Genomic DNA, 70,453 nt, shown 5'->3' on the forward strand with positions numbered 1-70,453 from the left:
CTGAGAAAGCTTCTAGTTTATCCCCTTTATAGATAACGGTTCCTCTTGGTTTTAGATAAAGATTACTTTTGATTTTAAGAAAGGCTCTGTTTATTCCCATGTTTTCTAGTGTTGTTAATTGGAATGGATGCTGTATTTTGTCAAAAGTTTTTTCTCTATTGAGCTAATTGTATATGATTTATGTTGTTTTTATTATTGATATGGCCAAATGTGCTGATAGTTCTCCTAATATTGACCAACCCTGCATTCCTAGTATAAATTCCACTGTATCATAGTATAAGATCTTTGCATCCCTGTTTCTCAATAATAGTTTTGGAGGAAGGGAGGCATTCCAATGTAGTCAATTCTCTCCAGTGCTCTCTTTGTAGAGTTCTTTGAACTGTTCTAATAATTGGTGTATAGGAATGTTAACAGTAACCTTTTTGCCTGGAGAGACTTGCATGAGCTGATACAAAGTGAAATGTACTGTGTACAAAGTAACAGCAATATTGTAAGATGATCAGCAGCGAATGAATTAGCTGTTCTCAGCAATACAATAACCTAAGACAATGCCAAAGGACTTATGACCAAAAATGCTATGCATCCCCAGAGAAAAAACTGTGGTGTCTGAATGCAGATTGAGGTGCACTTTTTTACTTTATTTTTCTTGAGGGTTTTTTTTTGGGGGGGGGTCTATGTTTCCTTTCACAACAAGACTACTATGGAAATGTTTTGCATAACTATACATGTATAACCTATATTGAATTGTTTAACTTCTCAATGGGCAGGGGTACTTGGGAGGGAGGAAAGGAGAGAATTCGGAACTCAAAATTTTAAAAACCAATGTTAAAAATTGTTTTTACATGTAACTGGGGAAAAATAAAATATTAAATAAAGTGAAAAAAACGATTTGACCTTTTTGACTCCCTTATAATTTCTCTTTCATGCTTACCTTTTTATGCTTGAGTGTTTTATTTCAAAGTCCAATTTTATACATTGCTATAGTTTCCTTGCTAGTATTTTATTACAAATTTTTGCATCAATATTCATTAGGGAAATTGGCCTATAGTTTTTTTTTCCTTCTTATTTTGATCTTCCTGGTATAGGTATCAAAACAATAAATTGTTTACTTTTTAAATATTTTTCCAATTAAATGCAAAAGATGTTTTCTTTTTTTAGTGATATACACATTTAGAAATGAAATTTCCCTTAAGTACTGTTTTGGCCCCGTCCCATTTGCTCTTTGACCCACTCATTCTGAAGGATTTTATTATTTAGTTGATTTTAATCTATGCTTAGATGATTCTTTATTAAATGTAATTTTATTGCATTATGGTCTAAAAAGAGCTTATTTAATATTTGTATTTGTGAGGTTTTTATGCCCTAATACATGGTCAGACCACACACTTCTCTCACCCAGATCCAGCAGTTTTCCCACTGACCTGCTCTATGGTCTTTGGTGTTTGTGGGTTGAGAAGTCTGATAACTGCCACAGCTCAATGATTCATGACCCTGACGCCTGCTCTGCCCAATCTCCTCCATCCTGGTCTGTCCTGGCATGGCCCATGCTGGGCTGTACACCACTCCCAGTACAGTGAGATAGACCCTTCCCAGCAACCATCCATGCCATCCTGGGCTGAAGACCTGCTTCCCTCTGTTTTTTTTGTGGGTTCTGTAGCTCTAGAATTTGTTCACAGACATTTATACAGGTGTTTGGAGGGATTTGGGGGAGAGCTTAAGTGAATCCCTGTTTTCCAGCTGCCATCTTGGCCTGACCCACTCACTCTTAAGAATTGTATTACTTAGCTGATTTTTAATCTATGCTTAGATGATTCGTTATTGAATGTCATTTTATTGTATTATAGTCTCAAAAGTGTGCATTTAATATTTCTCCTTTTCTGTATGTGTTTGTGAAGATTTTATGCCCTAATACATGGTCAGTTTTTGTGAGGATGCCATAAATAACTGAGAAAAAGGTATATTTCTTTCTATTCTGATTCAATTTTCTACAGCAGTATATCATATCTAACTTTTCCAAAATTCTATTCATCTCCTTGGGGGCAGCTAGGTAGTACAGTAGATAGAGAGCTGGGCCTGGAGTCAGGAAGTCTCATCCTTTTGAGTTCAAATCTGGCATCAGGCATTTACTAGCTGTGTGACCTTGGGAAAATCACTTAACCCTGTTTGCCTCAGTTCCTCATCTGTAAAATGAACTGGAGAAGGAAATGGCAAACCACTCCAAGTTATCTTTGCCAAGATAACCCCAAACAGGGTCACAAAAAGTCAGATATGGCCGCAAAAAGCAATAACATTAATCTTCTCTCTTATTTTATGGTTAGATTCATCTAGCTTTGAAAGGGGGAAATAGTTTTACTGTCCATAACCTCCTGCAACTAATTTGCCTTTTGAGAATCTGGATGCTATGCTATTTGGTGCATACATTTTAGTATTAATATGACTTCATCATCTATAGTACAAGAAGATGCAGTTTCACTGCTTTTCTCTTTTTAGGTCTGCTTTTGCTAGTGCTCTGAGATTAAGCTTGTTACCCATTCCTTTTTTTTTCACTTCAGCTTGAAGCTAATAGTTTCTGCTTGAGCCACTTATTTTAACTCTGTGTGTCTTTCTGTTTCAAGTGTGTCTCTTGTAAACAACAAATTTTTGGATTCTAGTTTCTAATCCATTCTGCTATCCACTTCCATTTTATGAGTGAATTCATCCCATTCACGTTCACAGTTATGATTATTATCTATAAATTTCCTTCCATCCTATTTTCTCATTTATCCTTCTCTCTTTTTGCCCTGTCCCTCCTCAAGTTTGTTTTGCTTCTGACCACTGCCTGCCTTGAAACAATCTTCCCCTTATTACTGTCCCCTTTCTCTTATCCCCTTCCCTGTTGAGTAAGATAGATTCTGTGCCCAAAGGAGTGTGTGTGTTTACCTATATTCTTTCACATTTGAACTAATTCAGATAATGAGGTACTTCAAGCATTGTCCACCCCACTCCCATGTTTCTCCCTCCATGTAAAGGCTTTTTCTTGCACACCTCTTTTACATGAGATAAGTTTCTTTATTCTCTCTCTTCCTGCCTTCTCTCAGCCCAACCCTCTTTCTCACTCATCCACTTTTGGAGGTTGTTTCAACAAAACGCTTTGACATCAATGTCTTCTTCTGAGTTTGCAGCTGGATCTTCCTTGTCACCATAGTAGCTGCTTATGATCATTTTCTTTTCTGCTGTTTGCTCATTTTTCCAGCCCTTTTTATTCTTTCAGTTTCTTGTTCTTGTCTTATTTCTATAGTTAGCATATCTAATGCAAAATTGAATAGTAGTGGCAATTATGGAAATCCTTGTTTCACTTCTAATTTTATTAGGAGGGCTTCTAGCTTATCCCACTATAGATAATGGTTGCTCTTGGGTTCAGGTAAAGACTATTTGTCATTTTAAGAAAGGTTACATTGATTCCTATGTTTCCCAGTGTCTTAATAAATAGGGATGGGTGTTGTTTTTTCTCAAAACCTTTTTCTCCATCTCTTGAGATTATCATGTGATTTCTGTTGTTTTTGTTATTGATATGGTGTGGGAAGTTAGGCTGATAGTTTTCCTAATATTGAACTAGCCCTGCATTCTTGGTATGAACTCCACCTGGTCATGGTGCATGATGTTTGTGATATGTTGCTGTAGTTTCCTTGCTAGTGCTGTCTTTGAAATGTTTGCATCAATACTCATTAGGGAAGTTGGCCTATAGTTTTCTTTCTTTGGATTTGCTCTCCCTGGTTTAGGTATCAAAACCATATTTTGTTGTAGAAGGAATTTGGTAGGACTCAGAAGGTTGAATTTTAGTTAGGACTTGAAGGTCAAGGAGGTGAGCAGTTGGAGAAGAGGAGGGAGAGCATTTCAGGCATGGGGACAGCCAGAGAAAATGCCAAGAGATGGAACAGCCAGGAAGGCAATATCACTGGAAGGAAGAGTACATATTGGGGAGTGAGGTAGAAAGAGACTGGAAAGGTAGGAGGGGGCAGGTTAGGAGGGGCTTTGAAGGCCAAACAGTGCATTTTGTGTCTGATCCTGGAGACAATGGGGAGCCACTGGAGGTTACTGAGTAGGGAGGTGACATGGTTGGACCCAAGGTTTAGGAAAATCCCTTTGGTGTCTGAATGAAGGATGGACTGGAGGGGAGAGACCTGAGGTGGGCAGACCCCTCCTCCCCCAACCCCAGCAGCTATTGCCGTAAGCCAGGTGTAAGATGACGAGGGCCTGCATTAGAGATCATCTTGTTTTCTTGCATTTGCATTCCCAGTACTGAGCACATAACGAGTGCTTAGTGCATGCTGTCTCCCTACATATTTAGCTACCTGCCCTTCTGTCCACATATAATCTATCTGTCTATTGATTGATCAATCTACCTACCTAGGTACTAATTTTAGTTTTTGAATTAGGGCTTTTGTCGAGGGCCAGGCTCTATCCTCACTGTACTTTGAGCCTGTTTGGGTGTTTGGCATTGTCTCTCTCACCCTTGGTCCCTTGCTTCTTGTGTTGGCCTCTACTTCCTGGGGTTGAGACCTCCTGAATCTTTGAGGTTCAGAATGCTCTATCTTTATTGTTCTCTCTGGTATCTCAAGACAGCACGTTAGGGACCTTGGAGCCCTTGGGCCTCGGCTTCTCCTTGCAGTGACAGACCTGCTGGTTGTTGCCACTCCCCAAAGCTCCCAAAGTCCCCACTCTAGGGATTTCTGACGACCTCACTGGTTCCTCAGGAGTTCTCTGCTCTGGAACTTCAGGCTACATGTGTCCCTCAGTTTGCTGCAGGTGGGGGGAAGGGCTTTACTATTTCCTTTGGGTTGACTTTTTGTACAGTTTGGAGTAGAGGCAGCATTTGTGCAGGGTAAGGCAGCTAATGAGGAACTGGGAGGCTAGAGATGGAGTTGAAATGTCAGTGAAGTGAACAGTATGGATAACACCTCTAAAGAAATGGGGATCCTGGCCAGGCACTCACCTATCAGGAGAGCAGGCCTCAGGGCATCATCATCCTGAGGTAGCTAGGCAGCTGGTGGGTGATGGGGCAGTCCAGAGAGTGAGTCATGTCTAAGTGACAATGAATTTATTTTTTAAAGGCAGTATTCAATGGAGATCCATGGTTTCACCAAGTTTTTTGTGTTCTGCTCTGTGGAAGGCAATAATTCTTTTGGGGGCATTTATGTTCAAAATAAAAAATTAAATATAAATAGAGAAGAAGTACTGTGAACTAACCTGGAAGGCAGCTGCCCTGAAGAGTGGGCAATGTCGAAAAGCTGGGAGAGATGAGTGGACCAAATAATAACCCAACAAACATCTAAAATTATGGCAAATTTAACCCACAACAGGTGCAAGCAGATTCAAAGGAAACACTGAATTTTCCATAAGCATTATATGAAATAAAAGTACCTAGGGAAAGAACTGAAAGAAAAATAGATAGTTCAGATTAGAAAGTGATGAACAATTCTTTTACATATTGCAATCTTGTACATTCCTCTTAGGCCATAAGAGTTAAAGAAAAGGTAGATCTGTCATAGGTAGTATGCTTCCTTCAGTGTCATAAAAGTTGAACAAACTTAATTAGACAGAGTTATAATCACATATATGCCCTAAGGAAATAAACCTCACCAGACTAACTTGATAGGTGAACTAAGTCAGGTTACAGATCAAACTACATTTAGAGGGTCCACAAATAAGCCGATTGAGGAGGAAGAATTACATGTTGCCAAGGAGTCAGGGACCCTTGAGAGTCTTTCTCTGGTTAAGTAAACTTTCACAACCCATAAGACAGGTTTTGGTCAATACAACAGTCTTCCAGCTAGATAGAAGAGCTCTGATCTTTCCTCAACACTATCATTCCATGAGTCAGATTTTAGTTAGGTGAGGTCAATGAGTCAAAATCAAAAATTCCCATTACAGTTTCCCCCTTTTTGATCATAAAGAAATCTGTAATACCTTATAAATTCAATCAATCTCTGCCTTGTGCATATTCTCAATTGGATTTATGCATACTTTCCTAGAAACATATTGCAAATATTGGATATCGAATATCAGAAAACATTGGCTACAACAGCAAACCAAGAGTCACATAATTATGATTATCAGTACTGAATAACGTAAATCTCCTTGGTCCAACTTGTTCTGATAACCTTCTCCAAACGGTCATTTAATCAACTTATTTCATCTTGAGTCTTAACTGTCCCATGGAGACAAATGGTCCTTGGAAACATTTACCCTTGGGGATTCTGGAATAGGCCTCATTCCCATAATGGTTCTGGAGAGATGTTCCTCCTAGTACATCAGCTTCCTTGGTTGGAAAGTCACATGCTGAAGTTCCCTGGGTTAACTACCTCATGTGGTGAAAACCAGTTCAAGTATTATAGAGCTAACCTTATTAACGCCAGAGCTATGTAAGAAGAACACCAAATAGGAACCCATAATTTATGTGGAAGTTCAAAGAATTTACATACCACTTGTTCTTTTTATCTTTACCTGAACCCTGTACCTGCTATGAAAAATGCAATCTATAGTCTGAGGGAAGAACCTTAGAGCAGAGCCACAAGGGCCTGACTTGTAAAATGAGCCGTACTGTCTCTTGTTATTAACAGACAAAGACTTCAAAACTGAAAGAAAAATATTTAAAATTTTCTTTATGATAATTAATTCAATTTTATATGTAAAATCTTCTGTCGGATTTTGAGGACTTATTACTAAAGCACAAGCAAAGCCTGTCCATCTCAGGAGAATAAAGAAGAGAAGAAAATATTTTTTCCAAAAAACTTAATCTGTGTGTATTCAATTAAAGCTAAAGAATGTTCCATATTTTGTTCCACTTTTTCAGTCTTGTTATTAATTGTCTTCAGGGTCAAAAGAAAAATGTTCATCCAGGAATATCATGTTTTTTTTCGCTGTTCTTAACAGAAATATTTGGAAGCCAATCATAGATATAGAGATAGAGATAATCATCCTAGTTCTTGGAAAAAAGGTTAATCTTGTTTCTTTCCTCAAAGTGAAATATACTAGTCCACTGAAACCTAAAACTTTTACATCAAATTTGAAACAAAACTTTTATATTTTTATCACATCTATTACCCCTCTTTGAGGATACATACACACACACACACACACGCATGCACGCACACGCGCGCGCACGGCTTTATGTTTTAGTAATAAGTTCTCGAAATCGGATTAAGGATTTTACATATAAATTGCATTAACAATTATAAAGAAATTTTAAATCTTTTTTCTGTTTTGAAGTCTTTCTCTTATAATATTAAGACAGAAGCGCTCATTTTATAAGTCAGGCCCTCATGGATACACGTGTGTATATGTGTGTATATGTGTATATGTATGTGTGTGTATGCGTATATACGTATGTGTGTATAAAACCCCATCTTCTAGAAAGAGGTGGCATGTACAGACCTGATGCCACACGTGGATGCTTCATTATTAACAAGGGGATGGATGGCAAGCCTACTTGCTTAGGTTAGGCAGGTGGAACAAATAATGACCACAAATTCAGAAGAGTAAAATTGAAGACATTAAGGACTTCCATACTTGCACCCTGTTAGAGTAATCCAGAGATGCAAAAAGATTCATTAGGAAAACAAAAAAAAATTTTATGGTTCACCTGCCCTGATTTTGGAGTTTGCTGTGAAAGAAAGGAGGAGGGGCATGGCTGTAACAAAAATCAAGAGCACGGACCAGCCTGCCAGAAGAATAACAGGACAAAGCTTCCCTGCTCTGTTTGATTCCAGGTAAGAGTCTCTTAAGCAATAGCCAATTTATCAGATAAAAAATAGCTCTCTGACTTCAGCTGTGAAAGGTCCTAGCTTCTCATTAAAACAACTTCATTAGTTCAGAATTCTACAATGCATTGTCAACAAACCTGATAAAATGTTATGACCTTGCCCAAATAGAAGGTCCCAAGGAACCTGGTAAGTCCCCAAAGAATTTCACAAATAAGAAAAAATAGCTGTGGCATTTTTTCTCCAAATAGTAAGTTATTATTATTTTTCATTTTAATGCAAAATATACCAAATTAAATATGTAACAGCTTTTAAGCACTGTGATCACATTTTCTAAAAGCTCAATTCATAATCTAACAGCATCTAGATTAAAAAAGAAATTAATTTCTTAAAGATACAATTGTATCACCCTCTGCGTATCACTGTTCAAATTCACAGTATTTCTTATTCCATGATTTCCCAAATATCACAATGCAAGAAAACCTAACAATAACATAAACAATACTATGGATTTTTAAAACTTAAAACAAAATTTATTGCTAGTCAAATAACATCATTTCATTTGAATGCATTTCCAAATCATCTTCCATAGGAAAAAAAAATCATTTCATCCATCTATCAATTTGGCATTCCATATTAATTGCATTCAGAAACTAATATGCTTATTCATTAAATGTCTAAGCACATCACCTTAATGTCAAATGTCCATTAAAATCTCACCTACCTACAGAAGATCAGACATAACAATCATCCTGATAGAAGAATACATCTCACTTTAAATGAGACCACATTGTAATTTAGTTTCAGGACCAACTCAATTAAATCTAGATATACAATCACAAATAGTATCATTTCAAAATCTCAATTTCCCCTAGGACCGTCAGCTGCCAGCATCTCAAATTATAGGGTCCGCTGCTTTCAGTTAGCTCAATCCCAAAGAATTATGGTAGCAATCACACATTCTTATCTCCTTCTTTTGGGGGCTCATGAGGCTCCCTTGAATTATGGAAATTGTAAACACGATATTGTGTTTTTGTTGATTGTTTTAGTCATGTCCAACTCTTTGCGACCCCTCTGGGGGTTTTCTTAGCAAAAATACTGGAGTGATATGCCATTTCCTTCTACAGCTCATTTTATAGATGAAAAAACTGAGGCAAATCAGGTTAAGCGATTTGCCCATGGTCATGCAGCTAGTAAGTGTCTGAGACCAGATTTGAACTGAAAAAGATGAATATCCCTGACAACAGACCCAGCACTCTATCTACTGTGCCACCTATAATATTATGACTGTATAGTCCCCACACAAAGATTGGAGCACACCCTTCTAATGGTCCTTCAAGGACAGAACTGTGGCATGCTGTACTCAAATAATTCTATACTGTAAATTTATTTCTGTAGTTTCCATTTGGCAAATGTAATTTTGTATAATCCTGTCAATCTCAAATTGCTAGAACAGGCATTTCTTCAAAAATTATTTCTCATATCCTTCTTATCTCAATAAGTTAAAAAAAACCTCTCTTTCCTAAACTCCAATCCTTGACTGTGCCCTCATTCCTTTCTCATCTCTATTTGCTTAAACTTTCTCTCTCTTTTACCTTCCAGTGGACTTGGATTAAGGCCCCAAAGCCTTCTCTTGATACTCTCTGATTCAGCCCTTCCCCTTATCTTCAGCACTTTCCTTTATTTCCATCTTTCTTCTCATCTTATCCTCAGTTCATAATCACAGACAAGTCTAACACTCCACTGCATCTTTCTTATATGAACGTTCTTATCGTTTACATTTCACGATGCGTGTTATCATTGCTCCATCACTTTCAGTCCTGTCCAACTCTTCATGACCCCATTTGGGCTTTTCCTGGCAAAGATGCAGGAGGGGTTTGCTATTTCCTTCAACGGCTCATTTCGCAGATAAGGAAACTGAAGCAGATGGAGGAGGACAAGGCCTCTCCAGAGTCACACAGCTAGGAAGCATCTGAGGCCAGATTTGAACTCAGAAAGACGCGTCTCTAAGTCCAGGCTGAGCACTCTATCCACTGTGCTAACTAGCTTCCCCTCAGGTTACATAGTCTATTTAAATTTCTTTTGGGTATTTTGCCTCTAATTTACTTAAACAATTCTGTGAAATCATTCACAGAAGGCATCACTTGATAAGGCCTATAGGCTGCAGGCTGCCAACCAATTTTTTTTTTTTTGCATTCTCCAGGTGGTGAAATTACTTTAGAATAAAACGATGACTCTATCACCTTCCTAGGGAATGAGTGGTTTTTTGTTAAAAGGCCTTAAGCATTATTTACATTTAACCTTAGGAAGCTGCAAACCTCCCCCTGCCTCCCAAAATCCATTAAGATATTTTAGCATTTACAAAAACATTCAAACCACAATTTAAAAATTTACAGAAATATATTACATTTCAGTTACAAATTTAGTCTTTAATTAGGTTACAAGGCCATAAATTCTCCTTTTATTTGTGTTTGTCCTCATCTCTGCTCCTCACTTGGCCAGGATGATGCAGAAGAGATTATTATCTCCCTGATCAAAGAGTCAGTGGAAATAAGTCCCTGCTTATTGGGAAGGGAAGTTCAGCATTAGAACTACAGTATATTACAGAGAGCAGGGAGAGAGGATTTAGGTATAAAACTTCATTAATTAACTTAGATAATAGTGTTGAATCATCCCAGTTTCCCAACCATTCTAGAATAATGGGGCTTCTGGTATCAGCTCCCTCTAAGAACTTGAAACAATGCCAGTAGATCTATGGGGACAGTCCTGTTTCCAGTGTCCTTTCTGGCTACAACCCAGATACAGCCTTCAAAAAGGAGCCTGACAGCTGACTCTGAATCCCAAGGCTCTTCCTTGGCCTCCTGAGAGTCTGAGAAGGTGATGGTTGCAGTCAGTACTTCCCTTCCCCTGAGAAAGGAACAAGCCCTGGAAGGGACTGCTGTGAACAGTTTCACTCATTGAGATTCTGGTTCAATCCTTTTCCCCTCCTCTCTTTTACTCTGCTTTCATAGACATAGGTCATGAGGGACACATTTCATCATTGTTTCAGCTAGTGTTCAAAAAAGAATCCTGGGTTTCATCTGCAGCTTTACCCAGGATTTGTTGCATCCTCAATTCCTGCACAGTCTCAAGGCTGTCTTTAGTCTTCCCCATCATTCTACAGAATGTTCATTCGCCCCTTGGCTAACCTCCCTAAACATGCTCGTTTCTTAGTCTCCTGTCCCTTTTCTTGGGAAGAGTCAGGGGAGTATGTTATGCTGGGAGTCGGGGGACCATTGCTCCTCGCTTGCATTATGAGGTGGGAGATTTTCAGATCATCATAGCCCACAGATGCAGATATAGGGAAAGGCGTCAAAGCCAATTGTTTGGGCAGCCTGTTTTTCAACTTTAGGGCAGAATATGTGATTCTCAGGGTCTGCACAAATGTGCCAAGATTTCATTCAGTGAAGCTATAGATTCACAATAGCCCATCTAAGCCCACACAGGGTGTTAAAATCAAAAGCTCCTTCTCAGGGCTGAGGATATCTCTCCCCTAAAGTTAATCCTGTCCAAAGATTTTTAAACTGGGCTTTAGAAAATTTGAATTCCTTGTGAGGAATCCTTTTCCCAATTAGCCAAGAAAAAAAAAACCCTAGGGGTGTCTTTAGAAGACACAGACTGACTAGATCCCATACTTTGGAGTAAAAGAAATGTTTACCAGGAATATTTGAACCAAAATCTGAGGAACCCAAAAGAAGAATTATTTTGGAACTAAATTTGGATTGAAATGAATTTAACTGAATCTCTCAAAATAAAATTTCATGTCAGTCTAAAGTTTTGTTGGTGGTGATGGCAACACTGTAAAGTAGATAACTGAGACCATAAACAGAAAGAAAAGATCTCCAGATGATTTCTGACCTATCCTCATATAACACTGAAGTATAAGCCAGATGTGCCTTCTTACCAGGATCACTTCAGCAGCGATCAAACCACAGTGTTGGAGCCTACCAGGGTCAGATCAGAAGCAGACCAGAAAAGGGATCTCTGAGGAACCCACTGCAGTACTTTATACCAGACCAGAGCCGCTGAATCCAGACCACCTAGCCAGCTGTCAGAACCATGGTCCCTGACCACACTCGCATTGAACTAGACAATGGCTACAACACACAAACAGGTCTCTTATTTACATTCTGCCTAAAAAATGAGGCTAAAAAAAGGCACAGGATTTGGGTAAAAAATATCTTATCCTGTCTGTTAACAGCCAGAGTTTCTCAGTTCAGCCCCTGCTTTAGACACCTGAATCACAGTGGCTTGTTCATCAGAATGTCTGGGCAGCTAATAGACTAAGCACCCTCAAAAGTTTGAACAGATTCATTATTAAATGCAAGGGACAAAAAACAAAATATAGGACAATACAGAGAAGTCCACAGGACACACAGAGAAGACAAGCTTACCTCCCTTTCTGTGATTTTTTTTCTTTTGGAACAGCAGTCTTTATGACCTGGCTGAACTGTTCCCTTCAAAATTCCTCAAGGTAAATATGCCCTTTGCACGCAGGAGACCTTCTAAAGCAGAAGCCCCAGTCTTCCCCAACTCACTGCTTGTCCTTTCAGAGCTTTCCAAATTTGTTATGGGAGAAACATCTCCTCTCCAAGTTCATGTGGTAGGTAACTGATGCCAAATATACATATATATGTGTGTGTGTGTGTATATATATATATGAATTTACCACATTGCGGAAATTATGGAAAATCTGGATTTTACTATTATGCTCAACTGTAAGTTCAGACCTCTGAGAAAAGCTGAACCCTGGTTAGGGTGCTAGCAAGGCCTCAAATGCAAAACTGCATTCAAGCAACAGAAATAATTCTTTTACATATAGCCATCTCGTACATTCCCCCTAGGCCATAAAAGCTGGAGAGAAGATGGATCAATAATCCCATACTTCCTTCAAAGTCATAAAAGTTGAACACATTTAGTTAAAAAGTCATAATCTTATACATCCCTTAAGGAAACAAACCCTGTCAAACAACTCTAAGAGTAAACTAAATCAGGTTACAAATTAAACTACATTTAGAGAGCTCCCAAATAAGCTGACTGAGGAGAATTTACATGTTTCCAAGGAGTCAGAGACAGTTGAAATTCTTTCTCTGGCTTAAAGTTTTCACATCCCATGGGACAGATTTTGGTCAACTCAACAAACTCTCAGCTAAGATAAACAGCCTGACCTTCTCTTTAACATATTATCTGCTAAGGCATGTTTTCATCAGGTAATGGTAATAAGTCAAAAATTAAAAAAAAATCCCATTATAGGGAGTTGGTGACTGAAAACATCTACTTGTCCTGGGAAGGAAGAAGTTGGAACCCTTGGGGACAACTGGCACCTGAAGGAGCATCAGATCATGGACAGTTGTAGAAAGAAAGGTCAAGAGAGTATAGATCAGTGGTGGGAGAGGGACCTAAGCATGGGGCAGTGTTCTCTCTGACACCTGCAATAATTGGCACACTTCTGGGACTGAGGAACAATGGAAAAGGGGAATCCATGGGGTAAGCCCCATGAAGCAGTAGCAGAAAGTATATGGGGGAGACCCTAGAACAAACACCTTGGAATTTCTGATTGCATGAAGAATACAGAAGGAAAAAAGAGACCAGATAATTATAGCAATCATGAATTGGTGAGGGTCTAGAGTAAAAAGAAAGAAGGTGGATAATGAAGAGAGTCAGAGAAATCCTTTTTGGAAAAGGGCACAAAAAACGAGATTTAAAAAACAAAAGAACAGGACTATTTGAAGGGAAACAGAGAAAGGGGGAATCTACTTGAATGATTGGAAAGAAAAAGGGGGAAAGAAATATATAACCAGTTTAAAGCAGAAGATGAAAAGGAACTAATAAGCACAACCCCAAAGGATAAGGAGTAAAAAAGGAGAGAAGAAGATAGGGGAGGGAAAGAGGGAGGAGAGAGAGCGGAAGCAGGGCCACATTAACAAAGATTATGGTAAAGTAACTGAAGGAACCTTGTTCTGTGTTTACAGCAAAATGGGGGGGATCATAACTTTTTTTAAAATTCAATATTAGAGACAGGTGGAGGAAAATATAAATCTAACTCTCATAACTTTAAATGTATATGGATAAAACAATCCAATAAAATGAAAAAGAGTGGCAGATTAGTTAAGAAAACAAAACCCTACAACATGTTGTTTGCAAGAAACACATTTAAAAAATGACATACACCAAATAAAACTGAGGGGATGGAGAAAAAATTTACTAGGCATCAAGTATATCCACAAAAGCAAGAGTTGCCATCATGCTAGTGGACAAAAAAACCCAAACATTCAAAAAATAAAAGGGATAGACAAGAAAATGACAATATGCTGAAAGGAACCATAGACAAGAAAGCAACATCTCCATTTACATGCTCCAAATATCTTAGCAGAAGACATACACATTAACACAATAATGAAAAGAGGAGACTTCAAAATTCCATTTTGGATAAATCTAACAGGAAGACAAACAAAAGGTAAAATACAGAAGTGAACAAATTGCTGGAGAAAGTAGATTTAAAAGACTTATAGTATCTTCTAAATAAGACTACCAAAGAATTTACGTATTTCTCCGCACCATATGGAATGTTTGCAAAAATGGATTTTGTACTAGGGCACAGAGATATTTAAAATAATGGTAAAAAAAATGGCAGAAAAAGTTAATACCTCCTTTACAGATCATAACACAATAAAAATGGTAATTGGTTTGGGGACCACAAACAAAAGATACAGACCCAAATGGAGACTTACCAATACAATCCCAAATAATGAGTGGAGTCAAAGAACAAATCACAGACACATATAGGAACTTGCTAAACTGTAAAACAGTATGGTAGAAATTAAGATTAGACTAACACCTTATACCACACTCCACAATATATTCTAACACATAACCATAACATTAAAGATCATACTATCGAAAATTAGAAGAGAAATGAATCATGAGTAAGAAGTGTATTCTTACCTAAACAAGAGATGAAAGCAATCACAAAAGATAAAATAGGTAACATTGATAATTTGAAACTGAAAAACTCCTGCACAAACATTAATGTAGCTAGGATAATAATAATAGCTAACACTTATTGTCTACTATGTGCCAGGCACTGTGCTAAACACTTTTGGTCCTCACAACATTAGGAGGCAGGTACGATTATCATTCCCATTTTACATTTGAGGAACCTGAGGCAGGCAGAGACAAAGTGACTGCCCAGAGTCACACAGCTAGTAAGTGTCTGAGGCTGGATTTGAACTCAGGTGTTGCTCACACCAGGCTCAGTGCTCTAGGTACTGTGCCACCTGGCCACTCTGAAGCAGGTAAGGATAAAAAGGGAAGTAACTGAATAGAAAAAAAATCTTTGAATCAAATTTCTCTCATAAGGGTTTGGTATCCAAAATATACACATGTATTCACATATATGCATATATATGCATACATACACACATTTGTACATATATACACACATATATATGTATATATGTGTATATTTGAGTGTGTGTATAAATAAATATAAGACTAATTAATTATTGATAAGTGGTGAAAAGGTATGAACAAGCAGGTATTAAAAGAACTGCAAAACATTCACAATCACATGAAAGAACGCTCCAAATCACTAATAATTAGAAAAATGCACACCAAAATAATCCTGGGGTCTCACCTCACACCCTGCACATTGGCAGAGATGTAAAAAGTGGCAATAGTCATTGCTGGAGGGTCTGTGGGAAGACAGGTACACTAAGACATTGTTGGTGGAGCTATGAAATGGTACCAGTTTGGAAAACAATTCAGAATTATGCAAACAAATTGACTAAAATATCCATACCCTTTGAATTAGAAGCCCCATTACTAGGCTTAGACCCCAAGAAAGTCATCATATGCTCCAAAATATTAATAGCAACACTTTTGGACAGCTAAGAATTAGAAGCAAAGTAGACAGCCATCAAGTGGGTAGTGGCTTAACAAACCGTGGCATGTGAATGTAAAGGAATATTACTGAGTTATAAGAAGTATTATGGGTGATGAATACAGAGAAGCATGCAAAGATCAACATGAACCAACACAGGGTGAAGTCAGCAGAGCCAAGAAAATGATCTATACAGGAACTACAGCAATGCTCTCCTGGGTAACCTGCTCTCTAGGTTTTCCAGACACCTGTCTCTCCTGGTTTTCCTCCTACACATCTCTGGCCAGTCCTTCTCTGTCTCCTTTGTTGGCTCTTCTTTCAGATGACCTCTAACCATAGGTGTCCCCCAGGCTTCTGTCCTGAGTCCTCTTCTCCGCTCATACTGCTTCACTTGATGATCTCCTCAGCTCCTATTTTCATCTCTATGCTCAGACATATTTGTCTGCCTCTAACCTCTCTGCTGACATCTAGTCTCACATCTCCATCTGCCCACTGGAGACCTCGGATTGATGGCTCATAGACATCTTAAATTCAACATGTTCAAATCTTGATCTCGTTACAACATACACCCTTCTCTTTTCCTGCCTGTCCAATTACTGTCGAAGGTACCACCATCCTTCCAGCCCCCTAGGCTAACAACCTAGGGGCCATCGTAGACTACTCATTATCTCTTATCCGCCATGTCCAATCTGTTGCCAAGACCTGTTGATTTCACCTTCACAGCGTTTCTTGAATATGTCCCCTTCTCTCCTCTGACACTGCCATCGCTCTGGTCTCGAGCTTCATTACCTCACACCTGGACAGTACAGTAGTATTAGCTGCTGGTGGGTTTGCCTCCCACAAGTCTCTGTCTACTCCGGTTCATCCATTGAACTGCCAAAATGATCTGCCTAAAGTATACAGCTGGCCATGACATTCCCCTACTCAATAAATTCCAGTGACTCCCTACATCACTATGCTGGAGTCAAGTCTCAATGTGTCCCACTGTGGCTGATCAGACCAAAATGAGCTCACAATGCTCTACTGGGCACGAATAGTCTATGTGAATATTTGGGGTGGATTCTCTAAATTTGCACATCCCCCATTTCCTTTGAGCTGTTTCAATTCTGCTTTGTTCACAAAGCACAGCACCTTCTCTGATGTGGGTATGCCATGCTGAGCAGTCCTGTGCTAGTATCTTCCATGTCACACAATCAGTTCCAAAGTTCTTAAAGAGACCTTGAGAGTGTCCTTGTATCACTTCTTCTGACCATCACATGATTGCTTACCCTGTGTGAATTGTCCATAAAAGTCATTTTGGCAAGCTGACGTTTTGCATTCAAACATGGCTAGCCCAAATGTAAAATCCTCTGGTATTCAAAGCCCTTTATAATCACCCCCCACCCTCCTCCCTTTCCACTCTTCTTATACCTTACTCCCCAACACTTACTCTTAAATCCAATGATACTGGTCTCCTGGCTGTTCTTATACAAGACACTCGATCGCTTAGATCTGGGCATTTTCTCTGGCCATCTCCATACCTGGAATACTCCTCCTCCTCATCACTGCCTCCTGGCTTCCTTAGGTTCAAGTCCAGATAAAATTCCACCTTATACAGGAGGCCTTTCTCAATTTTTTCTCAATTCTAGTGTCTTCCCTCTGTTATTTCCCAAATTACCCTGCCTATAGTTTGTGCGTAGCTGTTTGCATGTTGTCTCCCCCATCAGACCGCAAGTTCCTTGAGGCCAGAGACCCTCTTTTGTCATGCTTTGTATTCCCAACACTTAGGATCATGCCAGGCATGTAGTAGGTGCTAAATAATTTTTATTGTCTGATTGAGAACTAGGAGAACAATTTATGCAGTAATTATAAATGACCATGATCCCAGATGGTCCAGAGGATTCACAATGAAACATGCTGCCCACCTCCTGATGGCAAGGTGAAGGACTCGGAAGATGGATTGGGATTTCTTTTTAATTTTTAAGACAAGGTCAATCCTAGATTTTTTTTTTTGCTTGTTTATATATGCTTGTGGGGGGCGGGGAGTGGCTTTTCTTTTTTTCTCACTTTGGCAGGATTCAATGACAGCTTTTTGCTGATTAAAAACATTTTAATTTCTGTCCCCCAATCTGATCTCATAAAGTCCAGCAAACATTATTACACATCTGACATGTTTGGGACCCTGGGGGGGTTCAAAGACAAAATGAAAAAGTGCCTCCCCTCAAGGAGCTTAAGTTCTCATGGGGAGGTAGGATATGAACAGAGACAAGGGTCCACCAAGAGTTCCTGGAGGACGGAAGGTATGGCTAGCTATGGGCAACACAGAGAGCCCGGGATCCCAAGAGGTGCCATGGGGAGCTTGGCCAGTCTTTAGAGCCTTTCCTAGTGACCCACTCAGAGAATGTAGAGGTATTCCCTCCTCAGCTTGGATCAAACATTTTTGCTGAGTCGTCTTTCTGCCATAAGGATTAAGATACTCAAGTAGATTTCTGCTTGGTTCGGAGCTGAGGTGGAACCAAGTTCCCATACAAAAAGGTTTAAGCAGATGATCTCTTTGTCTTGCGGTGCTGTGCAAGCCAGGAAGATATCTATGAGCTGCCAGGTAGAACAGGAGCCAAGGCAAGTTGCCTACATTCCCCTACTGGGCCATCATATGTCCCTGAGGTCATGGCATCTCCATTTCTGTTTCTTTTCTCCTTATCTTAGATGAATGAGCATTTTGAGATAGGAATACCTAGGCAACCAAGAAAACATGGAGCTCCACCAAAGCCCCCTGAGTTCCCACCAATAACCTGAGGCTTAAAGCCAGTAGCAGATATTACAGAAAGAGGCAAAGACAGTGTCCAAGTGACCTGTTTGACCCAAAACAACCATGTATTGATCAGTGGAGACATTATAGTCCCACAAGAGCCACAGAGATGAGCAAGGGAGCAACTGAGCCCCTTTTTTAGACCAAGTGAACTCTGGAGGTGGGGGTGAGGGCTCCTTGAAGGGAAAAAGGAATTCTAGGACCAGGATCCATGAGGGATCCCTTGGTCCTGAGTTTTCTGTCTATTTGCATCATGAGCATGGTACTCTAAAGTTGAGCCCAGGGAAAAGTTCGTGTGTGTGTGTGTGTGTGTGTGTGTGTGTGTGTGTGTGTGTCCCACATGCCCGTGCACACTACAGGGCAAGGGGTTTGGGAGGATTCTTTTTGTACTTTCTTCCTTGTTATTCCTTCTCAGAAAAATATCCCTTTATCCAAAACAAGGGAGGCCAACTGGCAAATCAGCATTGAGAAGCACAGTATTTCTAGCATTAGAAGCTCCCTGGAAGGTTGATCCCCGAGAATCCCAAGGAGAGGGACAGTCAGCTACCCTCCATGGACACAGCCTGCTAGTACAAGTGGAAGCTTAGGGAGTGATATACCAGCATGGAGGTTCAACCTAACTTAAGGCTTGGAGGGGAAGGCAGAATACTGAGCTTGGGAACAGTAAGGCCTACTTGGCTAAAATACAGGGGATATGGAGAGCTTTCAATGCCCAGCAGAGAAGGCTGTATCTGATCCTTGAACTACGGCACAGCTCTGATGAGAAGAGACTGCAAGGAGGGCCAGTAACCAGGAGGCTACTGCAATCTTCCAGGGTAAGATGAGAAGCTGAACTATGGCTTCTAGGTGGAGAGATATATGCAAGTGTTCATATAGGTCTTTCTTAGAGCAGAGGGGTCTATGGAGGGGGGGAGGTATAGGGAAATGAATTCCATGTTTTTTTAAAAATCTAGTAGGATTTTAAAAAGAGGGCTGCTTCTTCCTCAAAGTCTGGAACAAAGGAGAAGAAAATGGACAGGGAGGGGTGAAGCACTGAGATACACAAGACAGAAGGAATTTGTGAGGAAGGGCCTACATTTTCTCAGGTCAGTTGCTGAGAGGGAAGGCAAAGGGTAACTGGAGGTGGAAGGATGGATAGAACAGCCTCTGTGAAGAGTGAACTTCTCAGTGAGAGAAGAGCATGAGGACACCCAGGCAGCAGTGATAGCCCCGCTGGGAAAGGAGAACACAAATCACCTTGGACCCAGTTGGCATGATGGTGTAACTTCCTTGCCAGAATTCAGGAGTACATGCAAAGCAGCAGAAAGCTGGTGGTGGACTATGGAGAAGGCAAGGAGGCAAGGGAATATAGAGCAGACAAGCCTGAAGCAGCTAAGCAGCTTAGGCCCAGGGCCAAGACTCAGAAGGTGCCCTGGGCAGGCCACATCAAGGGGGGCACAGATCTGGGAGAGAGAAGCCTCAATCTATGCCAAGTCCAGTGAAATAGTCATCTGAGCGGCGTTTATTTCGAACCTCTAGAAAGGTGCTCCTGGCTGAAATGTCTGGGGCACATTCATTCTGCAGACAACCTGGCCCTTGGCCCACCACCCTCCCCTGGGGTCTGACTCCAGGACTACAGTAGCTACGATACCTCAACAGGAACAGAGAAAAAGTGACTTTCTTCCATAGGTCATCTCCTTCCTACACCCAATTTTCTCTTGCTTTTCTTTAAAACTGCAGTAGTTGTGTTGGTTAGTGATTATTAAGTTGGTCATTTTTAAAAGGCATTTGTTTGCAGATAATCCTCCCCACTTGGCTGATTTGACTCTGCTGGCTTCACCTCCCCCCCCGCCCCAGCTGGCATGAACAGAACCATCCATTCAGGAGTAGAATCTTTAGGGGAGTGCCCCAAGGTGCTGGGGGGTTCATCTCTCCAAAGCTTCACTGGGGTGGCTGGGGGTGGGGTGGGAGCAATGCTTCTGAAAGGTCTAACTAGAAGAGAGAAGTCTCCAGGATGAGATTTGGGACAAGCAGGGGCCCACCAGACAAGGACCTCACCGCCTTGGCTGATCTTGCACCTGAGGCCAAAAGCTGGATTCTCCATGATCTGATGGGGGAGGAAGTGGTGCCCAAGGCAAGGCCCAGCTGGCTTGCCCTAGTCCAGGTAGTCTGGGACTTCATTCTCACTACCCCCAAGTCCCATCCTGGAACAAATGGAATCACGTGATTGCACCATCAATCCTGCCAGTGATTTCCTTCACCGAGGGGAGAGCAGAAACAGTGCCAGTAACCTGGCAGCTGGGGATGGTGTAGACTAGAGGCTTCTTTGGAAGGGACAGGTAAAGGCCCTTGAAGTACCTTCTCATGTCAAGGTTCTCTGGAACTCGAGCCTCTCTGGGTCCTGAATGGATCAGAGGATCTGCAAGCCCCCTTGCTCTAGCAACAAATCAGACAGTCAAGTTTTGCAATTAGGCTGACCCATGGGTGCCAGAGCCAAGCTCTGACCCCCTGGTCCCAGAGGACAAGGACAGAGCACTTACTAAACACATCAGTTGTCCTGACTAGCTCAGATCCTGGAAGTAGACCAAGGCAAGGAGGTTGAAGGGGTGCCCATGTGCCCACCCAAGAGTCCCTTTGTGAGCCTGTCTCAGAAAAAACACAAAGGGCCAGAGGCGCACACGCACCCGCAAGTGCAAACACACACACACACACACACACACACACACAAACAAAGGGATGGATAGACACACATGCTGAGACACAACATACCAGACTATCGGCTACAAGGTACCTTAGAGGCCTACTCCGGCCTCTCCATTTTAGAGGGGGCAGATCCAAGCTTACAGATCTCAGGGAGCCCCTTGCCAGGATCCCCTCCAATCTCCACCTGCTGCATGCCACCCACTACTCCCAGTACATGACCCCGTGCATCCATGTGCTGTCAGCTAAGAATGAGACCTCAAAGCCCTCAGCTACTGGGCCAGAAATTTGGACATTCCACGTGTAACCCCAGACAAGACATGCTAGTTCTCTGGGCCTTCACTTCCCCATGTGTGAAATGCAGGAGGGAGACAGGGAAGGATTTGATTCTCTCTAAAGCCCCTTACTAAAAGCTCGAAATTCTGTGATCCTAGGTTCAAATGTTCCCTACCCAGGCCACCCTCTAGGCCTCCTTCAGCACCATGGCCAGAGAGAAGCTAGATGGGGCCAGCAGTCACACAGTACAACTTAGACCTGAAAGATATGCGCTCCACCTTTGCTCGAAGACCACCCCCAGTAAAACCCACTTTTTCTCAACAGCAGTCTAAATCTCTCCTGGCCAAGTGGAACAAATCCAATCACTACCCATTTTGCAGACAGGGAAATCGAGGTCCAAAGTCGGGCTATAAGCAAACACCACTGCAGTTACCTAACAAATCCTCTCAGTCACTCTCTTCACTGTCCCCCATCTGCACTTCTCAGGCTGTCTTCTCGTTTGTATGGAAAAGATCCAGGCTCGTAGAGAGCTATGGGGTGACAGGAAGAGTCTAGGCCTCCACTCTCCCTGGTAGGGCAACAGCTGGTGTGGACAAAGTGTCCACAAGAGGGCGACCAGGATGACTCCAAAGCAGCCTCAGGACTGGCTGCAGGAACTGGGGAAATGGATCCTGGAGCAATCAGACATAATGGCTGGCTAGAGGTGTCTCAGCGCCAGGGGCTATGGCTAGATACAGCAGGTGCAGACTGGGGATCACTGGAAGGATGGAAGAAAGCCATGAACATGTGAGCTGCCCAAGTAGGATGGGCTTCCCTTCCACCCACAAAGAAGCTGCATTGGGGACTTGCCTAAGGGAGTATCAACCAGGTGCAGGTTGGGGATGGATGCCTCCTAAAGCCTATCTCCTCTCAGAGGTTCTTTTCCCCTCGAATTTCTCCTGTCCATCCACACCTCATTACGAACAAGCACCTCCAGCCCAGGAAAGGATGCTTCAGACTGCTTCCCACCCAGGACTGGACCAACAGCATCATTGCTGGGGGCGAAATGATTGAAGAGAGATAGGTCTTGGCAAACTTCACTCCAGATCCCCAAATTCCCCAGGGCAAGTCATGAGCTGAGTGAATCTAAGTTAAGAGCAGCAATACCTCCGACAGGTTTGAGTAGGCCACGGACCCAAGCCAGCTTCGGACGCTTCCCACTCTGCATGACCTCAGCCCCTGCTCAAAGAAGTCAGCTTATCTAGAAGTGCTGAGGCAGGCCTGAATGATCCCTCCTTCACATCCCGGGCAGCACTAACCAGAGCAAAGGAGTAGGGCCATTCTGCACCTCTCCCTACCGCTGGTCTGCAGCCCACCATTGCTCCCAAATCTTTCTCCACTGAACTGCTCCCTGGCCATGACTCTCCCCCATTTCGTGCCTAGATTTCATCATCTAATCAGCCCAATGCTTTAGTCAGTCAGAACAGGTTTGAATCTTGCTCTCCAGGGTTAACTACCCCTCCCAGTCAATAAGCATGCCACATGGGTCCTTTAAAACAATTTCAAATCACACAAGGCCAAGCACTGATGCTTGGGACACATACTGGAGACTCCTGGCCGACCCCATGTGGAATGACTTACGTACTGTCACTGCTGTGGTGGTGATTCCAAAGCCTCGTCATCTCTCCCCTCTTCCTCCAACATGAGATTGCTAAAACCCAGGTAACAGACAGCTCAGGAGCGTGACCCTGACCGCATAGCCTCATTAACGGAGCCAGGCTGCTGGCCTTTCTGGCCATTTACTCACCATTCTTCTACCTGTAGACTGGCTGATCACGTCCAGGTGCCAGTCTTCCCTCTTTAGAAAATGGAGCCATTGTGACCCCTGGCCCATTCCCAAGTTTTGGCCACATCTGCCAACGAGGCATCCAAGGAGGATGTTGCTCTTCAGCATCCTAGGGAGCTAGCAAAGTGCCCCCAACTCCTGGATCAGCTGTTCCCTGACCCATGCAGAGCATTAACTCCCCCCACCCCACCCCCAACCAGTCACTTGGGATCCTTTGTGGGATTTTGTCCCAGAGGAACTTGCAGCCCTGAGCTCTGCTCTCTAGGGCTCTCTGACAGGCCTAAGCCCTGTTTGGGTCTTCAGGCATCCCTGCTGACCTCTCCCCAACCCTGGCTGGCCTCCCTTATTCCATCCCTTTCCTAGCTGGGAAATCACCAAACACACTCCCAAACACTCCAGGATTAACCTCTTCGGTGCTTTGTTTGCCAAGGGGATGTCTACTCCACCGAGTGTAGCCGCTAAACGGGCTGATCCGAGATTGGACACCAGCTCCAGGGTCTGGTGTGCCAGCCTCTACCACCTGGGTCTCCAAAGGCCACAGCCTTGGACACCCTCCCCCACACCCGCACCCCCAGCCACCCAGGGTCCCTTGGCTTCTCCTTAAAAGGAGACCCCACTCCTAGGCCTTCTCTGCTCCTGGCCTTGCCCTCTCCCCCCAGACTCAAGAACCACACAGGGAGGGACAATCCGATGGCTCCATTTATTGTTCCCAACTCCCCCTCCCCCAACCTTGCCTGGGAAAGGCAGACTAGCATGGCTGCCCCACTGGAGGAAGGGGAGGGAATAGAAAAGGGAGAAAGGGAAAAGGACTGAGAGGAGGAAGGGGGTAGAGAACTAAAATAAAATGCTAAATGAGAGAGAAAAGGGACTCATCCTCCTCTTTCCTCCCCCCCTTGGCTCAGGGAGGAGGGGAGAGATTTCTCCCCTTCCCTCGTGGTTCCCCAGAAAATGGGGGAGAGGGGGGTCCTGTCTTGCGTGCTCTCTCTCTCTCACTGTGTCTATCTGTCTTTTGGGCCCAGGGAGGGGTACAGGGCGGAGGGAGGCCCAGCACCAGAGGATCTGCTGTGGCTCCATCCCTCATTCCCACAGACCCCAACTCCTCTATCTTAGACCGTGGGGGAATGTGCCACTCTCTCCCCCTGCCCGCCACCCATCATTCACTATGTCTAACTCCTGCTGAGTGTCTCTTGGTCTGGCTCGATTGCGCTCTTTCTCTCTCTCTTCCAGCCCGAGGAGCCCTTCCCCCCGGGCCCCGCCGCCCCTACCGGGCCCGGCACTCACTACACCGGCCCTCATCCACAACCCCAGCAGCCACATAGTAGTTCTGCCCACAGGCCTGGCACACCAGGGGTGCCCCCACAGCATGGGTCTTCTTGTGTCTCCGCAAGGCGGCCCCCTGGCCGAAGCCCTCCCCGCACTCCACGCAGATGTGGGCAGGCTCCTCCCCGGCTGTGGCCTCTTCCCCGTCCTCTCCCTCCTTCTCCTCCTCCCCATCCCAGCTCCCCAGGCCATGCTGGGCCCGCTGGTGGGCCAGGAGCTCTGAGCCCTGTGTGAAGCCTTTCCCACACTCCACGCACACATAAGGCTTGAGAGTCGGGGCTCGCCGGGGCCGGGGCACCACCCCACCAGCCCCAACTTCCACCTTAATCACCCTCTCTCCCAATTCCCCCTCAGCCCGAGCTCGGCCTGAAGGCAACCCCCCACCATCCCCGGCAGCGGCCATGTCTCCGTCCTCCACCGTGGATCCCCCCATGGAGGCGGCAGCAGCAGCAGCGGCGGCTGCGGCAGCAGCGGCGGCAGCCACCTCGGCCTCTACCTCGGCCACCACCGCGGCTCTGGCTCTGCGGGCAGCCGCCTTGCCCTCAGCAGCCAGCTCGGGGTGCAGCCGCAGATGGCGGGCCAGGCTCTTGGCCTGGCTGAAGCCCCGGCCGCAGCGGGGGCAGACAAAGGGCTTGAGGCCACTGTGGGAACGCCGGTGCTTGGCGAGGCTCTTGCTCTGAGTGAAGCTGCGCCCACACTCGGGGCAGGCATACGGCTTCTCGCCTGTGTGAATGCGCTGATGTTGCATGAGGTTGGAGCTCCAGCTGAAGCGCTTGCCGCACTCGGAGCAGGCATACGGCTTCTCACCCGTGTGGATGCGCCGGTGCTGGACCAGGTGGGAGCTCTGAGAGAAGGTCTTCCCACAGTCGGTGCAGGCGTTGGGCCGCTCACCTGTGTGCGTGCGCTGGTGGCGCGTCAGCTTCGACCAGTGGCTGAAGCTCTTCCCACACTCATTACAGATGTAGGGGGCCGGTGGGCGAGGCCGGCCCCCTGGCCCTGAGGGAGGGATGGGAGGTGGCGGTGGAGAGGGCTTGGGAGGGGGCCAGCTGGGCTCATCCTCATCATCATCCAGGAGAAGGATGTCCACTAGAGGAAGGCAGGAAGGAGGAAGGGAGGTCAGAAGGAGGGGGCCTTAACAAGGGCTAAGGTTCTTTCTGCCTGTCCCCTTAAAGCATGAGTCACACACAAATCAGATCCACAAGGCCCACTGCCATGACCCCGGCAGTCCCAGGAGTCCATGCTCCCAGTGTTACAGAAATGCAGATAGCCCCAGAGAGGCCTTAGGCTTGCCAAGGTCCCATCTAGCGGGCTTGGGGAGCCCTCAGCCCAGTCTCCCTGCAGAGATGTCTCTGTTCAAGGGGGAGAAAAGGGTCCTTCCCATGCAGCAGCACATCCCGCCCCCATCTTCTCTCCTTCAGGCTCCTGGTCCCCAATTCCTTCACCTGCTGCTCCCTGGGCAGGATTCCCAGCCTCCCTACAACAGGATGCTCAATTTTCTAAGTTTCTTGAGTATGAGCCTTTCCCCCCAGCACGGTCAGACCTCATGTGGAGCATAACAGCTGGTTCCAGGAACCATTTTATGAAGGCCCTAGAGAAGAGGCCTGGCCAAAACACCAGAGGAGTCTCCAGTTCTCTGAAGGGAAGGAGCCCCCTGAAACCCCAGGCAGAAGGAGGTGCCAGGGAGCAGAGCTGCCAAAAGAAATCTACCAAGTGGCACAGGCTGCTTGGGGAGGGAATGAATGAGCTTTCCCATCACTGCCAGTCAAGCTGGGGAAACCTGGATCACCCTGGAGCCAGGAACGCAAGTCACCATGAGCTGGCTGCTCCTTCTTGTGAGACCTCAGCCAGCCCAAGGGCCCTTCTTCTGAAGTGTGAGAGGGGGAGGAGGAGGAGGGAGAGGAAGAGGAGGGAGGGGGAGAAGGGAGAGGAAGAGGAGGGAGGGGGAGGGAAGATAAGGAAGAAGAAAAGGGAGGAGGAGAAGGGAGAGGAAGAGGAGAGAAAGAGAACAGGAGGGAGAGGAGGAGGAGGGGGAAGGGAGAGGAAGAGGAAGGAGGGGGAAGGGAGAGGAAGAGGAAGGAGGGGAGAAGAAAGAGAAGGGAGAGGAAGAGGGGAGAGGGGGGGGTGGAAGAGGAAGGAAAGGGAGAGCTGGAGGATGGAGGGGCAGCCGTGGCTGCGGGTCCCCTTGGGGTCCCCGATTCCCCGAGCCCCGTTAGACAGCCACCTGCGGCCCGGCCCGGCGCTGCCCTCAGTCTGTCCCTCCCTCCGGCCCACCCCCACCCCAGCTGGCTGGGAGCTGGTCTGACCCCTTCCCCCGCTCCCCGCTCCCCCTTCCCCGGCCCCCCCAGCCCCTCACCCGGGTGCTCGCGGCTGGCCATCTGCTGCTCCGAGGAGTCCAGGGGCTCCGGGGACCAGTCTTCCTCCCGCAGCTCCATGCCTGGGGCCCAGATCCTGGGGGCGGGGACGGAAGCCAGAGGGACGGTGAGGGGAGAGGAGGATGGGGTCCGAAAGGCACCAGGGAGAGAAACTGAGGCTGCACCCGCGGCGCTGCCCGGGAGGCGGCCCTGGGGCCGTCCTGCAGAGTCAGGGGGAAGGGGGGGGATGGGCACAGGGTGACCTTGGGCCAGTCACTCCACTCTGGAGGACTCAAGTTTCCCTCCGGACCCCGAGGGGAAGGGGGTGAGGCATGAAGCTGGGACCCATCCCGTTCGGGCGGGGCCCAGAGGGGGAACTGAGGCTCGCCCCTCCCCCTCTTGGCCTCAACTTCCCTCTGGAGCCTCAGAAGCAGCTTCCGGTCTCGAGGCCAGGCCTGGCCAGAGGGGGGGAGGGGCAGGGTCACGTGTCACTCCTGCCCCTCCCCTCCCCCAACATCCGCAGGAGGCGAGAACGCGCAGCAGGAGGAGCCCGCTACCTGGGCGCGCGCCCCCGAGCGGGAACGTTGCCCCGCCCCACCCCCCCTCCCCGGGAGCGCGCGGGCGCGGCCCCGAAATGTCCTTCCCTCTCCCCGCGCATGCGCAACCCCGAGGCGTTACCCGCCCCCCCCCACACACCCCCGAAAAGGGGGGGGGGGCCTCCCCGAGGAACGCGCATGCGCGTCCCCAGGCGCTCCCCTCCCCACTCCCCCCCCCTCCCGCTCACCGGCGCGGTTCCTGTTCCTGTCCGTGTAGGTCGGGCTGGGGCTGGACTCCCGGAGCCGCCGCCGCTCCGTCTTCCTCCTTCTCCTCCTCCTCCTCCTCTTCCTCCTCCTGGTCCTCCGGCTTCTTCCTCCTCTTCCTCCTCCTCCTCCTCCTCTTCTTCCCTGACGGCAGCGGCGGCGGCGGCGGCGGCTCCTCGGGGCCCGGGGTCAGGGGGACGGCCGGGCAGACCGGAAGTGACCTTGACGTCACATCCGTTCCCTCCCCAGGCCCCGCCTCCCCCGGTTGCAGGCTCGCGGGCGGCTCCAGGGCTCCGGGACCGTGGCCGCCCGCTCCCCCGCGGGCCCTCGGCGGCAGGTCTGGACCTCGGGCGGCCGAGGAGCTCCGCTCGCCGGTGCGCGGGCGGTGTCCGCGCAGGCCCCGCCCGGCAGCCGTTTCCGCGCCGCTCTAGGACGATGAGTCCTCCCGCCTGGGCGCTCAATGGTCGGGGGCGGAACCGAGTCCGAGGGGGCGGAGCGTCCGCCTCTCCTTGCTCCTCTGTTGGCCCCGCCCCCTCGGCGAGCCGACCTTCCCCCGCGGATACAAAGTATAAGCTGGCGGGGCGGGGCCGTAACCCAGCGGCTACTAAGTAGCTCCCGCCTGACGTCACCCGGCCCGGCGCTGGGCTAGCTGCCCTGGGAGTGCGCGGTGCCCGCCGGGCCAAAGGTCTGGAGGCACGCGATGAGAGACGAACCTGTGTTTTCTCCTGACGCCCTTCCCGTGCTATTAGGCCATGGGCAGGTCTCTGTCCTGGAGTCCTCAGTTTGGCCGCCGTCCTGGGAAAGGAGGGGAGAAGATGGGAACACCAGGGGTGTTGGTTACCTCCTGCCTCATAGCTTCAGGGATCTCGTGGGTGAAATGAGGGCATCCCATTCCGTGGCTCCAGTGCCCCCCTCAGCTCCCAGGCTAAGACCCTGTGACTTGAGGTGGGGACCAGGAAAAGGGGGTAACAGCCTCTACCGGGCAAGGAAAGGCCAGGCCTGGGTGGCCGGAGTGGGGGCTGAGTGGAGAAGACCTGGTCACTGCTGGGTTTGGGAGGGGATGAGGAAAAGAGAACAGTCAAGGACGACCCCAAGATTCTCATGGGGCCGGCGGGGCAGGGAAATTTGGAGGAATAGGGACTTGGGGACAAACATTGGAATTTCTGCCTGGGCGAATGCCTGGAGATGTCTAGGAAATACCCCCCGAAGCTGTCCCACAGGCAGTTGGTAATACAGAGTGTCCCAAAGATTTGGGCGATACCCTATAAAGGGCTGGAGCTGAAGAAGGAGACAGAATTGGGAGTCCTTGACATCAAGGTCCAACTTGAGTCCCTGGGAGTTGATGAGAAGCAGCCCAGGCCAGAGTCTGGGCTGCTGCCTCTCTGTAGTGCCCAGGGAGGGGCAGGCAGCAGGTACAATGGGCCTTCTGAGTCAGGAACACAGACCTGACTTCCCATCTGGCCTCAGATACTTACCAGCTGGGTGACTGACACACCCTCTGTCTACCTCAGTTCCTTCATCTTTAACACAGGGATAATAATAGCACCAGCCTCCCAGAGTGGTCTGAGATCAATTGAGAAAATGAAAAGTGCTTAGGCTCTATCTAAATGCTCGTTGTCTCATTGTCCTTGACGGTGACTGAGGCAAGTCAGGGCCAAGGGAAGGACAAAGGGCCTTCCTGGAGAGGATGGGTGACAGCAGCCAGCTCTTCCGAGAGGAGGAAGAGGAAAAGCTGCACCTGGAGCGAGCAGTGAAGAGGGGGCCAGGCTGCAGGCAGCCTCAGAGCTGAGGTTCCTGCGGCACCATTCACCTCACTGTTTCTTCACACTGGCTTTTGTCAAGTTTTCCAATGAAATCAAAGGTCTGGTTCTTATCCCTCTCCCCTTCCTTTCCAGAAATATCCCTTCCACTTTTCCCTCCCAGAAAGAGGGGGTAAAAACAGTTCTGAAATTAGCCAGGCCTGGCACTGTATGCAGGGTTCCATCCCCATGGTTCACCATCTCAGCAGAAAAGGGGGAGAGAGGAGCCCTCTGGGCTATCTGCTTAGGCCCCTGCACCCCTCATTTGGCACCAGGACATCTCCAGACTTGGCGGCTTCTTACTAGTCTTCCTGCTCTGTTGCTGAGGGCACAGGACTCCTCTATTACATTCAGGTGGCATGTTCCCCAGTCAGTGGGCACCTGCCTTGCTCCTGCTGCTGGCCTCCACCCAAAGGACCACCACACAGATTTCACATACAGTTATTAGATACCCACTGTGCCTAAGACCTGGTCCAGGCAGTGGAGGGGAGAGAGACCAAGTCAAGAAGAAGCATTCTCGGGGGGGGGGGGGGGCAGGCAGACTAGGGGTCAGTCACTAAGTGTCTCTAAACTGCCACAAGTTTCTTGTGGAACTTCAGTGCTCTGGAACCTTTACAAAGGGCTCAAGGAGAAGGAGCTCCAGCCCCTGGACTGGGAACCAAAGTGAGCTGAGAGACAGGAGATATGCTCCCTGGGCCAGACCCTGAAGGGAAACAGGCCACACATATTGTTCACTGAGCTGAGGATTCAAGGAAGGAAATCTAGGCCTGTGCTTTATGCTAAGGGGGCGGGAAGGAGGAAGGAGACTGGCAGGGACTCCAGTGGGGTGTGACACAATGGAGAGGAAGAGTCTGCAGACTTTCGGAAACAGGTAGGGAGCTGGAAACCTGTGCTGGTGGGTAAGGAGGAGAGAGTACCCAGAGCAGAGCCCTTTTGGGAGGAGTGGGCCCCAAGGGGGAGCAGACACCCTCTGCCACTCAACCTGGCAGAGGATGCCCACATGGTGTCTCCTTTTAAGGGCTCCCACTGGCCACTTCTTCAGCTTTCTGCAGCTTATGCTTGGGCTGAGCCCCTCCCACCCTTGTTCTCTCCTAGCTGATCCTGCTAGAGTCCCTCAGATCTTTCCTCCCCCAGCTGCTGAAGCAATGGCCAACTGACCACATCAGCGGAGAGTTAGAGGTGCCTTCAGCTAGGTGTTAAGTCTCAGCCTGCTCACCCCAGATGCTGGAATGGTGAGAGGGGTTCCTGCCCCTCACATCTTGCTGTAGCTTCACAATAATTATCACTTTGTAAAAACTAAATAGGAATTGTTTAAATGGAATTAGAGCACTGGTCACAGACTGTTCTAAACATACCTGGAATAGGGACTCACACTGATACCATTAGACAAGAGATACCCAACCCCTCTGAGTTACCCCTAGACCCTTAAGGGGACGATACAGCAGCCTGGTCCTGAGATTGTAAACCCAAAGCATGCTTGAAATACAATAACATGTGCCAGGCTGTGCTAAGCATGGTAAACAAACCCAAAAACAAAGACAGGAGCTGACACAAAATTAGGGCATGGCCAGGGAGAAGCACTTGGGTCCAGAAAGTCTTATGGATGGTTAGTGAGGCCATCCGGAATATATTGATCCAACCTACACAGAAAACAATGGCCAAGGTGATTTGATCATGGTTCAAGCTACCAGAACTGGAGAGGCTTTCCAGAAAAAATTCCAGGAGAGTCAGTCACCAGTCTGGAGAAGGGGGTCCCAGAGCCTGAGGCCATTCATCTTGGAAGGCAGATAATCAGGGAGGAGGAAAATTATGGAAAGACTGCTGGGGAGGAGGGAGGCAGTGTCTTAAATCTCACCTCTGCCTCCTGGAGCCCCTCCCTTCTTTGGGAGTCCCTTGGCACTGACTCCTGCATGGTCTTTCCCATAGCCCAGCTGCCTTCATCTGGCACTGCTGTGGCTGTGTCCATGGTGTCTCCTCGGCCCTGGAGGGCTCCAGACAGGGCCTCCTCCTCCTCCTCAGCCTTCCATGCTGTCATCGCTTGTTTCCCACCCACTGCCTCGAACTTCTATTTTCTACAGAAAAAAAAAAATTTAGAAAATAGGAAAATGTCCTGAGCCCCAAGTCCTCTCTTTTCTTCCCTACATCCCAAAGCCCCTTGATGCTATCCCATCCCCTCCCCTTCCTTCTGCCCCAGGCTGCCCTCCTGACTCTCCCCAGGACAGAGACACCTCTCCCCACTAAAACTCCCTCCAGCCCTAGACTGCTTTCCCCGCTGGAAATCACTTCTACCCCTAGGGCTTCTCCCTTTGATTGGCTAGATCTTCCCAGAACCTCCATTTTAAGGAGGCCCAGGCCAACCACATCTTCGTTCCTCTCCAAGCTACCTTCCTAACTTTCCCTGATCTCCTGATCTCCCTCTCTGCCATGCTAGGTACCTTCATCCCTCCCCCTTCCTCCTTTGGAAAGGAAGCTCTATTGAGAGCAGGCAGTATCTTTCTATGGGAAAGTAGGTAGCACAGTGAATAGTGTACTGGGCCTGGAGTTGGGAAGATTCATCAAATTCGGCCTCGGACACCGAGCTGTGTGACCCTGGGCAATTCACTTAACCTTGTTTGCCTCAGTTTCCTCATCTGTCAAATGAGCTGGAGAGGGAAATGGCAAACTACTCCAGTATCTTTGCCAAGAAAACCTCAAAGGGGGTCAGGAAGAGTCAGACATGACTGAAACAACTGAACAATGACTACAAAGTATCTTTCTGCTTGTAACTGTATTCTCAGGGCTTAGCACAGTGCATGGCATTTCATAAACTCTCAATGAAAGCTTCTTCACTTCTTTCCATGGTCCTTTCTCCAGGCTCTGATGAAGAAGGAGCCCATTTCTTAACCAGCACCAAGCCTTCAGTGAGTACCCTCAATCCCGAGACTTTCCATCTCCTCCAACAGACACCTCTTTCCTCTTCAGCCTGTGTGAGGTAAATAAGTGAAATGTGAAGACTTCACAGGGGAGGGTGTGTATAATATTCATATCTATATACAGGAGTGTTTAAAAATCAAGACATAGGGAAGGGGAAGATTCTGAGGCTGTGAGAATCTGTTTATTCAGCAGTCAGCCTCTGGGAAAGTTTCTTTTTTTTACTCTGAAACTTTTTGTTCTTTCTTATGGTTCTGGTTTAAAGATTTTGTTCAGTAAGAACAGGGTCATAATGACCTGTTTTCCTCTACTGTAAAGAATGGAGAGGGTTTCCCCTCCCCTTATTCTGTTCTCCCTCAGATTTATAGATGTCACCCCACCTGCAATCATCAACTAAGGGAATGGGAATTGGAGTTTCTGTGCCCTGATTTCCAGGTTCTTTGTTTAGCTTTTTGCGCTTAGATTGTGAGCCTGCCTCCAAGTACATGGTGAGAAGGGTCAGAGGGGGGGGGGAATTCTTTTGTGCCAGGTATAATCATGATGCTTTGCCCTTTCTATTCTGCCTCCTTTGGTGGTTCAGGTCTGTGCTAGTAGAGGATGCCCTATTCTCGTGAGAATTGAATAAAATTTAATTTCTGTTCCCACCTTGAGATGGCTTCTTATTAGTGAGGGTCAAATTACCCCACACAAGCCTCTCCATTTCTGTCTCTCCCACTACTCTACATGCCAAAGTCTCCCCCATCCTTAAAAATCGCTCACCAGATTTTACATAGTACAAGCTAATAAATGCTTAGCGATTGTGTGACTTAAGTCACCACCTTCTCCAATTCTTCAATTCAGTGGATTAAGTGGATCTTGGCTCCCTATTTAGTCTAGGAAGGATCAAACTTGAATTCTTCTCTTTAGCTCAGAAAGCTCTTCCCAACTGGATTCCGGCCTGCTCCTCCAGTCTTACTTCTCTTCCCTTACATTACAGTCCTTCCATCCTGGCACACTATGGTTGTCTCACATACAACATGCTATCTCCCATTTCTGGGCTGTCCACCATGCCTGGAATTCCCCTTCTCTGCCTCTCAGGATCCTTTGTTTCTTTGAAAACTCCCCTCAAGCCCCACCTTCCACAAAATGCCTTTTCTTAGCCCCAGGAGTTAGGCCCTAGTCCTTCTCACCTTCCCAACCAACATGTATTTATTTTCTATGGCACATGCCTGTACATGTTGTCTCTATCAAAAGAATATAAGCTCCTTCAGGGCAGAGACTATTTCATTATTATCTTAGGAATTCCCTGAGCCCAGCACAAAGTACGCACAGAGTGGTAAGCAGGTGTTTTCTCATTAAAGTTGATCAGTTGATGGCCCCAATCCTACCCTCCCCCAAACTCCTTTATTTCTGGTTAGCAGTCTCTGGGCCATCCTCAACTCTTGTTTATTCAAAGTACACAATCAATGATCATGTATCCTTTAAAAACACACACACACATAGATATTTTATTGATCTTTGTTTTCACATCACCTAGATTTACCCCTGTAATTCTCCCCCTCCCAGGGAGCAATCCTATAAAAGAAAGGATTTTTTTCCTTAAAAGAAACAAAAAAGAGGGTGAAAAGAATAAAAAACAATAAAACTTATCAACATATTGAAAAAAATCTGTTTTTATATGCAACACCCTGCATAAAGGCTTCTCACTTCTGTGGAATGAGAGGAGGGCTCTTCTTACATCTCCCCTTCATAATTACCGGTCAAGGGCACCACCACCTTCTGGGTTCTTCAAGCTCCCAACTTGAGTCACCCCTGGACTCCTCACTCTCTTTTGCCCTCCAGATCCAATATGGTGCCAAGGCCTGACATTTCACTCTCCAACATCTCTTGTCATTTCACCTCTGCAACATCTCATTATTTCACTTCTGCAACTTTTCTTGTCCATTTCACCTCTATAAGATCTCTTGTCATTTCACCTCTGCAACATTTCTCCAATGCTCTCCCCTTCCCTCCTCTGACCTTGCCCCCACTTTGGTGCAGGTTCTCAATCCCCTTATGCCTGGTCTATCGCAATAGCTGCTGGGGTGGGGGGACTGGCCTGCCTCAAAGCCCTCCCCTCTTCAATCCATCCTCCACTCAGTTGCTAATGTGAGAATGCCTATGTGCTTTCTCTTTCTCCACCCCACCCCCACTCAGTCAGATTTTTTAGGAATCTGACTCCATCTCTCCCTTTCCTCCCCATTCTCTCTCTCTCTCTCTCTCTCTCTCTCTCTCTCTCTCTTTCTCTACTACTTTTCTGTTTTTCCCCCTTCTTTGCCTCTCATCTCCATCTTTCCCTCTTGTGTCTCTTCTATAATGTCTCTCTCTTCAGAAATACTTGTTCATTAGCTCTTCTGATCAATACAATGGGATCTAAAACAATTCCAAAAGACTCATGATGGAAAATGCTATCCACATCCTGAGAAAGAACTATGGAGTCAGAATGCAGATCGAAGCATACTATTTTCTCTCTCTTTTTTTTTTTTGCTGTTGTTTTTTGTATTTTCTTTCTCAGAGTTTTCCCCTTTTGTCCTCATTCTTCTTTCACAACATGACTAATGTGGAAATATGTTTAATATGATTGTACATATATAGCCTATATCAGATTGTATGCCATCTTGGGGGAGGGGGGAATTTTTTTTTATAAAAGTGAATGTTGATAACTAAAAATAAATTAATTTTTTTAAAAAAGAAACATTTGTTCAAAGGTGAATTGAATGGAAGTTGAGAGGGAGATGGATGCCCTGCTGGGCACTGACAGCATTCAAAGAAAGGAGCCCCAGGACTGTGCTGGGCCTCCAGGGCAGAGAAAGGAAGGAAGGGATGTGGAGAAGTAGAACCCTTGAACTGGGGGTGGTGGTGGGGGTGGGGGGAGTGGCACTAGGAGAAAAGAGTTCAGAAGCCCCGGGCTTGGTACCAAGGAAGGACAGAGAATGGCTGGGCTCTGGGGGAAGTCTGAGAGGGAGGGCACCCTGGGTCAGACAATTGTGTTCCTAAAGTTGACTGTGTCACCACCCTACTCAAGAACCTGCCATAGCTCCCTCTTGCCTCTAGAACCAAGTACAAATGCCTTGATTTAGCTTTTAAAGATCTCTACAGCCCCAAGGCATAATTATTTCCCTTCTCGCCTTCTTCCAGCTAAATGGGCTATATTCAGGAGGCAGCTAGGGCAGGCAGTGGATAGGAGCACAAGGAGGGAAGTCCTCTTACAGATGGGGAAACTGAGGAACGGAGGAGTCAAGTAACATGCCCAGGGTCACAGGCTAGTATCTGAGGTAAGTTTGAACTCAGGTGTTCCTATTTCCAGGTCCTACATCAGTCAGCTGCCAAATAGGAAGGAGGCCTAGGTCCTGTTCTGAGCAGCTGGAGGGGCGGGGCAGCATGTGTGGTATTAAGGAAGACTAGCACCTCACCCGTCTGCGGCACTCACCAACGTCCGCCTCTCACCTGCGGCATGTCCATCGACCATACCCTCTCTGCAGATGGCTAAAGCAGGTTGAGGATAACCGAAAGGCCTCAAAGGGTCAGTGAGTCCGGAGGGATCTTCCCCCAGCAGAATGGGCAGATGAGAACAATCTGTTCCAATGGTCACGAAGGCAGCCAAAGCAGGCACCATCCAGCACTTAGGGCTTGGGCAGACCCCCTGCATCCCAGGCCATGGCCAGCCGTCCTGACTTTTGTCCTGCCACTTGATGACTCTGGAGGAGGCAATGAGGCTGAGGATTTTGTGCAGCTCTGCCTCATTTCAAATCAATTCGAGGCAGGTCAAGATGACGATGACAGAGCAGGCTGGGAAAGGCCAAGAAAGGCAAAGGCCTGGGAAGGTGTTTCCATCAAGATGGATGGAGACAGAGAATCTGCAAGGAAGCGCCATGGGAACCTCACCTCTCCTAAATCCCTGACAATGGGCATTGCCTCTTGAAAACCTTCAGAGACGGGGAGTTGACTACCAACAAAGGAGTCCCGGTTAGCCAATGGACAGCTCTAACTGTTGAAAAGTGTTTCCTTCCATTGGGACTGAGGATGAGAGGAAAAGGGAGTTCTTTTAGCTCTGGGGCTCCTTGGGAGATGGGATGGGGCCCAGAAGATAGGGGAGGGTTTGGCCACAGAGCATAGAAGATGAGTTCTCCCCCGGAACCCCAAAGAAGGATGAGGGGGTAAGCAGTCATTGCCTAATGTAAAATGGAAGGTCCCCAGCTAGTCTTCCTCCTCTCTCACTTCAGGGTTATCTAGGAAAAACAAGGGGCATCCACTGCCCCACCCACACCTCCAGAGCCCCAGGCTTCTATGACTGATCCTTGTCCTGGTCAGGGTCAGGCCTCAGTGTACCCATTGCCACTTACCCTCCCTCCACCTGCGTGCCATCCCTCTGTCATGTGTCCTTCCCTCTGGCTCAGCGGGCTCTCCTCCTGTCCTGCCCGGCCCGTCCAGGTGGTGGCTGCCAGCTCCAGGTGCCATCTCCGCAGTCTGCTCCCTCTATACTACCACTGTCCCATGCCATCCCATCATCTCAGCTTGCCCCAACCAGAGGGCCCTGGCAAGCTCCCCCAAGTAATGATGGCCTGGTGGCTTCCCAGGAGAGGAGCACAGAACAAGGCTTGTCCCTCTTCCTCCTCGTCCTGGGGACAGCCTGGCACATACTGGGACACAGAATCCTCCTCTCCCCACTTTCTCATATGGCATGGCTCTGGGGCTAGCCACCAATCACTCTCCAGCTTGTCTGTATTTTCCCCCATCAGGGGTACGCGGTCTCCCTGGAGCAGGCCCTCTCACAGCCCCGCCCCCCCAGCCAGGTCCCTTCCTTGGTGCTTGGATCCTCCCTCCTCTGACGTCCACGGAGGACCCAGGGGAGAAAAGAGAGATCTCTCTCCCAGCACCCACAACATGGCACTGCCTACACTGCCCCCATCTCCCCTCCTCAGCACCTGGGTCCTGGTTGTCGCCCCTCTCTCCATTCCTGAATACCTTCAAGCCTCAGTTTAAATCCTGCCCTTCCTGGCCCCCGACCCCCACCCCGTGTCCTCCCTCCCCTCTCCCCGCCCCCCCCCCGTCACGTGGTTTCCCTGTCAGGATGGGCGCTGCAGCAGGACAGGGACCTGCCTGGCCTTTTTTTGTCTTTCTCTGTATCCCCTGCACTCAGGGCACGACTGGCACAATAGGCGCTAAATAAATGCTTGCTGACCGAAGAACTGAGATAATCCAACCTCTGCATCTGACAAAACAGGAAACTGAAGCACAAAGCGGGGCAGGGCCTGACCCCAATTGCCTGGTCCGAAAGGCCAGGACCACAGGCTCTGCCCCGGCAGAGATCGACGGGCGGGCCTCAGCTCAGGCCCAAAGTCAAGGCTGAGCGAGCCCAGGCCAGGAGGTGGGAAAGGGGCCCTGGACAGAGAGGGCGAGGCCTCATAGACTGCGGTGCCTGCCCGCCAGCCCTAGGCAACATGGGGGTCACAGCAGGATCAGGGTTGGGAGGCCCACCGGGCTCCCCGCCCCTCCCCCTCGGTTTTCTTAGCCACCTCAGCCCCCTTCTTGAGGGGGCGGGGGAGACTGGGTGTAGTAGGGAGAACGACCACTCTCGCAGCCTCTGATTGGCTAGGACTTCGAGCGCCGCTGCCCCCGATTAGTCCAGGGCAGGGCCAGGCCCCGCCCCACTCTCGTCTCTCCTCTACAGCGGAATCACCCAGGGGCCCCAGCTTCCGGCGGAGCCACCTCCTCCCCTCCCTCTCTTCCTCCCACTCCGGTCACCACGGCAACCGCCCCTCCCTCCCGAGCCCCGCGGCGCGCGCCTGCGCCCTCACCAGCCTCCCGGCCCCCTGCCTTTCCCGGCCCCCGAGTCGTGCGCCTGCGTACTCCTCCGCATTCCACAGCTCCCCGCCTCTCGCTTGCGGACGGCCTATGGGTAGTCGGGCCGCCGCGCGAGGATTTCTGGGAAGTGTAGTTCTTGCAAGGAACTGGGCACACCGTGCCGCAAAGGCTGCCGGGACATGGAGTCCTCGGTGTGCTTGTGCGCATGTGCCGGAGGCTGAGGGGGCTTTCGGGGGCGCGCGGGCGGGCGGGGGGCCCAGCGGTGGACACGGACACGGGCACGGGCGTGGGCCCCGACACCGAGTCGGGCGCGGGCTCAGAGGGAAGTGGGCGGACGGACAGACGTGCCCGCGGTGAGCGACCTGGGGGGCAAAGGGGGGTAGAGACAAAGGGGAGGGGGCGGGGCGGCAAGGGAGGAGACCCCCCCCCCGCCTTTCGGACCCCGGACCCTCCTCCTCTCCCCTCTGCCCCGCCCCACACTCTCCCCTCCACCCCCCTCCATCTGCCCCTCCCCCTTCGATACTCCTCTCGTCTCCTCTGTCCCTCCCCCTTTGTTTCCCCTCCCCCTTTGTTCCCCCTCCCCTTTTACTCCCTCACCCCATCTGCCCCGACCTCTTCCCTTCTACCCTTCCCCCTTGTATCTGCCTCTCCCCCATCACCCCGCCCCCTCTGCCCCTCCCCCCTCTGCCTCCTTCGGTTCCCTCCCCTTCCCCTCCCCCACCCCTCCCTCTCTGCCTCTCCCAGTTTTTCCACCTCTCTGCCCCTCCCCCTTCCACCTGCCCTTCCTCCTTCCCCACCCCTCCCCCCATCTCTCCCTGCCCCTCCCCCCTCTGCTCCTTTCCCTACTCCCCCCCCCCCCCCCCGACCCCTCCTCCGCTATTCCTCTGAAGCCCCCCAGTTCCCTCTTGATCTTCCCTTCCCCCGTCTTCTTTTTCCATATACTCTGTTCCCTCCCCCAGGCTCAGTGTAAACTGAGGTCTTGGGTTCCAATTCCAGCCCCATACTTAGTAGCTGTGTGAACCCGAGCCTCAGTTTCCTTATCTGTAAGGATCCAAGCCTTTCCCGATCTGGATCCCGATCCCATATTTTCCGGCCCAGACCCCCAGCGGTGGGGGAGGGGCCCTAAGCTGGGAGGGAGGCCGAGGAGAGCAGGGGAAGGGGGGAGCCAGGGCCCGGGGGTGCCTGGGGGACCCCCAAGTTCGGGGCTTTGGCCACTAACGGCAACCTCTTCCCGCAGGCTTCGGCTGCTGCAGCGGCCCGATGGAGGTCACGCCCCCCCTGCTGCCCCCCCAGGGGGCCCCCGTGAAGCAGGAAGCCCGTGCCGCTGAGGCCTTGGCCCCCGACTCCCCGTGGTGCCGCTTTCGCCACTTCCACCTGGGGGATGCCCCCGGCCCCCGAGAAGCCCTGGGCCTGCTGCGGGCCCTGTGCCGGGACTGGCTGCGCCCCGAGATCCACACCAAGGAGCAGATGCTGGAGCTGCTGGTGCTCGAGCAGTTCCTGAGCGCCCTGCCCGCCGAGATCCAGGCCTGGGTTCGGGGCCGCAGGCCCGAGACTGGCGAGGAGGCGGTCAGCTTGCTGGAGGAGCTGTGGGTGAGCCAGGGCCAGGAGGGCCTCAGCTTCCTGTGGCCCTTGTCCAGAGCTTTTCCTCAGCCTGGTGCGGGCGGCCAGGCCGGGCTTCATCCCTGGCCTCTTCAGTGGCCCAGGGTTTGCTTGTTTCTGCTTCCCAGACGGAGGAGGGAGGGAGGCTGGGGAGGACACAGACATAGCACCACCCCCAGAGAGGCTGTCTGTCTCATCTCCTTGGGGTGACCCCAATGCTCGCATCAGAAGCAGCCTGGCAGGGGAGCCCAGACTGAGGACCCGAGGTGTTGTGCAGGTCGGGGGTGATCATTCTGGCTCTAGGCCATAGAAGCCTTTGGAAGACACAGGCCCCAAAGAAGACAAGGGGCTGGATGTTGTGTGGAGGACACCTGGGCCCCGGCCTTGGGGAGATTCTGGGCGCCACTTACAGGGACCAGTTTGGACCCTGTCCTTGGCCAGGCCTAGGTGCTCTCCTTCCTGCCATCTGCCTTCTATTCCCTGGCCCTCCTGCCCCTCCCTCCCCCTCCTCCCCTCTTTCCTCTCCTCCTTTCCCCCTTCCCCCTTCCATTTTCCACCTCTCTTCCACCCCTCTGCCGCCTCCTCTCCCTTTCCCCCACCTCCCACCCCCCACCCGCCACCTTTACCTCCATGATTCCGCCTTCCCTAGTTGTGTCAGGGGCTGGAAAACTGTTGGGTTCTTGAGGAGGTGGGATCCTTCTCTTGACTGATCACAGCCAGTCCCTTCCCCAGACTTTGGTTGCTCCTGAGTCAGAAGGGCCCCTCTTGTGGGAGGAGGGAAGGGGTCTCTTTCCTTCATTGAGATCCTCCCTAAGCTTCTCCTTTGGAGGGGAGCCCAGGGCTGCCCTGAGGGCCTAAGGCTGCTGCCGTTGAGCTGAGTGGCCTCTGGTGACTCGCAGGGGTGTGCTGCTCCCTACTGCTCCCCTCTACACAGCGCCTGCCCATAGTGCCTTGGTGGGAGTCTGGTTTTGCTAGATGTCTCTTGATGGACACATCATTTTCCAGATAGAAGATGAGCTGGAGGTCAGGGTAGATTTCATTTTTTCTCTGTGACTCAGGGCTTAGTACATGATAATAAATGCTTGTTGACTGATCTAACCTGATTTCTGGCCCACTTTGAACTCTGGGCAAAGCACAGTGCTAAGGACCAGGGCACGGAGTCCAGTTCCCCAGTCCATCTGGTGACCATCCTCTCTGTGGCCCTCCCCCCAGAGGGACTCCAGGGCCATCATCCCTGCTGTCCAGAACTGATCCCAGCCCTCTGCTCTTGGACACTGGGCCTCTGGATATCCCCTGCTGAGCTGTGCCAAGCTCTCCAGCCAGGCCCAAGTCTTACATTTCTCTCCATTCAATTTGGTCTCATTTAGAGTTGGCTTATTGTCCCAGCCTGCCCTCATTGGGTCTCAGCCTCATTCTGTCATCCAGGGCTTGAGCTATCTCTCCCAGCTTTGTGGCCTCCACAGATGTGATGAGTGAGCCTGGGCCTCTGCCCAGGGAAGGCAGGGGTCCATTCTCTTGCCATTCCCCACCACTGACCAGAAGCGCTTTGTATCAGCTCCAGCTGGCTTGGCCAGAGCCTGGGGCCTCCTTTGAAGGGGGCCAGCATTTGATTCCCTTGGCCTTACCTCTCTGCAATGTCACCTCAGTGTTAATTGGGTTTGTCCTCGCTTCCCCAGCATTCCCTCCTTCATTGCCTCTTGAATGTCTGGCTTTCAAGGCTATCCTTAGTTTGGCACCTTTTCTCAGTCTCTTTCTGCCTCTTCAGCCTCATCTCCCTCCCTTCCCCCTCCCTGCTTAGTTGGAGCCGGCTTGGGGCTGCAGAGCTGTCCTGTTCCCTCTCGGCTCGCTGCTTCCCTTCCTAGTGGGTAAGCTTTATAGTTCTCAGACACAGAGCCCATCGGTGACCTTCCACCCAGGCTGTCCCTGGCACCCCTACATGGCACCCCCCCCCCACATTCTGCACATGCAGGATTTTCTGCCTGGGGGTCTTCGCCCCTCACTAGACTGGAAGCTCCCTGAGGCCAGGGCCCCTGTCTTTGTAAAGTTTTTGAATGAGTTTTTGTTGCTGTCTTTTGTTTCTGTTTCACCAGGATGAGTGCCCATCTCCATTATAAAACTTTGAAAGGTGATCAATTGAGAGAGAGAGAGCCTGCTGTGTGGTCCTGGCTCTCCCTGGCCTGCCTTGCCTCCCAGGCTCCTCTCTTGGATGCCCAAGGAGGCAGATGCTGCATTTTTCCCGCTTCCTTCCCTCCCTCCTTCCTGCTGCTGTGCACACAGAAGCTGTTTGGTGGCACATGCTCAAGCTTGCCTGCTTTCTCTTTGTCACTTGTGTAGGCCCAGGGCTGTAAAAGGGACAGAATCTCTTTCCATTTTGAAAATTTTGTGATCTTGACATGTGCAGGCTGGTTTCTGCTGGACGGCACTGGCCCTTACCCAGCCTCCCTGGGCTTCTCTCTCTCTGTCCCTGCCCTGGGATGGGATCTCTCCTGCAGCAGACACAGCCCCAGCTGTCTGGGCTGGACTGGACTGGGAGGTGAGAGGCCCAGACTGGAGTCACAGTTTGGTTCCTTTCACTGCAAAAGGACTTTGCAAAGACCTTCCTGCTCTGCCCCCCATCCTCATGTTCCCCCTTCTATGCAATAACAGTTTGGACTTGGTCCTCAAAGTCCCTTCAGCCTCTGAGGCAGATGTCAGGATTCGGGGAATGCCTGGGGGTTCATGAAGAACAACAGAACCGGCCACCTTAACTCTGGCAGATGCTCAGGATTGCTTTGGTCTTGCTGGTGGGGAAGTCCTTTCCCTGCCCTGGGCCTTCATTTCTTCCTGTTTAAAACCCAATCATGGCTTGGGGGCCAGGCCATTTTGGAACAGGGTCACTACCCTCAGGGAGCCAACAGTTCAGGAGCGGGACTAAGGCCCAGTGGGTGTAAGAACCACCACCCACTCCAGGGTTCCACCCATGTTGTCTCAAGTCATCCCCCTCCTTCCTTGGGCCAGCAAGGGTGTAGCAGGATCCTTGAGCATGGAGCCCAAATCCTTGGTTCTCTTCCAGGCTTGAGGGTGGGAGAGGAGGGGGGTCACTGGAGAGTGTGGATGGCCTGGCCCATAGGAGGCATCACATGAAGGCCCTGGAAGTGAACTCCAGGCCTCCCTCCTGCCAGCTCAGCCACATCTCCGTACTGTCTGGGGCCCAGCTCCAAGCTCCCTCCTCAAGGACCACAGGCCTCTGTGAGAGTTGCCCTCCTGCCTTGTGGGTCCTTTCTTTTCTTCTTGGAGTGGGGTACTGCGCCCTGGCAGGGTGCCAGGGTTGGAAGCCCCCAGGTGAGCTCAGCCTCGTCTCTCCCAGTGCCTTCCTTCTCTTCCTCATTTCCCTTCTACTTGGGTCACCCCTGCTGCTCTTCCCCTCCAGTTGTCCTCCTCCTGGAGCCCTTCTCAAGGCAGACTTTTTCTTCTCAGTGCTTTACCGTCGTCTCTGGACTCTTCATCTGGAGAATTCTTCATGTAGCAAACACTCCGGTCTGTGGAGCAGACCTCTTCTGCACGAGGCTCACGAAAGAGGCTTCAGCGTAGACACTGTCCCGCCCGAGCTGCCCCAAATGTAACCTTGGGCCTTCCTTGCAGTTCAGAAGCCCCCAGATCGCCCCTGTTGTCCACTGTTGGGCCAGACTGGACAACTAGCCTACTGTGTCTGGGCTTTCTGACCTCCAGGCTCCCAAGAGGGCATTTTAATTGGGCTTCAAAGCCCAACCTGGGGATAGAATGAACAGGTAAAAATGGAAAGGGGGGTTGTCTCAGGAGTCAGCACCAGATCATTTCATAGAGGAGAGAAGCCTGTCCTTTGGTGGGAGTATAGTGTGGCTATAAGGTTAGGGCAGCCCTCCAGGGGTGGCGGGGAAGCTGCTGGGCTTCCTACCCCCCACCTCCAGTCATGAGGGGGCTACTTTGGCAGCTCTTTTGGGTAGACATAGGGAAGTTGTGTCAGGCTTCTGAGGTGGGTTCTGGCCCCATTTGTAAGATTGCTTCCCCAGGCAGAGGTCCCTTCTATGGTCAAGGGAGCTCAGGGAGGCTGATGTGGATGCTGGTATAGACAGAGCTGTTGTGGGAAAAGTTTTCTCCGGAACACAGCACTCAGTAGAGTAGTGAGCTCTCCAGTTAGAGGTCACATGCTATGGGAACGAATGGGGGGTGGGGATGTGGGGTTGCGGTCCCTGCCCTCCACGGGCTCCCCGTCTGATGGTTGAAGGTCTCAGCTGCAAGTCCTGGGACAAGGGTCCCGAGCAGGAACAGGGCAAAGGACTTGAGGCCATCCAGTGGCTCCTCCATAAGGGCTCCTCCCCAGGATGAGGATTGGTTGTATCCCCATTTTCCAGATCAGGACATTGTGGGCCAGGCATGTTTGCCTGGGTTGGGGCAGGAGACCTAGTCAGGGAGAAGGCCATGTCCCAGAGTGGGCAAAACCCTCCTGGAATGCATCATCCTCAGAGGGCTAGGGACAGACAGAAAAGGTCTGTGAGGGCCAGTGCTGGCCCGGGACCCTGCCATCTCCCTGCAGGGCCAAGGCCCCATCGCCCTTCCCTGCAAAGTGAGAATAAGCATCTTTGTGCTCCCTCCCTTGGGGGGGGGTGGTGGGGAGCAGGGCTCTGGGGAATGAGGAGCTGCTATCACTGTATCATCACGCTTCGATCCTCCTCCTCAGGCCTTCCTAACCAGCACCAGCTGCCGGCTTTCATGTGGCTTGGGAGAGCATGGATTCTCATCATCTTGTTTTGCTGTGGGTTGAACTAGGGGGTGGGTAGCAAGGCCCTCGACATGGATGAGTCTGGGGTAGAGGTGGAGCTAGGACCCAGGTCCTTCTGTCATCTCCCCCTGCCCCACCCCATCCCCGTGGCTGTAAATCATTAAAGTCCTCAGGTGTGAGGGAGGGAGCCTTTTAACAGTGCCTGAGTTGACCCTTCCAACCTCCGAAACCCCCTTTGCTGGGGAAGGCATAGCCATGCCTCCAAACGATCGCTTATTAATCAGACTTTCGAACCATTTCAGGGGCCAGTAACGTCCCAGGATCGGCCCCAGGAGCTCAGAGGACAGCGAGAGATGACGGGTGCCGCTGGAATCCCCACTGGGAAAGAAGATGGTGGGATGATGTCACTAGGTGAGAAGCAGCCCCTCCCCCCTCCACAGGGAGTCCCGAATCTTGGGGGAAGTAGACTCAGACCATCCCCTTACAGAAGCTTGATGGTGAAGGGGAAGGGTGAGCCTGACCCTCATTCAAACCAGACAGACACCTTGCCCCAACCCTACCTGGTCCATTGGGCCTCTCCTTAGTCCTGTCTTCATCACTTTTCCCATTCCTACCTTGACAGAAACCCCAACTCCCCAGCTGGGAAGTTAGCCCTCTCCCTGACCCTGTCTTGGGCTCAGCCACAGACAGTTGTCCTTCCCAGCGTGAAGCCTGTCACCAGTCCTGATGCCACCTCGACCTCCATGCTGTGTGCAGCCCCAAAGCTGAGCTCTGTTCTCCTATCAGGGCCCTCCCCTCATCTGTAGTATATCCTCCAGCTTCTGTTCAGGTGACCTCCTCCCTGGCCACCAGGATCCCATTCCTGGGCCTGGTGTGAGCCCTGCTATCAGTAACTCCTAAGAGGAGCCTGGTTCCAGTCAGTCTGTCTTCCCTCCCTTTCCCAGAGGTCATGGCTGGTTCTGGATGCCACTGAGGATGTTTACCTTGGAAAAGAAAAAGCTGGCAGAGAGGGGAGTGTCAAGACCAGGAACAGTGGCTGCGGGTGTCCTCCTAGCCACACTTGACTGATACTGACCAGGCCATGTGGGGATCCTCATGGAGGGGAGAATTGGACCAAATGGCCCCTTCTTGATGGTCATTAAATTGACCAGCATTTATTAAGCGCTGCCTCCATCCCTGGCACCAACCCCCTGTGGACGGTGACAAGGAGGAGAATATATAAGACATCTTGTAGACAGCCTTGCCCAAGGTATTTGGCATTAGACCTAGGCCAGGACCCCAGGGCCTCCAACCCCAAACTGGACCCTTTCCCTCACACCAAGTCTGGGGCCTGGTCATTCTGTTGCAGGTGGCCCAAAGCCAGGAAGTTGTGGTAAGCTTCCAGAAAGATAAGGGCATTGGGGTGAAGCTCACAAGGTCAGGCTGATGTTTGGGTTTAAGAAATACAGGCCAAGCCACATTTACAAAGACAAAAGTAAAAGGCCTTGTCCTCCAAGAGCTTATGCTGTCTGCGCTGATGCTGTATGTATGACAGTTAGGACAGAGGACTTGGAGAGGGACGGTCCTATTTTCAGAGAGTGGCTGGAAAGGCAGGTAGGAGCCATAGTCAGGAACAAGGTGGGGGAAGAGCCATTGGGTCTTAGCAGGCAGCCAGCTGATGAGCAGCCCATAAGGCTGGCAGGCTTCAGAGGTATCACACTGGAAAAGAGGAAAGACACACTGGAAAAGAGTAGACATGCTAGGAAGATGGCAGAGAGTGTTGGGAGCCCCTTGGGAAAGGGCCCAGAGGAATCTGCCTCAGGTCTCTCGCTCCCCAGCCATTCTCCATCCAGCCACCACACAGATTTTCCCTAAAGGGTCCTTGGGAAGGCCTCTGGGCTCAGAGGCTGCCAGGGATCCTTAGGAAGACCTCTGGGCTGGGGAGCTGCTGGGGGTCCTTGGGAAGGCCTCTGGGATGGGGGCTGCCAGAGGTCCGCAGGAAGGCCTCCAGGCTGGGGAGCTGCTGGGGGGTCCTTGGAGATAGGGAGCTACAGGGGTCCTCGGGAAGGCCTCTGGGCTGAGGGCCTGCCAGGGGTCCATAGGAAGGCCTCCAGGCTGGGGAGGCAGGCCCTTGGAGCATCCCTAGAGGGCCCATACCTAGAAGACTCCCTCAGGTACAGAGCATCAAGGACCTCCCAGCTATGTGGTCCAGCACCCAGGGACCCTGTAACAACAGTGTTACTAGCAGCTGCTGTGTAGGTGTAAGGCCAATAACACGAGCACTCAGGAGGGCTGCTAGCCCAGGTTCTTGGATCTGCTTTTCTAAGGAAAGGAACTTTAAGGGGTTTACAGTCTCACTTTAATTAAATTTACATATATCATCCACTTAGTTCAGGGGGAAAAGTCAGCACCCTGAACTTCAGAGAAAATGCAAGCAGAAATTGTAATAACAGCAAATAACACAAATCAGTAGACAGGATTTCTAACTTTCTGTCCATAGCAATACATACATAGTTTCCAGAGAGAAGCACCAACATCTGGGTTTTCAAAGCCAGGGAGCTACCCAGAGTCTCGTCTGGCCAAATCACAGGAAGTCTTCCAATTAGTGAACCCCCAAGCAAAATGCTAACCTCAGAGTACATAGACATTTCTTCAGGGTCAGCCCAAAGAGGGCCTCACAACCATGTGGCTCAGATTCATGTGACTTAGGCTTTCTTGTGACTTAAGTAGGTCATCAAAGACTCTTGATTCAAACAAAGGCAAGACTCAGTCAAAGGTATTTGATTGCCTTAGGGCTGAGAAGTAGTCCAAAAGAAAAAACAACCAAAAATCCCACCCTGCCATCACAGACCCCCATCCCCATCCCCTCCACCACAGTGCTTAGTATTAGGGGAGCCTTCACCAGTGTCCAGTTTTAGTCAGATTATGCCTCCAGTGGCCAAGGCCAGCCCCTCAAGTCCTTGTAGATGGAAATCGTGCTCCAGGCCAGTGGGGTCCGGTTTCTTGAACTGACCCTCACCTGGCATGGACTCAAGGCCCTTCCCTCTTCTGGTTGCCCTCCTCTGATCATTTTCCTTTTTAAATGGTGCTACAGGCAGCCACATATAGACAAGCTCTCTACAGGCTAAGTAGGAGATAACCCATCAAAGGAAGGCTCTAGAATTAAGGGGAGTTGAGGAAGGCTTCCTGGAGAAGGTGGGGGGCCGGAGTCCTCCCAGCCAGGGGAACAGCCAGAGAAAATGCCCAGGGTCGGGAGATGGAGGGTCTTGTTGATGGAACAGTCTGGAGGCTGGTGTCACTGGATCGGATCCATAGTGGGGAGTCAGGCATGGAAAGGCTGGAAAGGTGGGAGGGGACACCCTTTGGAGGGCTCTGAATGCCAGGCAGAGCATTTTGTATTGGATCCTGGGTGATAGGGAGCCACAGGACAGGTGCGGGGGGGTGGGGTTGACATGGTCAGATGGGGGCTTTAGGGAAAATCCATGTGGTGGCTGGATGGAGAATGGCTGGGGGGCAAAACCTGGGGCAGGCAGACCTGGCTTCTGCCGTAGTGTGAGGGGATGAGGGTCTGCACCAGGGTGGGGGCAGGGGCAGGGGCAGAGGAGAGAAGGGGTGAATTGGGGAGAAGATATGGAGCTGAGATCAACAGGCCTTGGCACCACGTTGGGTCTGGGCATGGGAGCAAGTGTGGTGGCCATGGGGTTGCCCTGGACAGTGCAGGAAAGAGGATGATCTGGAGCTGCCCGGGCCCTCTCCCCATCTTCCCATCTCCCCCTGTGGAGTCTGAGACCTTCATCCAGGCCTTCCCCCTCACCCCTGGTCCACGTGACCTGTTCTCAGCTTTCAGTCATCCCTGCTTCCCTTTCTGCAGCATCTGCTTGGTGCCAGGATTGCCAGCAGCTCTCCTCACCTGTCCCTCTGCCCCCTCACCGCCCCCCCCCTTTCTTTAGCTGTCCCTCTCTCTTCGTGGTCCCTCTCCCATTTTCCATGATTTGGGTAATCTGTCCATGGGTGCACAGGCTGGCTGTTTCAACCCCAAGGGCAGAGTTTGCTTGGCCTTCTAACTTCCCGCCCCCACTGGTCTTGGCTCCCAGGCCATCACCAGTTTTGTCCTTTGTGGCTCAGAGGAGGAAGGCAGAGGCAGAGTTAAGTAGCTACTCCTGACCCTCAGGCCTTTGTCACAAATATGCCATGTCCCAAAGCTGGGCATCTGTACGCAGTGGGGTTGGGGGGCTCTTCAGACGAATCTTGTTTTTCTTCCTCATGGGTCTTGTGTCCCTTGTGTTTTCTCAAGGGTCACCCTGGTGTCGTTTGAGTCCGGGGCAGAACTCAGAGCACGGTGGGGGGTACGAGGGTCTGAGTTCCTGGTCCCCTCCCCACGTAAGGTTGTAACATGGGCTCCTCTGCCCTCAACCCTCCCTTCTTCTGCCCTCCACACCTGGTCCTAACTCTGTGTCTCTGCTCCAGCAGGAGGGGAGCCGCCTTCTGGGGCCATGAGTGTGAACGCCGTCCCGGCCCCTGGAGCCTCCTCAGAGCTGCCTCGCCCCTACAAGCAGGAGCCTGGCAGCCCCCCGCCCCTGCCGTCGCTGCCCTCCTGCCTGCCCTGCTTCCTGGGCCCGGCAGCGACCGTGGTGGCCACACCCGCCTCCTGCCTCGAGTGTGGCAAGGCTTTCCTCAAGCCTGCCCACTTGCTGAGACACCGGCAAAGCCACTCTGGTGAGAAGCCCCATGCATGCCCAGAGTGTGGAAAGGCCTTCCGCCGTAAGGAGCACCTGAGACGGCACCGGGGCACCCACCCGGGCCCGCCCCCAGGGACTGGACCCACGCCCCCCCTGGGGCTGTGTACTGGACCCCGCCCGGCCCGAGAGAAGCCACATGCCTGCCGCGACTGTGGCAAGACCTTCTACTGGCGGGAGCACCTGGTGAGGCACCACAAGACGCACTCTGGGGCACGGCCCTATGCTTGCTGGCAGTGCGGCAAGGGCTTTGGGCGGCGAGAGCATGTGCTGCGCCACCAGCGCACCCACGGGCGGCCCCCGGCCCCCTCTGGCCCGGGCGCGGCTGGGGGCGGGCCCTTTGCTCCGTGGCCTGTGGGATAGGGCACCTGCTGCCCGCCTGGCCATGGGCCACTGCCGGCCACTCCCTTCTCCTCCAACACCCCAGCCCATCCCCCAGATGGAGCCCACTCTCAGGAGGCAAGGAGAGAGCCCCAGATGTTTGGGCTGACAAGGAGGGGGTGGGAGAAAGGGCCTGAGAAGAGAAGGCTGAGGCACAGGGACCCTGCTGGTGGAGGCCAGAGGCCCAGAGCTGGACTTGGCTGTGCCCGGGAGGTCGGGCCAGGACAGGAGGCAGTCACCCTTGGCCTTTCCTCACAAGCTGTGAGCGGACACCTGCCCCCTACCCCGCCCCCAAATAGGATTTGAAGCCAAGAACACAATAAAATCATTGAAGCTGTGTGTAAAAGGCCAAGTTCAGAGTCAGGCCCTGTCTTGGGCCTCCAAGGGAAGGGTCAGGTGTAAGAGGGGGCGGGCAGGGAGGGGAGCTGGAAGCTTCAGCCTGATTATGGCACGGAAGGCCCACCAGAAATTCTCCTCCCTGGCCAGCAGCTGGGCCCCCTCAGGCCTAAGTGCATGGCCCCAGTTTGGGGTCAGAAGATCTGCCCTTTCTGGTCTGTGCCCAGGAGAAGGCTACAGGGGCCTTGGCCTGGCCCTGTAAATGGCTCGGGTGGAGGCACAAGGCAGCCTCATCCCATTTGGAGGGATTGTTAACATTGGGCGAGAGGGTCTCAAAAGTTTTCTTTAAAGTCTGAAACTTGGGTTTTTTTAAAAACAATTTTTCAAGTAGAAAATGAGAAAGTGATATGGGGCCAGCGGTTTGAAAAAGCTTTGGTTGTTGTAGCGGATGGCTCAATACATGGATGCCCATCATGATACAGCAGCCGAGAGACAGAAAACAAATTGTGGATGGCCCGTGGATGAGGACCCGAGCGGCCTGGAGCATCGGGTGCCTGGCTGGCAGCTCCACACCAAGCCCTGGGCTCCTCGCTGCCTGCTGGGAGCCGCCCCATTGTGGGCGCCTGCCTGTTTGGACATGTTGTAAGGTCACACTGGGAGGCTGCTTTACACAGAGTGATTTTATCTTTGATAATCCTTCGTTATTTTACAGATGAGGAAATGGAGGCAGACAGCCAAAGTGACTCCCTGGGGTCACACGGCTAGAAAGTGTTGGAAGCTGGATTTGAACTCAGGTCTCCCCGACTACAGGCTCAGTGCTGTTGAATGTGCCAGCCACTACACATGCGTCTAGTCCCATTTTACTGGGGCTCCCGCCCTCAGGAGTCCTGGAGTTCGGTGCATGTGGATAACAGGGTGAAAAGAGGAATGTAGTTCAGGGCAAGATTTAAAGCAGTGTAAACGCAAAGAACAGCCACTACCCAGGCTCACCCTGCTTCTTTGTATCAAGCCAAAAGTAGCATTCTTAAGGGAAGGGAAAGGCAGCCACCAGCATTTCTTCAGCCCAGGTTTCTGTGGAATCAGCCCACTGCCACGTTTCAGCATAACCAGGTCTCCCCGCTTCTTTCCTTCTTTATCGCTCACCTCTTCTTTAACCTAAAGCATATCCCTCCCCTGGCCTCCACTGCCCAAACACTGTCCCTAAGGGTGCCGTGGGACTCTGTCACAGTCTAGCATTCAGACAGCCTCTCAGACCCAGAAGGGGACAGTAGTGCCTGGGGCCTGGCTGAGAGTGGAGGTTAGGGATGACCAGGAGCCTGGCACGTGGTCCACCCTCCTGGAAGGCGTTCAGTTAGGTCCTGGGAACCCTGCTGCACATATTGGCTGACCATTTCAAGTTCACTGTCTCCTCTCTTTTATTGGCTATACAGAACATTAGATTTTCCCTAGATAAAATCACCTTTTGAACTCCACCTGATTAAATTCCATACAGTAAGGGGGCTGTCACTCTCAATTGGGGACTCTAAACGCTGTCCTTGACTAAGCTTTGCCCTCTGTTGATCAGGTCTGACTGCCTTTGGTCAGCTGCCTGTTGGAAAGGCATCTACTGTCTGGACTGCCAAGACCAGGAGTGCCCTTGGGTTTTATACTTGCCACAAAGATACACACTGTTTCACCCAGGAATCAACGTATTGATAGGAAACTGGGCGAGTACTTCATGACCCAAAGGGCAGAAAAGGGGAAATGGTGGGAGGAGGGAGGAGACAAAGGAAGATGACTAACAATGATGGTACCCAAGGCTCGCTATCTCTTCCAAGGGAGGTCAGAATCTGGCTCACCGGCTTCCTTTCAATCTCACCCCTGCTTCTGTAATTGGGCCCTCCAATGCTGATGTCAACAGACACCCCTTTGTCCCAGCTCATTGGCTTCAGCTTCAGGGACCTTCACTTGGTCTCATCTGCCCCCACAAGGACGGTCATGTCTGTGGATCCAGAAGCCAGAGGTTCCTGTCGCCGACGACAGCCACCTTGTCCACACAATCTATCCTGTGCCTGACTGCTTGGGCCTGTTGTCCACTCTCATCACCCCCAGACTCTCTGAGGTCTGGCCTTTCCATGTTCCCCCCACCCCGCATCTAAGCACCCAAAGGCTCTTGGAGGGAGCCACTCCACAGACTGATGTCTCCTTGTGGGTACAGCTGATATTTCTAGAGAACTTTCCAAAGTCTTTCCTCAGCCTGGTAAGCATTGAATGAGTATGCTTCCCACTGGAATGTGGGAAGTGGATGCCAGGAGCATTTTCACCCCATTTCACAGATGAGCACATCACCTCTGAGAGGTTCAGTGAGTGACCTGGGCTGGTCCCCCAGCTAGCAAGGGGTGGGCCTGAGGTTGGCACCCAGGCTTTCCTGGTGCCAAGGCCAGGACTTTAGCTGCTAAAGAAAGTGTGGTCTGGGACCACGAGTGACACTCTCCAGGGCACAAGGTTAAAACTTTCCATGATAATACTAAGATGTTTTGATTTCTAATACAGTAAATGTCAATAGACATAACCCACATAAAAACTCTTGGGGAGGTGGGTCCTCAATAATTTTTAGGAGTGTAAAAGCGTTCTGAGAGCAAAAAGGTTGGGGACCTCTCTAAACCTACTACTTATCAATCAGGGCTTCATTGCTGCCCAGAACACCTTTTCTTCCTTAATTGATTCTCTGCCTTCCCAGTGCTCCTTTTGCTCTCCCCCTTCCCCTTCCCTTTTATCCAGGAGCCTCACTTCCTCCTGCACCGATGGAAAAGACGTCATCCACTGGACAGCCTCCTTCCTGCCTTTGGATCGAAGGGGGCCACTCTGCCATCCCCCCTTTCCTCCTCTCTGGTCTCTAGTCAGGAGCTGTCCCTTTTCCTTTCCAACTCCAGCCTGTCCACTAATGCCCTTGACCGTGTTCTCAGCTTGCCATGTCTTCTTTGCCCTCATAGTCCAGACCCTCCCATAGAACTGTGCCTTAGAGTGGGATACCAGGGAAGGGCTTCTGTGTTCTGTTGGGGTCCCCTTGGGGGAATGTAGGTGCTACATGGCTGCTACCTGATGCTGCTGAGATTTCCCAGGTCTACCGGGAGATAGCAGGGGTTTGGGAAGCAGGCCACAGTGCCTGGAAGGATGATTTTTAGGGACCGTGGTTTTAGCAGGAGGGAGGATGTAGAAAGTATGAACTGGCCTCCCTTGGCCTTTGGAGACCCCTCCCTACAGATGTGTGCACATCTCTCTGGACACCCTTGAGAGGTCAGGGACATCTCTGGAATGGAGGGTGGGAAATCTGCCCAGGGTTCCTGCTGACCCATTCTCATGTCATGGAGAATGAGTGGCTACCCAAAGCACTGGGGATGGGAGGGTCAAAGTCCTCTGGGTGTCTGTCTCAACCTTACTCTTGACCTTGGTCCTTCAAAGAGGATCTGATGGTTTACAAAGATGACAGATTTGGTGAAGTGGAGAGCTGGTCTCCACACAGAGAAGGTCCTGGAGTGAAGCCAGCTGATCTGAATAGCCCCAGAGAAGGCCCTGAGCCCAGCGGTGGGAGGAGTAAGAGCCAGTGGCAGGATCCCTCAGGTGGAGCTGCCCCATGTAGTGCCAGTGACCCCGGGCAGGAGCAACCCCTGTAAGGCATCTGTGCTGAGCAGGAAGACACCTCAACAACCATCTAGCCAATCAAACAATCATCAAGCATTGAGTAAGCACCTACTGTGTGCTAAGCAGTGCCCTGGGCACTGTAGATACAGATACAAACCCTTGCCCTCAAGAAGCTTTCATTCTAATGGGGAGGCAACAAGTCCCCATATAAATATTGGGAGAATAAATTTTAAAAAACCACCCAGTACTTAAATGCAAATTAGTCTGGGAGGAAGCTCACAACTAACAGGCAAGGAGATCTGGGAGGGTTTCATGGAGGGGGCACTTGCAGGAAGTGAGGGAGTCTGTGAAGTACAGGTGAGGAGGGAGGGCATTCCTGGCATCTAGTCTTGCCAGTGGAAAGGCATGGAGACGTAAAACCTACATTGAAGTCTTTGCAATTTCTCTGTATTTTTTCCAGTTCTGCCCGCTGAGGCCAAGGTCTCCCTCCTCTACAGGAAAGCCCTTCACCTATTTAAAAACAGCTTTCACATCCCCCAAGTCTTCTCTTCCCCAGTCTCCACAATCCCAGCTCCTTCAATTGACTCTCATTTGACATGGACTCAAGGACCTTCACTGTCCTTACTACCCCAACTCATCAGTGACCTTCCTAGACCTCTAGATGTTGTTAGAGCAGGGCACCAGACCAGCTGTCCCCTCTCTACCTCATCCTCTCTCAAAATAGCAGGGATTCCTCTGCTTTTCGCTCCAGAAGGGTTGGTCCTGGATGTCCTCCACTCCTCGTCCAGGGGTCAATGTTACTGCTCAAGACTGGCCATGCAGATTTTCCTTGGCAGGAGCCCCTTGAGTACCCAGGGCATATGGCTCCTTGGAGAGATTGTGGGAATGTGGGCAGGGTGTTATCATGAGAAAGCAAACAAGAAAAGGTAAGAGCAAAGCCCTTGGTCAGGTACCCTAGTTAGCAAAAGAAATGCACGATCTATAAGAAAGGCCGTGGGCTGTGACTGTCACATTGTCAGGAAGTCTGAGATGGTTGTAAAGGTCTTATCCAACTGCTTGGAAAGCAAGGTATAGAAGACCCCTACCAGTATGGATTCAGTATGTAATGACCTCACTGTGTGTTCAATTTTTGTATATCTTCCACAACTAAGTGACTAACTATGGTCAAAGCAAAGACAGGGTCTCTCTTCCATGAGAGAAGGGGAAGGGGTTCAGGAATGCCCCTCCATACTCTAGGTTACCACCAAGGAACTGTCAGTGTCAGAGAGAAGAGGACATATTGAAGAGATGCTGCAGAGGTGAAATGGACCACAGATGCTGCAGTGGTGAAATGGACCAGAGATGCTGCAGAGGTGAAATCCACCAGAGATACTGCAGAGGTGAAATCCACCAGAGATGCTGCAGAGGTGAAATCCACCAGAGATGCTGCAGAGGTGAAATCCACCAGAGATGCTGCAGAACTGAAACAGGCCAGAGATGGTGCAGAAGTGAAATGGACCAGAGATGCTGCAGAAGTGAAATCAACAGGCTTTGGCACCATATTGGATCTGAGGAGTTAGAGAGTGAGGTGTCTGGGATGACCTCTAGGTTGGGAACCTGAGGGAGGGTGGGGCCCTCTACAATAATGAGGAAAGGGGTGGGGGCTGGGGGAAAGATAATGAGCTCAGTTTGGGACATGTTGAGTTTAAGAGGTCTATAGAACATCTTGTTCAAAATGTCCAGTAGGCAAGGATGGTTGGATGTATGGACCAAGTAAGAGTTTTTTGAGGATGGTCAAGACATGGACCAGGGCAGCTAGGTGGGACAGTGGATAGAGTGCTGGGCCTGAAGTCAGGAAGACTCGTATTCCCGAGTTCAAATCAGATACTTATTAGCCATATGACCCTGGGCAAGTCACTTAGAACCTTTGCCTCAGTTTCTGCGTTGGTCAAATGAGCTGGAGAAGGAAATGGTAAACCACTGCAGTATCTTTGCCAAGAAAACCCCAAATGGGGTCATGAAGAGTTGGACACAATTCAAATGACTGAACAACAACAACACAACAAGGCATGGATATGATTGTAGGCAATAAAGAGGGAGAGATGGAGGATTGATCAGAAAGTAGGGATGACAGGAGTTTAGAATCCAGCATATCAACCTGGCCCTGGGGGCCTCACTCTCAGCCCTCCATGTAGTTAGCCTCCCCTTGGGGAGGAATGTCAGCTCCCTTGTGGTGCCTGCCACACACTAAGCCACTGGATAAAGGCCATTTTAGTCTTTTCTGGTACCTCCCATGATTTCTTCCTTCCTTTTTCTTCTTCTGAATTCCCATGGGTTTCCCCTTCTCTTCTCCTTGTTTGTAAAGAAGAGCATTTGGATACTCTTACTCTGAATGGTATATGGACCCTCTCAGAGGGCAGAGGATCTGGGAGTCTGTAAGTGATTGGGTCATCCCTGGGGCTTGCAAACTTGGCCTCGGCCAGACAGGGTGTCAGAGGGTTAGTCTCCAGTGGCGGTGTCTTCTAAGAAGGACATTGAAGCATCTTGAGGATCTTGGAGGTATGGAAGGACAGTGATAGGAGAAGGGGTTTTAAATAGCAGACAGGTGACCCTGCCCCAGGCCTTGAAATCCCAGCATGGAATCAGCCTAGGTTTGAGTCTCAGGACTCCCCCAAGATTGACAAAATTGGGAGAGATGGGGATGGGGGTGGGAAAGAAGAGAGGGAGGCAGAAAAATAGCCCAATCTAGGTGCAGTGTCTGGAAAATACTAATAGCTTGCATTTTTATCACCCTTAAGGTCGACAAAGGGCTTTACATAGGCTTTTTCATTTCAAAACCCTTTTTAATGAAAGCTGAACTAGAAGGGGATGGACTGCCCAGGTAGGGAGGTGGGGGCTTCCTTCCTGATGTGCTAAGTTCTCTCATTCTGAGAGTCCAGGATCTCAAAGGCTCTGATGCTATGGTTCCCTCCTGTGGAGAGGCTCCAGGGGTCTGTGGGGAACAAACATGGTGGGTGGAATTTGATGGACTTTCAGATCCATGGGATCAAGACCTGTGACAGAGCCCACAAAGTGGATGATCACAGAAGCCTAGCTCCCAGAAGGAGGCCTCTGGGAATGTGGAAGAGGACAGTCTAGACACCGAGATGAGGAAGTCAAAGAGTGCTGGAGGGCTTGGGCTGGAGAAAACAGGCACCACGGGGAACATGGCAGCTGCCTTCCAGCGTTAAAAGCAGGACCAGCTTTATTCTTCCTGGCCCAGAGGGCAGAGGTAGGAGCCGAGGTGGTGGAAGCCTTTTCGTGTTGGGGTCTTTTATAAAGAAATGCTTCCTACTGTCCCAAAATGGAGTGGGCTACCTGGGCAGGATCTGGCCTTTCTTGCTCTGGAGCTTTTCCCATGGCAGATGGATGATCATTTCTGGGGGATTGCAGAGAAGGGCATCCTAGGACAGAGATGGGCTGGACTAGGGGACTGTTGAGGTCTTTCTGAGGCCAAGATTATGACTGATCATGCCACAGACAGTGCAGGCAGAGGGGGTGGAGCTGGACAGGGATCTGTGCTTCACCTTCATAGAATCCAAGTCATAGCCTCATAGCACCTCAGAGCCAGAGGGACCCCCGGGTCCATCTCACCCAACATCAATAGGAGGCATCTTCCAGCCTTGCTGACCAGTGGCCTGTCATCACTGGGGTGGCAGCTCATCCCTTTGAGGCTCTACTAACTTGCTGGGGAATGTTTGCATTCAGCTCCAATATGCTTCCCTGAGGCTTCTTCCCACTGTCCCCCTCCTGCCCTCTGAGGACAAGGAAGGAGACAACCACAGTGAATTGTCCAAGTGGGATCTACCCGATTTCTTCAATCAATCCTCCCAAAGCCTGCTGAGCCAAGCTGAATACAGTGCTCCCCTGGGAAACAATACAGCTGATTTTAGGGATCCCCTTCAGAGGCCCTGGACTGTAAGTGAGGGAAACCCTGGGCCTCATACAGAGTAGGGCTCAGCACAGTCAGATTCTGCCCCTTGTAAAGGGTTCTCCAGGGATCCAGGAGAAATGCACCTAACTGTACCCAGGGTTTGGTACTTTTTAAAATTTTACTCTGATTATGAGCCATAGGCACTGAGGACTGGGCCCTCAGATACTAAGAAAGGAAAAAGCAAAGTCCTTGCCTTAAAGGAGCCCCCATTCTATTGGAGGAGACAACACATAAATACCTGGGTTCGGACAAGATGCACAGGCTCAGAAAGATCATCTCAGAGGGAAGTCACCAGTAGTGGGGCGGAGGCATGGAGGGGGCCAAAGAAGAGCTGTCTGTTGAAGGAGGTGAAGGGGAGAAGGAAGACCATTCCAGGCATAGAGAAAGCCTGAACAGTGGTCCAGAGACAGCAGACAGATGCCATCTTCAAGGGGTAGAGGGAACCCCAGTTTAAGAAGACTGAAGAGTAGGAAGATGTCAGGTTGTGAAGGGCTTTAAAAGCAAGAGAACAGTTTGTATTTGATCTTGGATATGATAGGGAACAACCGGCATTTCTTGAGTAGGGGCATGACCTGGGCCGACCTGGTAAGATCAATTAGACTTCTGAGCGGAGGATGGACTGGAGTGGGGAGAGACTGAAGGCAGGCAGACCTTGCAGCTATAACAGCAGCTATTGCAGGAGTCCAGGCATGAGGTGAGGAGGGTTTGCACTAGGGTGGGAGTTACATTAATGGAGAGGATGTATAAAAGATGTGAAGCTAGAGAAGGTAGCTCTTTCCCACTCGTTCCTACAGGTGACAAACCTCAAAGTCAATGTCCTGAGGGGATCAAAGAGCTGATGCTTGTGCCCGTCCTGGGCTCCCCTAAAAGAGTGTCATAGTAGAGATCCAGCTGGAAAGAGCCTGCTAATACCCGACTAAGTCAGAGGCAGCTGCCCATCAACAAGTAGGCTCAGGGTTCCAGTGGATCAACTTACGCAGAAGAGAAGTTTCATCCTGGGAAGAGCCCAGTCACAGCCCGGGGACCAAGGAACCTGCCCGGCTTCGTACTGATCTGCCTGCACTAGCCAAACAGCCTCCAAGCTTGGGGCAGGAAGATCAGAGCTTTGTGAGGACTCTCCAGAGAAAGAAAGGGCAGTTCTAGAATTGTATGTTCCTTCCATGTATGCTTCCTCCTGACCTTTGGGCTTTGTGCCTGCTTATACCACAAGGGCTCCTTCCACATGTACTTGTGGAAGAGGAAGTGCCCAGTTTTGAGGGAAATGCTTTAACATTTGAGAAAATGCCTTGTGTAAAAAGCTATCTGAGTAAAGACTTTCCCTGGTGGAATGGGTGGATAAGAAGAATTTGTTCCAACGGCCATGAAGGCAACTGAAGGAGGCGCTGTGGAGTGCTGAGAGCTCAAGAAGACATTGAAGACGCCAGCGTCACCCACTGTATAGTGGGCCATCGACGGTTGTCCTGACTTCTGTCCTGCCACTGGACTGTGATGACTCTGGAAGACAGAGTGAGACTGGGGCCTTTGTGCAACTCTGTCTCACTTAGATCCAATTTACGCACAAGTCAAGCCGTCACCCGTGATGTCATTGATCCTCTTCAAAAGCGAAGGACAAACAATACCAACCAGTGCATTGGGGAGCGTGGGTCCAGAGGGGCTGCTGCATGTATAAACAACAACAAAATACCCTCAATGGCAGAATGGGAAAGTGTTGGAAAGAGGGGCAGATGGGGCAAAGGATTCTGCATTTTAGACTGGCCATAAACCTTGGTTTACGGCCCTAAATCTTCTGACCAAAAACCAACCAGCTGAATTGAACTGCATTTCCCTGCAACCCTGAGTGAAAGTCCCTATACCCCACCCAAATCACCCGACTTTAAAACAGGGATGGGCAAAGTGACCCAAGAGTCAGATTCAGCCTTCTGCCTCATTTGGTGAGGCCTGAGAGCTAAGCATGATTTTTACATTTTAAAATACAACTTTATTTTAAAATGTAATAGCCATTCTTAGCTCATGGGTAGTAAAAACCAAACATGTGGTGGGCCAGATTTGGTCCATGGACCATAATTTGCCAATCCCTGCTTTCAAATAGGGAATTAAAGGTTTTCAGAGTTGAAAGGGCTCTCAGTGGCCATCCAACCCAACCCAGGTATGGAGAAGGATCTTCACCACCTCCCACCATTCCTGCAGCTTGCTGAAAATGGAATGTTCTAGAGCACACCCCATTCTCCCATTGGTGCATTGCTTCTGGAGCCTCCATTCTGTGAGGGGGCCTGGGCCAACCTATCTTTGTTCCCTCCCAGCTCCACTCCTGACTTCAAAATCATGTCTCAGTTGCTGTCTTATCTGGAACTTCCACCAGTGCCTGGGGCCTCCTCTACCTGGCACATCTTACCCATCAGTCAGTCAGTCAATAAACATTTATTTAATAGGCAACTACTATGTTCTAGACCCTGTGCTAAGTGCCTCCCAGACCTGTTTCTTGCTTACCATGGAATAATCCTCCTTTCTCCCACTGGCAAGTTCTTCTTAAAGCTTTCCTTTACAATTATTTTGTATGCATTTATATATCTATAGGTTTTCTCTCCCATAGAGTGTAAATTTCTTAAGAATAGGGATAGTTTTGTTTTTGTCTTAGTTTACTTAGCATGTAAAACCTGGTACAAAGAAGGCATTTAATAAATGCTCATTGGGGCAGCTAGGTGGCGCAGTGAGTAGAGCACCGGCCCTGGAGTCAGGAGGACCTGAGTTCAAATACGACCTCAGACACTTGACACGTGTACTAGCTGTGTGACCTTGGGCAAGTCACTTAACCCCGATTGCCCTGCCCCCCCCCAAATAAATCCTCATTGATTGATTAATTGTGTGTCTTTGTTTTTTAAACTTGGACTTTTCTTCAGAGAAGAATTGGATTTTATCAACCAGTATATTTTAAAATCTATTTTCAATACTTTAGTGTAATTATTTTGTATTATTTCCCATTTCTTAATATTCATGGTAGATAATTGTCATATTTTTATGGGAAAATTATGATAATTAAATTCATTTTACGTATCTTTTCTTCAAAGTCTATTTTGGCTTGACCAGAATTTGTGTTCATCCAAAATTGTCTTTTTCTTCTGCTTTGTTAAATTTTCTTCTACTTCTGTATTTTTTAGTCCCAATTTGATAGTCTCTTTTATTGAGACACCATACTATCTTGGCAAAATTTTCCATCATATATTTTCAATTGCTTACTCTTGTTTGTCTTATTCCTTTCCTCTTTTGTTCATTTCTTCTTTTAAAAGTTTTATTTATTTTTAAACTGTTCTAAAGATTCTTGCTGTCATCACATGATTTCTCGGGGAGCTGCAGGATTCATTATCTTGTTCTCTTTTTCATTGGTTTGTTTTTGTTTGTTTGGCTGGTAGATGGATCTCTTTTTTTTAAAGCACATCATTCACCCATTTTACTGGAATCTTTTTAGGAATACTTTTTTTTTTCATTTTTTCTTTTTCATGAGTTGTACTATGGGTTTATGTGCTTGAGGACTGGCCTTCTCTCTTGGCCAGTTCAGCTTTTCGTCTTCACCTTTTGGCTACAATTCCTGATGGTTTTGACCAACCCTTCCATTTCCATGGTGTGCCCATATACTTTCCCATGCCTTGGACCCTTAGCCTCCTTGAGTACCACAGCTGAGCTCCCTTTCCCTCTCTCTGGCTTTGTGGCTATGTCTCCCCCACTACCCCTGCCCTCATCCACAATTGTGTCCTCTTTCTATTTAGGCTACTTCTTATAAGCATGAGATGCTTCCACAGTGTGTGTGTGCTCTTACTAGTCTTTGGACAAGGTTTTCTCACTGAGAACACTAACAGTTGAGTTAATATTTAGACTACTTTGGAATTATTAGTCAATCAATCCATAAACATTTAGTAAACACCTACTATGTGACAGGCACTGTGTGAAGCACTAGATTAGGTGATCTGAAACCCCCTATTTGTCCTTCCTATCACTTCCCACTTGGTGATGAACTCTTTGGCAATGACAGACCCCAACAGAAGAAAAATACAAATGGCCCCCAGTCCCCTGTGATCACCCCCTTTTGCTTCTACATTGATGGTGACAGAATAACAGAGAAAGGGGGCGGAGGGAGCTAAGAATGACACCATCTTTCTACAACCTATAATCTTGCTGGTTTGAGAGTGAGAACATTGTCTAATGACCAACGAGTAGATTACTGCAGGAGAAGGGGGGTTATCTCAATATTGGCACTCTCATTATACATGAAACTGGAAGACAGAGAGAAATTTGTTCATGGTTCTCCTGACCAAGGCAAATGAGTTTGTAGCTTTCGTCATGAGCCCAAAGGCAAAAGAATCATCATTTGATGGGATCCTCTGAATGGCCATTAAGAGCTTGATGTCTACTTAGAAAGTCTCTGTTGGGGGCCACTAGGATTTGCCTTGCACTGTGTTGGTGCCTGGGATGAAAGCAGACATTAACACAAAGTTGGGAGGGATCTCCATCACTTTGGACAGTCTGGAAAAAAGGGATGAATTCAATTAAACAAAACTTTATTTATCCTCATTATGGGTTAGAGGCAGCTAGATGGTGGGATTGGAGTCAGGAAGATTTGAGTCATGACCCTAGACAAGTCAGTTAGCCTCTCATGTCCTAAGTTTTCCTATCTGTAAAATGGGCACATGTCCTAGGGTGAAAGATCACATTAGATGATCCTTGTGAAGCCCTTGGCAAACCTTAGAATACCTTCTACCTATATGCTAGCTATCATCATTATTATTTGATACTGGGGGCACATACTTGATGGAATGTTATATGGAAGAGGGAATAGACTTGTTATACTTATTATTACTATCAGCACTGTGAATAGGAAGAAGATTCCTCCCAACAATGAGCTTGGTGGTTCAACTGAACAGTATTAAGACTTTCCCACAGATAGCACTCCATGCTCATCTTGGCCCTGAAGAAGGACTTAGGGAAGATTGGATGGGGACATGGGAGCTGATGAGGTTTGGGCCTTCTTGGCCCTTTAGTGTGCTCTTACCAGTTTGGGTCTCTACCCATGTTTGGCACAGAATGGCTCCCTCTGGGATCTGGACCTTGAGCTGGATCAAGCTGAAGATCTCTATCATCCAACTTCTTCCTGGTTAGGGAAGAGAAGAATGGATGGGTCTTCATCATACCTCATTGTCACCTAAATTGTGGGAATCATCTTGCTTATCTATAGATCAGATAATCATGGCATTTGTATCTGGAAAAGACCTTAGAGATCAACCTCTCATTTTAAAGACAGAGAAACTGAGACCCAAAGCAATGAACTGAGTTTCCCAAGGCAACATAACCTGTTCTTATTAGAGCCAGGATTGGAACCCAGGTCTTCCTGATACCAAACCCAGCACAGCATATTGCCACTTCATGTAGAATGTGTCCTATAATCTCAGGGTAGTTATACATTCATATGAGGCAAATGTGAATAACCATATATGTGCCTGCTCTTATTATGTGAAACCCATGCCTTTTATTAGTGCTATCATCATCATCACCATAACCATCATCATTGTCATCACCATCACCACCACCATCATCATCATTACCATCACCATCATCATCGTCATCACCACCACCACCACCACCACCATCATCACCACCACCACCACCACAATCATCATCATCATCACCACCATCATCATCATTACCACCACCACCATCACTACCACTACTACCATCATCATCATCACCACCACCACCACCATCACCACCACCACTACCATCATCATCATCACCACCATCATCATCATTACCATCACCAGCATCATCGTCACCACCACCACCACCACCATCATCATCACCACCACCATCACCACCACCACCATCATCATCAATGCCATCATTATCATCACTATCATTCTCCTCATCATCAACATCCCCATGCTCTTTATCATCCTCATTGACAGTGATGGAAGGTGGAGGAGGAACTTTAACCTAGCACAGGATTTTGCCCATCAGTCAGTCTGTCAATAAGGATTTATTAGGTGTCTATTATATGACAGGGCAGTTAGATAGAGTGCCAGGCCTGAAATCAGGAAGACTCATCCTCCTGAGTTCAAATCTAACCTCAGACACTTGCTAGTTATGTGACCCTGGGCAAGTCACTTGACTCTGCTTGTCTCAGTTTTGCCATCTGTCAAATGAGCTGGAGAAGGAAATGGCAAACCACTCCAGTATCTTTGCCAAGAAAACCCCAAATGGGGTCATGGAGAGTCAGATATAACAACAACAATTGTGTGAGAGATATCATGCCAATGATATGATGATCATGATACTAAACTACCACCTGACAGAGAGGTGACGCCATCTGGGTACCTTTGGCCAATATATCATTTTCTTATACAGTTTTTGGAGATTTTTCCTAGTGATACAGCTATGGTTTCTTGGCATAAAGTACATAAATATGAAATTGGCCTCTGCCTGGAGGGGTCAAAAGTGTCCTTATCTCGAAGTAATACATATGGGATGCTTCCTAATAAGAAAGGTAGAGTCCAGCTTGCATTGGAGAGGAAGGTGATAGAGCTGGTCAATTCATTAGCCAGTTAACAAGCATTAATTAAACACTAACGATTCACACTTTGGCGGGATTATGCTAAACACTGAGGAAACAGAAGTGAACCGGTCTTCAGCCTCAAGGAGCTTCCTCTTAATAAGGGACACAGGATTCTGTGACTTCATTTATGACTATCGTTATGCTCTCCTGGAAGGTTGATGCTTAAACCTCATCAGAACATAAAGCAGTTTTAGGGACAATGACTCAATATTTTACAATTCACCTGAGCTCTGCACTGTCCACCTCATGGTGGATGACTTCTAGCATACCAGGCAAGGGCTTTGTTCGTGGCTCTTGCTAGTGGCTTTCTGGTCTAACAATGCTGGGGCAGCTACTAGCCAGCACTGACCAAAGCACCCTGAACATATGAGCTCAGATTCATGAGGTCACCTCCAAACCTAGACACATTCTTCTTGAGGTTAGTATTCATTCACATGCTCAGGAAAGGAAATACAAGGTAGAAAGGAAACTGAAGCCCAGGCACAAACTCATCTAGCTGATTCCCTTTGCTCTAGCTGCCATGGCCTCATGGCCACATGGTGGCCAGTGTAGGAGACAGGGCAAGCCATCCCTCCTTCCACTCTTCTCAGGAAGTGTCCCCAATCATTCTGACATTTATAGCTGGAAAGAAAGTGAGTGTTGAGGTTGGGACAACTGCTAATTAAATATCTGATGAATCATTAGTTCTTCTGTTCAGTGGCCAATAGCAAGGCTGCCTCATCATTTCAAAGTCCAAGTCTTTTCAGTGCTAAGCTATATGGCCAGAAGGGTCAAGAGGTGTATCATTTCCAGAGGATCCATGTGTGGAGTCACCTTGTCCTTGGAGTCTCTGGAAGTTTCCAGGGAAGCTCTGGTCACATGATCCACAGAATGGCCTCCATTGGTCAATGCAATTCCTGTAATCCTTTTCCCCTAAATGCCCCATGTTTCTTCCCCAGAGGCACATCAGCCCCTTTCCTGTAAAACAAAATCCTAACCCCAGTCTCTGATTCTACTGTGATTTAATAGTATGATTTATGGTATCAGAAACCTATTAACTTCTATTAACTATAACCAGCATTTCCAATTGCCTTTTCTTACAAATTAATTCTAATAATTTCTCTTCAGACATTTCTTCCTTAATTAACAGATAAAGAATTTCCCCTCAGATGAATGTACCTGTTTGAAGGCAGAGCAGTGAATAGATTGACAGTGGCTTTGGAGCATTGTGGTCCATCAGCTCATCTGCATCGGACTATTTTTAGAGTTTTGAAGTTTACAACTGAGAATTATAAATCAGATAACTGTTTGGGGACTATGGCTGTTTGGTTCATACCTGACAGAAAGACGGGTTTCTTTGTTGTTACCTCCTGAGGTAAAGAGGAACCAGGAGGTTCTGACTCTAGGTATACTGAGAAGATAAGGCACCAAGCAAGAATCTTTGATGCTGTAGGGAGAAGCAGGCAGGTGAGCTGAGCATCAGAACAGTCACGAGAAACAGGGACTCTAGAGGACAAGGAAGATTTCCTCAGTGGACACAGCTAACTCTTTAGCTGGTTTGATGGGAGCCTGCTGATTGGGAGAAAGGCATTACTTTGCTAGAGAAAGGCTAGGTTTTCACCCATTAGACTCTGAGCTTCTTGAGAGCCGAGATTGATAGGGTTTTTTGGCCTTTCTTTGTCTCTCCAGGGCACAGCCCCTGATACATAGTAGGTGCTTAATAAATGATTGTTGACAGAGTGGGCCTGGAGATCACAAAGTCCTCAAAAGGTAGGGTTGTGCATCCCCACCCTCTTCAAGGAGTAGTTAATGCATCATGCAGCTTGGGAGGAATTCTGACCCAGGCCCATGGACCAGCATGCTCCACCCAGCCTTGCCCCTATCCCAGCCACCTAGAGGAGGAACAACTGTAGCAGCAGAGTGGGGACAACCTAGACCCCACCCAACACTCTCCGCCACACCCCTTGGAGAGAGGCACTACTTCCCTGTGTTTCTTCTTGATACTGTATCCCTAATTGGAACAGAAACTAACCAAGCTCCCACCTCCCTCTCTTTCATCCTAATTCTCTTTAGCTAATCTCACCCACCCCTTATACTGTGCCCTCTGGAATCCTATTCCATAATGAATAAATATTCCTCTATCCTGGTCGTTCCATCTACCAGCCTTCACTGAGATCTGGATTCCCCTGGCAACACCGTATTTCTGGCCATCCTCTCTGAGTATGGGCTGAATCTTTTCTCAAGGTACTGGCCTCTAGAGGGGAGTTGGAATAAAGATATACTGAGTGGGTGATGTGGGCCTAGAGCTCAGAAGCTAGAGTGGGAGTGGGTATGGAGACTTGAAAGCCATCTTCAGATAGGAACTAACAAAGCTATTAATCAAAAGGGAGTGTAGTAAAAGAAGAGAAGAAGCTCTAGGACAGTCAGTCAGTCAACAAACATTGCTCAAGCATCTGCTAGTTGCTGGACAAGGTGCCTGTAAGCACTGGGGATACAAAAAGAGGGGAAAGACTGTCCCTGCCCTCAAGGAGTTAATTATCTAATGGAGGAGACAACCACTGCATAAATATGTACAGTCAGTACACAAGATAAATAGGACGACCCTTGGGTGCACAGCCACAAGCAGAGGGAGGGATATGCATGATGAGCCAGCCAAGGAGATGGAGGGATGGCTAGGAGAGAGGTGTGGCAAAGGTGGGTGGGTCTACAGCGTTCAGGGGTTGGTGGGGTGGAGAATGGGGACGAGGAGAGAACAGAAACAAAGGTGGCAGAGAAGCCAAGGAGACCAGGTGGGAAAAGGTCATTCAATTTAGTGCTTCGGAGATTGCTGGTAGCTGGGGAGGGGGTGACTTTTCAGTAGAGTGGAATGGGGAGGAGCCAGAGGAAGTAGAGGCAGTGGGCCTGGTGGATTCTTGTTAGATGTTTGACTGTGAAAGGAAAAGATACAGAAAGACAGCTGGAGGTGCCCCCAGGGCACAGATTTTTCAGGTGTTGAGGAAGAAAACCAATGGGGTGTGAGAGATTGGAGAGAAGGTGTAGGGAGTGAAAGAATGAAAGAAGGGATAGAGAAGAGTCTTTGTGGAGGGGCTAAGAAGAGAGGAGGGTCAGGGCCAGGATTAGGCATAGATAATAGATCAGATATGAATTTAAAGTAGTGGTTTGGGGCTGTCAGGAAGTTAGAATTGGGGATGGGGTTTGTCTGGAGATAGATAGGAGGGTAGGAATAGGGAGAGATCATAGATCTTGGGCTAGAAGGACCATCACTTGGTTCAGCCCTTTCCCTCCATATTGTGTGGGGTGAAAGAACCTCACCAATTATAAAAAAATTAATTTTTAATAAAAGCCTTCTCAGGGTGGGAACAGAAATAAATATTATTCAGTTCTTGTGAGAAAAGGGCGTCTTCTGCCAGAATGGGGCTAGCAGAAGAAGGCAGGGTACAAGGGACAAAGCATCAATAAATATACTCCTTATGCAAGAAAATCCCACCTGCCTTTGTCCCTTCTCACCATTGGCTGGGAGGCGGGCTTACAATCTGAAACAAGGAACTGGGAAACCAAGCACAAAAAAAAATCCAACTCCCACTTCCCCTCGTTAATAATTATTGCTGAGGTGACATCTATAAATCTAAAGAAGGAGAATAAGTTAAGGGGAGGTGGAGACCCTCGCCCTTCTCTTACAGTAAGGGAAAGCAGGTCACAGTGACTCTGTTCTTATCCAGTAAACCTTTAGAACAGAACCAGAAGAAAGAACAAAAACTTCAGGGAAAAGAAAAAGACATTCCTAAAGGCTGAGTAATCAGATTCTCATGGACTAAAACTTATCCCATTTCCCTTTTCTCTGAATATTGATTCTCAAACATTTGAGATATATATATAATGTATTCCCTGTGAAGTCTTCACGCTTTATTCTCTCAGTATCTCACTCAATATGGAGGGAAGTCTAGAGGTACAGATGAGGGAGGGGAGGGCACAAGCACTTACTATGTGCCAGGCCCTGTGAAAAGCGCTTTACAGAGAGGTCTCATCTGATGTTTGAAATGACTCAGCCAGAGTCACCTGGGGAGTCACGAGCCAAGCTGGGATCTGAGCTCAGGTCTGTCTTTGGATGCGGCAAGAAATCTAGACTGCCTTCAAGGACCAACCTTGGGATGGATTGGATGGCTTTTCTCTGAGCACCAGCCCAGTGAAATCAGGAATACTGTTATAGCAGGCTGGCTCCTGGCTGATGAATGTGTGGACCACAGTACCCTTTCATGTCCTAAGTTACGGGGGGTTGCTGTGGAGGAAGTCTGCTCCCTGAGGGACTTCCTACCTTTTCCAACTTTGCTGGCCTTCTGTCCTCTTGGATAGAGGATGCGCTTCTGGGTTCCAGCAGCGACCTCCCACTCCAAAAACCCCCCTCCAGCCTCCTGTTCTGCTCCTTACCTTACCCAGGTCAGTGTGATGATATCTTCATCTCTGACCCAAAACTCCTCTTAAGCACAATAAAGACTTGGCATCAATTTTTCTGGATGGAAACCTTCGCCTCTGGAAACACAGAGTTGGTCAGATTTCCCAGATCAGGCTGATGGTAGCTTCCTGCTCAGAAGCTCCTTCACCCTCATCTGACCCTCCAGGGATAAGTAATCTCCTGTTTTGACTCAGCAGTCTGATGACTAAAGATCAGTGGAGCTGGAGGCTGACTCTCCATATCTGCAGTAATGGAATGGTGGGGCAAAGGGAAAAATCAGCCCTTCTTGGGGAATGGGCTGAGAAAGTAGAGGATGGGCAGAGATATCCTGCTAGGGAGGCAAAGGAAGGCCTCATGACCCCTTAGCCAGACTCAGGAGGAAGAAGTGGAATTCAGCCAGGCCAGAGCACCTCAGGAGCCCATCCTTGGCATGTAGAAGAGAGTGGGCAAACAGAGGGACACAAAAGTCCTGGATAGGGGCAGTGCTAATGGTCTCTGGCCATCCTCTGATATCCCTCTCCAAGAGGCTGGAAATCATGGAGGAAGATGCTGTGTGCTTGGGCACTGCACCCCTCCATTCTGCTCCTCCCACCCTGCACATAGAAGGGGCTTAATGAATGCTCCTTGATGGATTGATTGGGGATGCAGCCTGGACTTTTCAGAATATCATCTTCCAGTCTCTGCTTTGATTTTTCATCAAGAGTCTTTCTAGACTATTTGAATTGATTTTTCTCGATAGCTAAGGATATGAGAGATAGAATGGTGTAGAAGGAGAATATTGGGGGAGGACCTGGGATCTCTGTTGATTATCTCCAATTTAGCCCTTCTATATTTTGCTTATATAGAGATGTTTTCATGTTGTCTCCCCTGTTAGACTATGAGCTCCTTGAGAGCAGGGACCATCTTTTGCCTTTCCTTCTATCCCCTGTGCTTAGCACTGTGCCTAGAACATATTAGGTGTTTAATAAGTAATGCTTTTTGATGGACTGACTAAATCCCACTTCTGGAATCTGAGACTATGGACAAGTCAGCTTCTTTGAGCTCCAGTTTCATTATCTGTAAAATGGCGGTAATAAAGTCACCGATCTTATAACTATAAGGATAAAATGAAGTAGCTTGTGTAAAGAGCTTTGCAAACCTTAGTTTTCATTGCTTGACCTTGAAAGTCTGAAGTTTAACCACTGGCATTTCCTAATGAGTTGAATTTCTGATTTACGTCTTTTGGTGGCCTACAGATTTTATGGATCTGAACCTTGCTCTCCGTTTCCAACAGTTCTTGTCAGTTGTTTTGTATTGTTTCCTGCCGTATGGTATTCAGAATTTCTGATTCATAGTGCCTTTCTGGCATACGTATGATCCTTGAATAATGCTCACTTCAAAGTCCGTCACTATGACTTGTATAGACTCACCGTGTTCTCCAGGATTGATGTCTTTTGATTCCACCCTGTCTAATTATATTTCACTTCCGGTTTTGTTTTTTTTTAATGACCGTAAACTGTTTTAAATTCTTCATCATGGCTCAGCAATTGTTTACTCTTTTCTTTTTCTTTTATGCTTGAGAATGCATGAGCTTTTAGACTTCTTTTATGCTTTTATGCTAGAGAGTGCTAATTTCTGCACTAATGTTCATCTTTATTTCTTTTAATTATTTCCTTAATTAAGAAGTTTCTTCCTATTCCTTCTGGGGATTACAAAGAACTTAGGGTTTTGTTATCTCTTTCACTATGATGTTTTCAAGTTGCTTGCCTTCGGTGTGTGGCATTTATTCATTGTGTTCTATATGCTGATAGATTGTTCACTTTTCTCCCTCCTTTGATGTGTCTTTTACCTGAAGTAGAGTGGAAGAGGGTGGA

At 48.9% G+C, this 70,453-nt stretch overlaps 2 protein-coding genes across 5 annotated transcripts; one reads left to right on the top strand and one right to left on the bottom strand.

Annotated features, from left to right (window-relative positions):
• Positions 1-23,909: 23,909 nt before the first annotated feature.
• Positions 23,910-28,076, bottom strand: ZNF787 (zinc finger protein 787). Its single transcript, XM_036743212.1, has 3 exons — positions 27,684-28,076; positions 26,902-26,996; positions 23,910-25,634 (listed from the first exon to the last, which is right to left on the bottom strand). The coding sequence occupies exons 2-3, from the start codon at positions 26,978-26,980 to the stop codon at positions 24,490-24,492; spliced, it is 1,224 nt and encodes a 407-aa protein (XP_036599107.1). The 5' UTR covers positions 26,981-26,996; positions 27,684-28,076; the 3' UTR covers positions 23,910-24,489.
• A 10,352-nt stretch (positions 28,077-38,428) lies between these two features.
• On the top strand, positions 38,429-50,004 carry ZNF444 (zinc finger protein 444). 4 transcript variants are annotated; one of them, XM_036744989.1, is made up of 4 exons: positions 38,429-38,584; positions 39,469-39,821; positions 44,871-44,979; positions 49,018-50,004. In XM_036744989.1, the coding sequence occupies exons 1-4, from the start codon at positions 38,437-38,439 to the stop codon at positions 49,644-49,646; spliced, it is 1,239 nt and encodes a 412-aa protein (XP_036600884.1). In that variant the 5' UTR covers positions 38,429-38,436; the 3' UTR covers positions 49,647-50,004. The 4 variants fall into 4 exon arrangements, with proteins under 4 accessions (XP_036600884.1, XP_036600885.1, XP_036600886.1 ...); XM_036744990.1 differs by having other exon boundaries at positions 38,469-38,584; positions 49,015-50,004; XM_036744991.1 differs by lacking the exon at positions 38,429-38,584 and adding an exon at positions 39,209-39,274 and having other exon boundaries at positions 49,015-50,004.
• Positions 50,005-70,453: the final 20,449 nt, after the last annotated feature.

This window comes from Trichosurus vulpecula, chromosome 2 (genome assembly GCF_011100635.1).
Source record: "Trichosurus vulpecula isolate mTriVul1 chromosome 2, mTriVul1.pri, whole genome shotgun sequence".
In the NCBI taxonomy this organism is placed as follows: Eukaryota; Metazoa; Chordata; class Mammalia; order Diprotodontia; family Phalangeridae; genus Trichosurus; species Trichosurus vulpecula.

Bases quoted from the DNA above. Each gene is read 5' to 3' on its own strand.
- ZNF787 (XM_036743212.1), bottom strand. From the start codon at position 26,980: ATGGAGCTGCGGGAGGAAGACTGGTCCCCGGAGCCCCTGGACTCCTCG. The intron at 25,635-26,901 runs GTGAGGGGCTGG...GCCTTCCTCTAG, and splicing joins GGCCAGCCGCGAGCACCCGG to TGGACATCCTTCTCCTGGAT.
- ZNF444 (XM_036744989.1), top strand. From the start codon at position 38,437: ATGTGCCGGAGGCTGAGGGGGCTTTCGGGGGCGCGCGGGCGGGCGGGG. The intron at 39,822-44,870 runs GTGAGCCAGGGC...GAACCATTTCAG, and splicing joins GCTTGCTGGAGGAGCTGTGG to GGGCCAGTAACGTCCCAGGA. The intron at 44,980-49,017 runs GTGAGAAGCAGC...CTGCTCCAGCAG, and splicing joins TGGTGGGATGATGTCACTAG to GAGGGGAGCCGCCTTCTGGG.